The sequence below is a fragment of the Diuraphis noxia genome, unplaced genomic scaffold (assembly GCF_037042655.1).
Source record: "Diuraphis noxia isolate RWA-SAM2 unplaced genomic scaffold, SU_Dnox_SAM2 contig0004, whole genome shotgun sequence".
NCBI classification, from domain to species: Eukaryota; Metazoa; Arthropoda; class Insecta; order Hemiptera; family Aphididae; genus Diuraphis; species Diuraphis noxia.
The window spans coordinates 60,205,168-60,277,256 of NW_028301714.1; the positions used below are offsets into that span (position 1 = coordinate 60,205,168).

The following is a 72,089-nucleotide window of genomic DNA, read 5'->3' on the forward strand; positions in this document are numbered from 1 at the left end:
TCTCATGATGGGGTTGTAAGGGACCGAGAGGAGGTCGAAAAAAATTCGCTCGCAAAAGAGACTGCCGAATCGAGAGTGTTTTTTCTCCTTCTTTTCTTTACACACACATACCTACGATATATAAATACATATATATTTAATTTCGCTTTTTCCTCTGTTCTCGCGGGCCTTTTCATATACCGTCGCCGCCACCACCGCCTCACGTTCCACGCACATGGGGTGTCGGCCATTTTGAAAACTGGGCGGAGCCCGATAGGAGTGTCGCGAATCCCTCGAGCGGCGACGGTACACCGCCGGCGGCGCGGCTATCGAATATTTTATGCTCGGCCGTGCTGCGGGCCCGCCACCGCGCGCGCCACTCCACTTGCCGCCACAGCTTCAGTCGGCACGTCTCACCGCCGCCTAAACCACCACCACCTTCACCGCTACCAACGTCAGGACCACCTCCACCACTGCCGTCGTCCGTGATGTGCATAGCATATATATATAGCGTATCGTTAACGCGTGTGTGCGTTGCAGCAACCATATCATATATACCTGCAATATACCATAATATTGTATATTGTATACGCGTATAACCTATATATACCTACCTATCTATATAAATCGTGGTAATAATAATTTATGATATTATATGCGTATAGATCGTACATATTGGTGCACCAACAATATTTCTCCACATAATCAAGATAGCTAGCTATACTGCGAATACTTAGATTTTTCTGCATTGTCGAACTACTCGTATAGAATATACCTAATATAAAATATAATAAAATAATGCATATTAATATCTAAATATATGTATATTATAGGTATATTTTCTGCACTCAATATATCATATAAAATATATATAATATTGTAAATTTAATGCAACTATATACGTTTTAAAGATAATATAATGAATGGGCGTATACGTCAGTCGAAAAGCACCTATGCCTGCAGCAGCAATTAGTTATTAGTTTACTATACATATATTATATGTATATAAATTATAATAGGTATATAATATATAAAGTGCCGATATCAGCGGTTTCAGCGACTGATCTCGGAAACTTTCCGAAATTTGGTCATTTATATACAAATTGATTTTGGTAAAAGCTAGAATATAAAAAATAGTTTGTTCAAATTCCAAAAGGTTTCTAGGTTTTTGTCTGATACTATTATAGAATACCTATATAGGTTTCATCGGTATTCGTATTACTTTTACAGGAAAATGTATACCGCACAGACTGCACTACGCGTCTATACCTATAGAGGAACATGGTATTATTATAGTTACCACAGTTTTTTAAAATTATACCTATGTATATCTACTAACTATTAGTGCCAATATATATTATATAACTTAACAGTAAACTTTAAATGAAACAATTTTAGTGCACTTTTTATACACCGTGGCACCAAACACCGCGCACCGCGTTATTGTTTCTAAATTACCAATTATCAATTTTTATTTTTTTTTACTATTAAAACGAATAATTTCAATTTGTCCAATCACATACAATAAGAAGAATATTATAGAAAATTATGTACAATTTACAAAGATTGGCGGCTTAAGCGAAGGAGTAGGTGTCCACCATCCTGCATGTATATAACGCTAGTTCAAAAAAATAGTTTTCAAGTTTTTTATGAACCACTACAACAGAATAAATTATGTTTTATAAAGATTGTACCTATGAATACATGTGTATTTATATAGTTATATTATGGCTAGATAAATTATTTTCTGAATATTATTGCATTGTGGATTTAAATTTGTTTAAACATAAATGTAACCATGACTATACCCATTTATACGTTTAAATAAGTTTTATTACACATTTATCTTATCTATTAAATTAGTTGTGGTAAATATATACCTATACAGTCTTTATAATTTTATATAGGTAACCATCTATATTCTGTATTCATATAGATATGTATCGTAATACCTAAATAATACTTCATTGAAATCAATCAAAATTTCATAAATTATATGCCTGCATGTAACATATTTATATTATTATATGTACCATATTGCGTAGTGCCAGTGCGTACCCATAACACCTGTATATTATATGGTTATATATAGTATGAAAAGTTACTGATTATACTCCTGCTGTATATTTAGACGGATATAATGTAGATATTAAGGAGGTATACCGCACACGGTCGTTGATTAAACGGAAAATATAGCTAATAAATAAATAAATACTATTACTAGTAACAAAATATATATAAATAATAATTGTAAGCAATAAACGAGTAATCAATGGAGAAATAAATTTTAATTTAAAAATATATTATTATGGTTAAGGATCGGTGTATACTACTGTGTAGTAATGAAACATATTTAAGTATTATTTTGTCGATAATATTTTTGCGATCCTCCTCCCTCCCCACAACACCAGGTGCACAAGTAAAGCGCTTTTCTCTCCTCGTCCTATGTATATAGTTACATCTCTGAATGATAATATATAGGTGCATATAAGATAGTAAATGTGAGTTTATTTCTGTTCATTAAACAAGCAAGTGTACACTGTATATATATAGAACTGTATGGTATCTAAAAATGTATATGTGCACCAATTATAAGCCATCGTGACCAGAAATCCATTTTAAATTGTAGGTTTATACTTATATAATTATATTATAGTCTATATAATACATTAACATTTTAAACATTTATATATATATATATATATATATATATATATATATATATATATATATATATATATATATATATATATATATATATATATATATATATATATATATATATATATATAAATGTGTGTGTGTATAAAATATATATATACTAAAACTTGTATACAGAATAAAAACATAAGTCAGAAACTCAGAACTATTATAAATCACTATCAAACATAAACATTAATTTTCAATGGTGTGTATAAGATTTTGGGCAGTATATAGACACCTTTTCTTCCAGTGATATTTTTGTAAATATGTAGGTACACAAAGTTTGACTGGTAAAGGAATACTACAGAGTATTAATAATTGTTAACGCGGTGTTTTTTTTTACTACATGCAGCAATAGGAAAATACAAGTTTTTGTCTCGTGTTTTAAAGCAGTGTTATTGTTATCATTATTATTCCAATTTTTTTTTTTTTTGAACAACTCTTGTACGTATAATATAGTCATCCCCTCGTAATAAATCCACTATCACGGCACACGGTAGTGTGAAGCAGCAGGAGTTTCCACCGACTGACAAACGGCCGTAATTACCGAGCGTCTGAAACTTTCCTTTTTTTCCATCTCATAATTACCCTCGATTTTTTAAAACCCTTGGTGGTATAAAAATAAAATTAAACACTAGTTTTTATTTATATTAGTTGTATTAATCTTAATTTAATCCAAAGAAGTGACCTCGTTTATTTCTAAGTAAAAAATAACTAAAGCGTTCTTTGTATCTGTACATCGTCAACGACCCTAATAAAACACCTCACACCCATTAATATTTCTTTTGAGAGGGAAAATAATTTCAGTCTTTTAAATTCATGTGCAAAGTTAATCGATTATTAAGCGACGTACGTCAGCAAATATAGGTATAGATTTTAAAGAGTAGATATATTACGGTCAGATGACAGTATAATAAGTTGATATATAATTTTTATGTCGGTGTTTTTAAATATAGTATACCTAACTATTATTTGGTGTAAATAGTATATGCAAATCAAACGAAAAAAACAATTGTGATTCAATTTTTTTGTTTAAAATTGTGTCCAATATAGGCATTAATTATTATAAATATTTATAGTTGATACATAAATTTATACTTCAACATCGTAGGTTGTTATTAGCCTGTCATTGAATTTTACATATTGTGTTCTCAAATATAAAATGTCATACATTGTAGAAGATTTTATGGATTTTAAAATGTCTATTTATTATTAATTTTTTTGTTTTAAAGATATTTAATCATATAGCTAAAAGTAGAAAAACAGTTAATGAAAATTCATTTCCACAGAAATTAGCTATATAATTACGTATTCAAAATGTATACCTCAAGGCTCAAATACATTTATATAATAAGTACCTAACAATACATTCAAGGATTTTCAAATTTATTTTTACGCCTAGGAAGTAAATAAAAAGATCAAAGTCGTACACTGCGTAGATCGTTTCTGCAGGGTATTTTTTAAGTGTACCTATACGTAAATTGAGTCCCGGGATATTCTATTTATTTCCAGTCGACACAACAGTTTATCATTTTTATCAATTTCATCCTATAAAGAGATACTTGCTTGATAGGTTCGCGAACAAAAAGTAAAAACAAAAAAATAATGATGGAAATAGAAACATGTAACATAATATTATGATATATGTAAAAAAATTTTAACCCAATGGCCTATGCACCGAGGGTAAATTTGTATTCGTAAAAAAAAAAAAAAAATATTGCCTACCCACAAAAAAGATGTATGAATCGCAAAAAATTAAATTCAAATATATAGGTTCTCGTTTAGACTTGGTGCGGGAATTATCATACAACATCATTCATTATATATTTTTAACTGCAGTTACTTAATTATTAATTTCTAACAATACCTTTTGAATCATATAAACAACAAACAGTAAAACCAATATCTTTAACATTATCGTTATTATTATTAATACAAATACATTGCCAGTGGTAAGTCTGAAAAATGGGAAGGAAAATATTGATTTTGTAAAAATCAATGATGTAGTAATTCACAGACGAATAAAAATTGTTTAAACAGCAAGTTACATAATATGTATAAAACATATCAAGGCCACAATTTACTTAGTAAATTAAAAATGAGCTGACCTATAATATTTTAATGCTTTTCTGTCGTTTAATTATAAATTAATAGTAATTTTATTCATTGATGATTAATTTTCATTTCTCAACACATAAATTCAATAAATGTAATAATATTAAAGATTATATTATAACTATATACGTTTTAATAAGATATCTATTTAAATGTGCCTATAGTATAGATGTTAATAATCTTTTATTATAGGTGAATAAAATTAAGTACTTTTTTTAGTGACAAAAATGTATTATTTTGTATCATATTTATGTACCTAATGATGTTTATCTTTTAGCTTAATTATATTTATTATTATTACAGGTAGGCTTAAATAATTTATAATAGTAGAAACACTTGAAACATCGGATTAATTAATTATTCATTTTAATGATGTAATGAAACTATGAAAGACCTATAATATAACACCGTCTATATTTTAAAAGGAAATAATCGAATTGAAATATAATACAGTGTGATTTTTTTAAGTATGTTCACATATATTTTTCTCTTTAGTTTTCAAATTTTGATTTTTAGAATTTTTTAATAAATATAAATTAAGTCCATATTTTCAGATTTCTGAAATTTTTTTATTTACTATAAACTACTTAATGAGTGTCTCGTAGTGGTATAAACTTTTATTTTTCAAATAAAAACTCATTTTTTACTTCAAACTAGTTAGTGGACGATGTTCTTGATAATTTTGTATCTAAATCAAAATTCTAATGTGTAGCTTCTGATTTATCATGACATTATAATGTACCTAGTAACCTATATTACCATAAAATATATACAAGTACTATCCTCATAGGTATTACACAAATTTATAGAACTCAACAACTTTATTGAATATAAGAATTATGAAAGAATATATAAAATTAATGTATTAATGAAGAACTTATAATTATGTATATACCTAAGCAGGGGCGTAAGTAAGGGGTGATGAGGAGGATAGATGCCCCAAAATTTTTATTTTACTGCTAACATTTTGTATTTGGCGGGCTTAGGTTACTGAATGCAATAGGCTTACAGATTTTTCTAAAAACACATAATCCCCTCAAACGAAATTCTTAATAAATTAAGCTACTGTATACCTAAGACCTAACAAGTAACCAAGTAACAAGACAAACAGAAAGGAACCACTGAACCAGTTTCGATGATTAATAACCACGGCAGAACCGATAATTATCGGTTCTTTCGATTTTTGAAGGACAATAAGTACCTGAAATCGGTATACCGGTTCATCCTTAATATATATAATATGATTATATCGACGTGCAATCGTAGCAGATTGTTCAATACAATGAATACGATATCACAATACGAAAACTGCGCTGTACTAAAATCGTAAAATAATGTTCTCACGGTCTTGAACAATTATAATAATGAAAAAAAAAAATTATGATAACAATATTACGATAAACGATAGCGAATAATAATATATATTATTAATATTTCCTCCGTCGCATTGTGCATACGCGTATATAAGTGCACATGCAGCGTCAGTCGGTTCGCTCTTTTCCCGCAGTGGTTTATATTATGATAATAATATGACGTACACATTCGTATAATACATTATATTATTATAATATTATACATGTATGGGGACAACAGATTTTTTCCTTCCCGTTCCCATTTCCGATTCCTCTAAACAAACACGGAACGTATGCCGCGGGGATTTTTCAATTATATATATATCACACGGCGGCGGCGGTGGCTCTGGCGCGTAGTATTATTTTTAGTCTTGCGCGAGCCAATTGAACACGACACATTAGTCGTCATCCCCTTGTTCTCGGTGGTGGTGGTGGTGATGGTGGTGGTGGTGGCGCGCCAAAAACGTCAGCGGCGGTCGTCGGTGGTGTGCGACGGGTGGGCGCCGCCGCCGTGCGCGCGTGTTTGCTCTGACGACACCCGTTATTATACACACACACACACACACACACACACACACACACACACACACACACACACACACATACACGACCCACACACCCACACACAGTCGCACTTGGATTATGTAAGTATACGCATATAATGAATACGCGCCGTCGTCGTTTTATTATAATTCAATACGGTCGCGTGCCCACCACTAGTGTCGCACCGCTTTTGAACACACACACACACTGTATAAAATTATATATATCACACCTATACCAGTTTAGCGTATATATTCCCATTCGAACGATCTGCACACATATGCGAATATATATCACACACACATTTTCATTTGTACATAAATCAACGACACCGGTCCGTTATTGCAACGATAGTTTTACGATATTACAACGGGTGGTTGTGGTGTATTGCAGGTTTATAATATATATATATATATACGACGCCGCCGCCGCCGCCGCCGCCGCTGCCGGTGGTGAATATAAAACCCCTGCGGATATAATGACAGCAGCCTCGATGGGGTGGTTGGGGGGAGGTATGATCGGGTACGGCGTGAGGTAGTTGCCGGTATATAATACCTATATATATATATATAATCATGTATAGGTGCGATTGTTTGGGGGTTTGATATTCATAAAAATTATACCGCAAACGGTGACGAAATTTAATTTAAATCATTTAAACCCTTTCGGTAATGGCCCATTTTCGAATGTCGAACCATTTGTTTGGTTGTTATTGTTTTTTTTTTCATACGTTATACACATCTATACGTACATAATATTTATAGGTATGTGTGATTTTATTATACACATATATACACCTACTTTTCGAAAATCCCCGAAAATGATTTACAACTATATATATGCGCAACCTTTTTCGATTACCTACCTACATAATACTGTATATATTACGACGTGAAAAAAAGTGCTAACTATTATTGTTTTTAAATACTCTTTCGAAAGTATATAACTTTCAATTAGCTATTTTATTTTATTATGATAATTATTAAGGTATTAAATATGACCATTATTAAATATGATGTTTGGTGACTTACAGCGCACCTCCATGAAGTAATTTTAATTACTATTTATAAAATTTAAAATTATAGATTATGTTTTTGAGTCCCTCATGAGTAAGTCATTTTTTTTTCACAATAGTGACAAATTTTATATATTATATTCTATACATTCTATTATATATGTATATTATATAGTCGATATATTTTCATAATAATTTTACACGTCATGTCAGACGTCAATCTTCGAACGAAAAACAATTATTAATATATCAATATATTATCATAATACTTGAATTTGTAAAATAATTAGCTTATTCCCAGGGGGGGGGATACTTCCCTCTTAGTCACCCCCTTAAACCCGCCCCTGAGGGTAAGCCCACCTAACTTTGTATATCTCTCTAAAAAATCTAATGTCATACATACACCATATTAGGATAATTTATTAAAAATTTCGATAGTATAATATTTTTATATAATCTTTCATCACAAATCTATAAATGTGTTTAAAGCTCTAATAGAGTCACATAAGTCATGATTATAGAGGTTATAAACAAAAACTAATTTAAAATAAAATAAAGCGAACTTATTCACAGAAAATTCGGTTAGTTTTCAACAGGTAGGTAATAGGTATATTTAGAAATTAATTAGGTATAATATTATCATAATATTAATTTATGTTTTACCTGGTGGTAGAATCAAAATTAATGTGTCTATTCGAGGTATGATCGATGTGCTGTAAAACAAATTATTTCAATATATTATTGAAAAATAAAGTGCACACAAATGATTTTTGAAATATATATATTATATAATATATATATTGCTACTCTAAAAAACAATTTATTTATTTTTATTATTTATTTACTTAAAGCCTCAACAGCTAAGGGTATTGCCTTACATTTTAAAGTTACATTATTAAACTATATATAATTTAAATTATTACGTTGTGGTAAGTTTGAGAGTATTATATAAGGAAGAGAAGGATAGAAAACGGAAAAAAAACAAAAAACAATTTAGTTTTGAATACTGTTTAAGAGATGCATTGTTTTTTTTTATTAATCTAAAAACAATTATTTTACTCATTTTAATGCAAAATAAAAAGACTAGTTAAAACTAAGTTTTGTATCTTGAGCATTTTACAGTTATATATTAAGTATTATAAGTAACAGTAAATATGTTCATATTTTTAGGGATGAGATATTATATTATTGGAACAATGGAACATAGATACTTAAAGGTAATTTTATTTTATGTTAATAATAATAATTCTACGAGAATAATTTACTTTCAACTTTCAAGTATTTTGAAACGTGATGAGTATAAGTTATGTATTAAATTTAACTGAAATGTCCTCTGTATATTAAACATCTATTATATACGTACCTACAAAGGAGTACAATTTAATTATTTTTGAGAAGATGTTAAGACGAACTACTTGATTAAAAACAAATGATGAAAATGTATTATATACCTAACAAAATGATATACAATTCCACTCGAATAAAATCCCGAAAGGATTATGATAAATGCGTTTTTAACGCACTGGGAGATGTAAAAAAATATGAGATTTTTTAAATAATAGCTACCTATAATTGATGAGATGTAAAACGGGCATGGCTGTATATAATAATGTATATGGTATGTATATGCATACGAATACGATCATCGCGTTTTCGACTGCTTTAGTGTAATATTTTATCTCTTTCAGAGTGTTGGATTTTAAATGGTAATTTTTATTTAATGGAAACTAACGACCCCTCGAAACGTGAAAAAAACACCCGCTACCTGCCAGTCTACATATAATATACTAATAACAATAGTTCAGTTTGCGCGTTCAATTTCTCCCCTTGTTTTATGCATATTATTACGAATATTATGATAATAATATGATATTAACGTAGATATACTATAGGTATCTATCCATACGTATAAACTAATAAACTATAGAATATTTATTTTGTTTTCGGTCTGCAGGTCGGTACACGCGGCGGTGATACGTCGTCATAACCACGTGATGTATAATACATTCGTATATGTATATAATATATACCTAATATATATATATACGGTAGCATCCCTCTCGTGCGGACTCCGCAGCGACTAAACACACACACACACACCCACACACATGTGTATATACACTCGCACTCACATATCTAATGGGCCATGGCCAGGGGAGGGGGCGGTTAACTGGACCGTCAAATACGAAACAAATTGAAACGAACGTCTTATATATATACAGTCGGTAGATAATATATCTCCTTTACTCGTGCACCGCCGAGTATAAACCCTTTGCTCATTTTTTTTTTGTTTAAACTCTATATACCATTCCGAAATTTATTGCCCCGGACGAACGCGCGCCCACTCACCCACCCGCTACTGCAGCCTCATCCGATGTCGCTCCCGCGACGTCGTCGGAAAAGCAGAAGAATCGTCGTGTGCGCGCGTGTACATATAACTACAGTACAATATATGTGCGCGCATACACACAATAAGGCGCGTGAGCACAACGACACAAATAATAATACATATATATATATATATATATATATATATATACGTATATTTAGTGGTAGAAGAGTCGTGCAGCGTGTGAGAGGCGATAGTGAATATAATAATAATATGATATAGGGGGACATGTAACGAAAACATAACGACCCGCGTCGGGGCGGGGGAGTGGGAAAAAAAAGAAAGAAAAAACAACAATCGAACGACAACGTATATTATGACAGTCGCATTAATTCCACATATCGCTTTTTAGACGTCTCCTCTACAGCAGCCATCATTTGGGGGTGATCGAAGTGCGTTCAGTGTATGGGTTTTACAATCTCTCTCTTTATATATACATATATATATACGTCATATAAACACGGTCGCCTGCGACAACGTATTTACCTCTTATAAACAATAATACAACGGGCACGTCACTCAAAACAAAATGCACACACACATCCTCTACATATCGTTTAATATAATATATATATATATATATATATAAAATATGTTTGTGTAAATCGAAAAATTTCCCCACACGCGATCCCGCGCGTCCCGCCGATATAATAATGTACCCAATCTCTAAGTCCGAAATAATTGTGATCTGACAATAATATTTCCGGTCCGTTTAGTCGCGTTCATTCGTGCACATAAAATACACATTATATATATATATATATACACACCTCGCTCCGAAAGTATACCGCTTATATATACAGACGATGCCGTGCCGTCAAATGGATTAACGACGACGGCGACACGGGCGAGCGATACGTATAAACATTATAATAATAATATTATATGCGACAGCAGTATCGGCCGAGGACGAGAGAGAGAGGCCGACAGAACCGATCGAGCAGTGTTCCTCGTCATATTATTGCGTTGGCGCGTGTATATCGGTCCGATCATTGTCACAAAAGGTCGAACCTTTAATGCGGAGCGTATTTTATAAGCCATCGGTTGGTGCGTTTATATATATATATATAAATTATAATATCATTAATAATTATTTGGCAAAACGAGATTATTGTCGTCATCCTGCAGCGCCACTCCGAAACGATAGAGTGCTGCAGGATGCGACTACGCCGCTGTTCCTGTCGCTACAGATATAGGTATTATTATTATACACAAACAAAAATAAAACAAATATTGCGTTTAAACTTTCGGTTATAATCTTAGAGAACAGTTATCATTAACAGTTATATTATGCATATAATATATCATCAGAAAAATATTAAGTACTTTGAAAAATAACACGAAGTTTATATTATAATAATATAATATTATTATTGAGACGTAAGCCTAAATATAAATTGCATTGATCCTGCAATGTAGTTATACATTATAAACTCGATATTATAAAATATATATGTACACGTATTATAATCATCAGGTGTATTGTATTTTGTATACTTCCTAAATAAAAATATGTACTTTACCTACAGTTGAATTATTAGAATTTAAAATGGTTTAATGCAACGATTTAAAAAAAATAATCATAAAATGAGTACTTATTGTGATTCTTCTACTCCCTAAACTAATCATAAAAACTTGGTTTGAAAACACTCGTAAAACAGATGCGTGAAACACGAGTAGTAGATATTTACAATGTTGATCTCGATGGTATTTATTATATTTATTCAATATTTTCATTGAGGATTGAGATAAAATATTATTATACGATCTACAGCAATGAAAGCATAAAAAATCATATTATATACTTTTTAGCGTTTAAAATTTTACTTTTTACTTTTCTCTAGATTTAGAGAAGAACGTTTGCAGATTTTATAGCGATGTGAGTTCATTTGATTATTTTTACATGCCATCACGTTTTAAAGTAGAAAAATACTCAATCTCTAAATCTGCAGAGGATGACTTTTGATACCAAATTGTATCTAGATTGTCGAAAATTCATGATAAAATACTATCAGGAATTGAATCATGACTATAAGAAGTAAGTACAATGGTCAACTTGGAGTGTTCCAATATAGGTAATCACTGTAAGAATAATAACTAATAAATCATAATATAAAATACTAATAATAAAAAATCACTAGTTTATTTTAGTGATAATTTTTTGTAACTAAAATCTATATAAATATAGAGACTTGAAATGTCTGTGTACCTATACTTATATTATATTATTTTGGAATAGAAAATGACAAACCGTCTCTTCGATGAATGATCTTTGAATGTAAATCAAACCCATAATTTATAGTCTATAGTATAAACACTCTAAACAACGGCAAAGTTCACTCAAAACTTACTATACAGAAGAGCGAATTCTCTGATTTTGTTTTTACTTAACCATCTCTCAAATAGATGATAAAACTACTTGGAGGTAGATATATTTGAAACAAGCACGTTTGCCAACATGTTTCTTAAGGATTAACCTTAATTCCACTTGCCAGTAACGTCCGAACAAACTAAAACAGCCCTTGCACTTAAAATGAACACCAGGAATTGCGTTTTTATCCACCGTAAAACTTTGAAGTCTTTCTATAGAATGTGTGGTTTGAAAATTATCGAAAACATTAAAAAATGTGTTGAAGATTTAAGTGAAAGTCCTTAATTTCATTTTTAGTATGCTCCTATAGTTATTTAATAGTTGTATAATATATAATAATGTACAAATAATATGTTTACAGTAATAATATTATGTTCTTTATTTCAACTTAATTATTGGTTTTAGATTCTAAAAACTTTTGATCGTACAAATGTAATTTATAAGAATAATTATGAATCGTTCTATTAAAATTAAATAGTTATAAACTTTAATAATTAATATATCATATAATTATTTTGATATTGTTCTAAACAATTACTATACTTATCATTTTTTTTTGAACATTTGATTAATTTTTAGAAGTATAGAACTAATCCAAGTATATTTTTTATCTATATTTTTAGCTTAAATGATTTTAAAATAAAATAAGCATATTTAGTTATAATATATACCTAATATATAAATATCATTCTACAACTAATAGAATTACGTTACGAAAACTGGTCGTGTGATATACTGATATACGTATTTTGACTCGTTAAAAATATTATATCTTTTATTAGTTAACATTGTTTTTGTTTGTTTAATAGTGTAGTTACACGAACATAAGTATTAGGTTTAAAAGATAATAGCCAATAATTGATTAGTATAAAACTTTGTAATTATTTGTTTTTTTATGTCCATCACAATTGTAAATAAAAAGACATTTCAATAATTTAATATCAAATTTACATTCTTATAAAATATTATACAGTTACTTTGCGAATAATACTCGTACTATAATAATTTGTAATCTTAAGTGTTTATTAATGTCATGTTTTATAGTCATTATAAATGAAGAGCACTTGGCATCGTGTATATCAACACTAGTTCAAACGAAATCCAAGAGTGATTTATTGATTGGGGAAAACATATTACAGTCGCTGATTCTAACGACCAATCACAATGCGTGTTAACTCCCTTTATGGCCATCAGGTAATGCTTGAAATGATAATATATATATATATATACCGACCCTCAATAAAACTGTCTTTAAATTTAGTATATGTATTGAAGAACATAAATTATATACCTATAGTGAATAAGAGTATATAATTTGTATATAGATGATGATATACCTGTTGTGTACCTATAGCAGGTTGGATCTTTCATGAAAAAAACTATTATTATTCACCATAAATTATAGTACAACTAAGGTAGGTACCATAGATAGGTACCCTAATAATTATGAATTGATAAAATTATTTAATTTTGAAGATATTTATTTTTAAATTAATTTATTGAATAATATATTAATTAATAATACAATTTATATACAAATATTTTCATTGATTTAAAAGGAGTTTATTTACAATATTGTAATGCTCGTTTACGTACCTATAAGTTTGTTTGTGTGTATATATATACAGGGTGATTTTTTTTTATTGAAGAACACACATTATTTAAAAAAGTATTGACTTTTTGCAAAATATTTTTTTACATAGTTTCAAGTTGTTAAAAAACCAACGTTTTTATTAAAAAAATATTTTTTTAAATATTTTTTATCCTTATCATTTTTTAAGTTTTTTACTTTTTTGAATGACAACATAGAGTTTTAATTTCATATTCCAAAGCAGGATATTTTTCTAAGTATTTTGATCCATAAAAATCGAATTTAGGACGAGTAGTTTTCGGACAAACATTTTGCGGGGTACCCCGTACCACTCCACTCTGCCAATCTATGTGTTCTTCGATAAAAAAAATCACCCTGTATATATATAGTTGTACATATATATTATGCATTTACAATTTGCATAAAATAGTTTGATTTTTTATACATTGCAGTCTGTAATATATTTTTGACGTTTAGAAGATCTCTATCTTACAGAGCATTTAATCAAATATCATTTTATGTGCTTAAAATCATTTGCGTTATCTGCAGGTTTTCTCATCGGTATGTATATAATAATAATATAAGCCATTACCTAATTTTGTGAATCTACATAGGTACTATAACTCGTCGAATAGATATTATTTTATTACATCGGAATGAGCATCATCTTTATAATATATTGTACGGAGGTGTTATGTTATAATAATTATTAATGCAACTAGTTACTGCATCAACGAAGACACTGGCACGAGATAGCGTGCGAATATATTTGTACACAAATATGTACATATATATCACTGCACACACCTGCAGCGCGGGGTGGTTGGAGAGGGTCGAGAGCTTCGATGTGGGCGAGTGTCGGTGGTGGTAGTACTGATGCTGCTGCTGCTGCTACTGCTGCTGCTGTTGCTGGTAGGGATAGCGGCGGCATGTATATTCAACCCCTCAGCTCGAGGAAAAAAGGGGGTGGAGTTGGGCCGCCGACGTCGACGGTACAGGAAGGAAGGGATGAGGATTCTGAGAGTGTCGCCCTCAGTGCGCCGCCGGATAGCCCAGGCTTAGCATGTTGATCCCGCTGGATTAGTGGAACGGCTACCCAGTATCAGGTTAGTGTTTTGCTCTTTTTCGTCCTCCCCCCTCTATTCACTACCACTTTAACTCCTTCTCCACCTAATACCCCTCGAATCTAACTCGCGTTCGTCATGTGATATCATCATATCATCACAAATATTGTATTATAAATTACGTTACGAATTTCTGTTCAATTAGTATAGATCTTAATGCATATATTTAATAATATAATATAATACATAATTTCGCATACTATAAGAATAGGTGGCACAGATTTGTTTGTTATAGAATTATTGCATATTTTTGTTATATATAGATTAGCCATTAGGTACGATGAATATTTCATATATATATATATTATATACGTATCATTTAGTTTAGGTGCACGCATTTAACTTTGTATGTGAGAAACATTAAGTAGATAGGTAACTTAAACCAGTTAAACCTATATAATATGTATGTCTTACTACCAGTTCACCGGGCATATAACATAGAGTAAGACATATTTTTTTTATTCTAGTTTTTAAAGTTATAAACGTTATGTAGTGTTTATTTCTTCCTGTAAACTCAAGGCTGAAAATTTTTTGAATAATAGTTTAACAAGTCAATTCTAAAATATGATTAAATGCGCAGTTCTTATTTTGTATATAGAAAAGTAATTTTTATAATTTATATAACTCATTCAATAAATAATTATATTAAGTAAAGCATTTATTTATAAAATTGACACCAACAGCGGAGCGATATCCGTTTGCGTACATTTAACTTTTTTTGCGACTCGTTTGCGTACAAATGTACAACTCGATTGCGCACACGAATTTTTAATATCTGTGATAAATGACCCAAAACGTAGGACTCGTTTACGTGCATAAACTATAGCAAAAGTCTACTAAAACCCTTAACAAAAATAATGTTTAAGATTGTTTTCAAACATTTTGCTTACATCTAAACAACAGATTACCTGATTTTAAAACACGAAACTCACTATACTTATAGTTTTCAATATTAAAACAACGTTTTCGTCTGCGCGCTTCAAAAACATTTGATATTTGAATGTCCATGGTACTACACAAAATAAAATGACTAATATGCTATCTCGATAGCATCACACGTTCGACTAAATAATAGGCATATAGTAACATACAGCGGTCGTCAATAATCCACACATTTATCTAAAAAAACATTATCGTTTAGAACCGCACACTATAATAGTTAATCAATTACGTGTATCTATCTTATCGAAATTTGCTCTACAAGTAACAATATAAGTCTAATTTAATAGCTGTACGCAAACTAGTCGTCATTTTTCAGGTCTAAATTAGTATTAACCGGGTTTTCACGTTTTTCAATATACGCAAACGAGTTGTCAGTTTACAGGTAAAAAATTGTGTACTGTGCGCAAACGTGTATCACCGCAACAGGGATAACATAATTTTTATAAATTTATTAAAATGAAAATATATTGTTTAATGTTTAATAATTAAGTCAAAGATAATGGTCTATTTATCAAGTATTTAACATTAATAATAAAAAAATTAATTTAATTTAATGCCATAGAATTTGGAGGCTTATACATAATCATCTTTTTTTTTATTTAAGGATAAATGTATCTTATTATTTTGTATAATACTATTATGTAGTTATAATATATAAAAAAAACTTTAAATCTATTATAATTTCCAATTTTAAAATATCAAAGAGTATATTTAGTTAATAGAAGCAAACAAATTTTAACAAATATTTTAAATACTGTACCCATATAAAATTAATTATGAATAAAAAAAATATATTTCATGGTTCTTTTTTAAAATTTGTTGGAACATATACTTTATGCTTGATACTGTATAATGGTAATTGATACTGTACCTTTATGGATATATTATAAAATTGGAAATAATCATCAAATTATGTGCAAAAATGCATATAATGTAGGTAGTATATTCGTTTATTATCAAACACAAAATATTACCTAATAGTGTCATTTATATAAGGAATAAGAGATTATGAGAAGGGACCCACTCATCATAACTTCACAGTGCTAAAATCTAGCTATCCCAATATGATTAATATTGATCATATTTATAAATATTATAACATTCCCATTATTATAGGTATAGCTTGAAAATATTTATTCAGAAATAGCACTGTTATGTTACAATGTTTCAATGATTGGTCTGAATCAATTAGATTTTTCGTTTAAAGAACTGCTGGATAAATTAATATAAACAGCAATTAAAATTCGCACGAGTTCCTCAGTTAAAACACAGTACTGAGAAGTAAGTGGGATTTATTAGTGTTTTTCTTTCGAGTTGTAAAGCCGACTTAATACCAGTGGATCACAGTTGATCTCAAACGATTTTTCGTTGTGGCCTACTGCAGTTTTTTTCAATATATTATGTACCTATTCCCAGCTTATTTATTTTAGTCTATGTATTACCATAATTCATCTCGAATTATAATAACCTTTAACATCTTGATCAATAATCTATATCTTACGACTTAGGCTTAAGATGCATTACTAAATTATAGGATACTTTAAAATGGAAATGCTATAAATAATAATAATAATAATTATATAATGTTAGGATGTCAATATAAAAAAAATATGATTTAAACAACAAATTTAAAATTAAATTTATTTAATGAATGTTATTATGTTATATCAATTATAATTTATAATGCACAATAGTGAGATGGTGATTTTGCTGAATTTTTTTTGAAACTTTATGTGATGTAAATTGTTAAACTATTGAGTATAACCTAATTATAAATATATTTATATAAATGACATATACTAATACATTTATATTCATACAAGTACTTAATTTCTGATAATTTTTTTAGCACTTATTTATTCTATATACTTTTAGTCTATTATACATTTTAACATTTATCTATGCGAGTATCGATATTGATTTCAATATTTTGTATTTATCTAATATGTTCTAGACTGCAAATAATTGTTTTATGATACTGCAATTATACCTTTAGGTTCATTATGATCTTAGAAAGTATGTTATAATAAGATAAACTATACCTATTGAATAATAATTATTGAGTTATAGTCGTACCTATCAATATTAAACTTTATATAAGTATTATTTAAAATACACATATATTCTGAAATAACAATGTACATTGCATAATGTATATACCTTAAAATCATAATATAATATATTTTTGAATACTTTTCATGTTTTAAAATCGTTTAATATTTTGAAAATGTATTAGGCAACTACATTATTTTTATCGTATTTTTTAAAAATTACATAAAACATATTAACATTTTGTGCTAGGTACTTGAAATACACAAATTAGGTAAAATTTTTTATAATTCTTATTAAATTATCTTCAAATAAGTATTTAATGATGTATATTAAGTACAATCTTTTGCCATGTGAAGAAGGACTAAAAAATCACAATATAATATTTTTATTTTATATAAATTATATTATGTAGGTACACTACAAAACTTTTAATGATTTTAACACTAGTAAGTTTTAAACATAATTTTAAATTTTTTTTTAGCCGTTTATTTTATAATACAATTTCAGTTTTATAAAATAGAAATTTAGTAATATATATTATTTTTAATTTAAATAATAGGTGTTCAATAGTCAATAAACAGAATAAACATAGGTATATATAGTAGTAGTTAACTTTTATTTTAATTTAAAAAAAAGATTTTAATTAAAGTCAAATGGTAATATTGAACAAACCCCTAAAATAAAAAATAATAAATTAGTGTTTTCGTTTTAAAATCGAGTCTATATTATCTTAAATTAGATTAATTTTAGCTTAATATTAAATTTTAATGTTAAAATTAAGTATACCTATTACCTATATATGTAGTGATTTTGGAGACGGGTAGTTAGTAATGTAGAGATATATAATTTAGTACCTAAGTATACTATAAATGATATAGAGTTTTACTCTCTCGTTTACTTGAAGCGTATATGCTATATATTATTGTTAGTATAAACGATTGTAAATTCCCTGCCGTGTTACGACAAGTATATATAATTTAATACTGCAACACACACGCGAATTTATCGATATATATACCCGAGTGGTTACATTATTATTATATTATTATATTGTTGGTCTTATGTATAGGGTTCCGTGCGATCATTATACACTATACGTGTTTATATTATTATGTGTACAATGCATGTATATACGTATTAAACCTACCCATGTAATAATAATAAATAAAATTGAGTAGTGATTTGTGCTATATAGGATACCCTTTAACTATATATGTCATGTATACATGGGAAGGTGTTCAGCTATATATATGCAGGTATATTCCGTTTTGGGAAAAGTAAAATACGATTTTTAATTTTAGGCGCCGAGGTATAGTCTTTTGTACTTTAAAAGAGTTGAATTAGCCTCTTCATTGAACTAAAAACTCTGAAATATATATCATTAGGTAATAATATGAACTCGTATACAAATAAACTAATATATTATAATATTCAATATAATAATAATAATAATATCGTTTTATGTACATTGTATTATACCCATCGTAGAAAACGCAATCGCAAAAATAGTAATACAAATAATGATGATATCATATATGTTTTCGTCGGTACGTGGCGCTTACGATATTTTTTGACAAAGGTCGAAACGCGCTGTGCACATCATACCGGTATACAGTGACAGTGCGGGCGGCAGCCTCTGCTCGTTGACGCGACGTAAATAATTATTATTACGTAAAAACGCGTCGTTTTTCGGCAAAGTTTGAAGCGGCGGCGGTGGACGTATATTATTATTACTATTATTATTATTATTATTATTATTATTAAAGCGGCGCACGACGGCCTTCGCACACGACATCGGAAAAAAACATCGGCGGTGGCGGCGCTTGGACGGCAGGGTGGGGGGGGGGGATACCAACAATATCGTATGAAAAATCGTCTGCGGACAAGACGGTGTACGAGCGCGAAACCGTAAAACAAATGAACCCGTTCGCCGAGCGCATGTAGGTACACTCTCGCAGTGCAGTGCGGGTGCGGAAGCGACGGTGTATTGAGGGTGTGGGTGTCGGGTGGGTGGGTGATGGTTAGGACGTGTGATGGGACCGAAAGAGTAGATAGGAGCGGGTAGGGAGAAAAAAAGAAAATATCGTACGTGTGTCGAGCGCGTATATACGTGGCGGCGTCGGCGGCGGCAGCGATCGGGGGCGAGAGAGCGCAAGCGCCGCCCGAGTGGGCCAGACGCGGCGCGGCCCGCCCATTACCCGGGATGGTGGCCGCCGCCGCCACCACTGCCGCCGCCGTTGCCGATCGGTTCCCATATCTCAAAGCCGGGGGGCTCAAACCGCGGATAGTCGACCTAATCTGAGGTCAATTTGTTAGCTTAACTTTAAAACTCCGCGCGGCCGGCTCTATATTATTATTATAATATACGGATATATATACCGTATACTACGGCGTGCACTTAAATATATATTATTTTATTGTAAACTCGCGTATTATAATAAAATATAATAACATAATACGTAATATTTACACGCGACATAAGTACGGACCGTTTCCGTCCGCGTGTGTGACGATTATATTTCACTCGAGTCGGATTATTATTATATAATCGTATAAACGGATACGACAATATATTATAATATTATTATTATCGTCGTGATATTGTTCGATATTTAACATTTCGTGCCGTACGAGATTGCGATTGTTTTTTGATTTTTGGCACGTCGGAAAGAAATATTGCATGACGGACGTAATAAATGCATCAAAAGTCAACCGGTAAGTCGAGTGCATTATTTTTGTCGTTTTTTAATAACATCTAATTGTATAATATAATACTATCAACTTATCGTGTGATAGGCAGGTATATAGTTACAGTAGGCGTGTAAAACTAAGTGAGATAAAATATGATAGGTAATCAGATTTCAGAATTTCAGGTGTGCACCAAAATATATCATGTTTCGATGATGTGCGTGTGTCAACGATATTACGTGTAAAATATAGGCGTCTAAAATAAAATGTACAAAATAAAACGTCTTTTGCGTGCGGTGCGGACGACCGCGACAGTACTACGCGACTACGACAGACGCGCCGCTTATTTTATATTGTGTACATTTGTGATTTAAGTGTATACACGTCATAACGTCCGATGATTCCGCAAAGAATCGCTAGTGATCTCATGTAGGTCAGATATTTTACGAAGTGAGTACATTTTTTAAAATTATTTTTCATAGTCGTATCATTGTACCTATTATCATAATTAATTGCTTTTGTCACCGTACGTATATATATATATATAATATATTTTTTTGTTATCGTTACCGTACAAGCAGTGGTATAATAATCCATGGTTACCTATGTATACCGTGCGTAAAACGCCGCCGCGTATGTTCCACACGTGTGGTTCCGCGACCGTTAATATGGGTTTTCACCGCGGAAAATTATTTGATAATATATTGCCTATACGATTACTAGTCGCGATACTAATATTATACTGTCTTCCAATTAATTTTCATCAATTATTTTATCGTGTGTGTCGTATGTACGGTGCCGTCGTTTGTCGTGGTCTCCAACTCGATCTGATGCGTACAATATGATAAAAAAAAAAAAAAAAATTAATAATAATTAAATGTCTCGGTCCGCGTCACCAGCGCACGGCGGATGAGTTTAGTCACGACGGACAGACAATTTTTCCGTTACCGCGGCTGCTACGCAAGGATTGAACTGATTGAAGTAACGTTCACACGCGAATTATTTTTAACGCATATTATAATATTTTATACTGAACAAGTGCGTAATAATAACTGAAAAGTCAGATATATTTTTATCAATATTAAAATATATTTTAAACGTTTGTCTTGATGTTTTGTTCGTCGTTGAAAACTATCGATAAAAGGAAACTATTATTATCGAATTAAAAGAAAAAACTGCACTAAAATATAAGAACTGCTATACATCACGAATCATTGTTACTGAATTTCGAATTAATTTTAACGAGTACAATATATTATATACCATGTACATTAAATATACATCTAAATTATTATTATACTCACACTGATTGTTATTGTTATATACTATAACTATATATAAACTTTTAGGTATATATACTTAGGTCTTAGGCTCAACAATAATTTCATAGTATTTATTTATAATTAAACAAGACTAGCCTTTTTACAGTAATGAATATAGTATATATAGGTATAACATTTAGGATAATAGTATTAACAAAGATTAAATTACTAATATTTAATACTTAAAATATCTACTTAAATAATTATGTTAAAGTGGATGGTAGCTTACAACTGTTTTTTATATTACACTAATTATTTATTTATATGCTTGAATTAAATCTAAAAGCATCTCAAGGGGTATCAAAAATATCAAAAATAATAATAATATTATACTTTATTATATTGGTGTAACTGGATATAACTAATATTATTTAATTCTCGTTTCCTTTTAATACCTACCTATTTTTAACTCAATTTTACATATGTTTAAAATTTATCAAGTAAATATAATAATTATAAGAATATATAATATAGAAAATACGCCTTTTAAAATGTTTAATGATAATCCTAGGTAATAGGTAAATATACCTTGATAAAGGCGCAAAATATTTTTTTCCTTATTTTTGCGCTTTACTCCATTCAGTGGTTGTAAATTATATCAACTATACATTAAATATAAAATAAGAATATTGAATTCTTTAAAAATACCGAATCCTTAGAATGTATATTATACTATGTTATATTGTTCAGTCAAATTAATTCTTAACTTTTTACTAAATTTGCAATTAATGAATGTACTTATATACTCATATTTTTACAAGTGTAAAATATTGTTGCATAGGTTTGATTTTTTAATTTTTCAAATTCAGATGTACAATACTCAGGGGTCAGGGCTAGAACCCAATTCACTTAATTTTGGAAATGTCAAAAATTTAGATGAATATTTATATTTAAATTGGTACATACTTATTATTTTTTTTAATTATTATTGAATTTCGATTACTATATTTACACATGATGAAGTTTTAATTTATTTCAGGAAAATAAATTAGGTAAATATTATATAATCATTAATTATAAACCATAGTATACGACATAAAAAATCTTTTAAACAACAAACGTACGAGTACTTATACATGTATTATTATTAAGCATTTATATAATTTAATATTTTTCGGTGCTTTTAAAAGCAATTATATCTGAGCTTTAATAATTGTATATTATATATTAAATATTTAATGTCTTCAATTTACTTTATGTGTGGTTTATTTTTAAATTGATCGAGTTGCACTATGACATAATATGAAAACCATTTGTATAATTGTATGTAGCCTATTTTACAGCAGGTAGGCTGTACAAATATAGTCTATTTATCTTCGCATAAATTATTAACTCGATTTGTATTCAAAATATATATAGAGGCTCTTAGAAATATGCATAATAGCGAATAGGTGTTTAAAATTTTAAAAGATAAACTTTGAGTACGAACGTTTTTTTATGACGTAAATAAATTGCAGTGTGGAATTACGATAAAATGGTTCTCTTTTAAATAAAACACGCACCTATATGTGTGCAATTTATATTTATGCGATTGGCTTAATTCGATTTACAAGGACTCAATAATTTGCTTAAAAAAAAAGGTCATCGATTTAAATTGGTACTTAATTAAATATTCAAATAAGTTTATATTATATTTTATTTTTTATTTGTTTTTTATGTGATCGTTTAAATGCGAGGAGTGCAACACATGATAATTTTCACAACAAATCTACAAAAGCTTTATATTACATCTATCTATTGTAAATATATTATAAATAGTAGTTAAAATAATTTTAAAATATAAACATTAAAATACTCTTTTTAAATTTATCTGCATGCGTATAAAATTTTTTAGGGATATACATATTATTTACTATAAACAACTTAAGTTTTATTGATTAACTCAAGATTTTAGAATCATAAAACAAAGCCCCGGCGTCTTTAAACGCATGGTTTATGATTGCATTTTCTTTTATGTGAATAATTCTTAGATTTTCTCTTGTGCACGTGGATTTAGTCATGATTTTTCTGTTGAAGCATTTTAATCTATGCACACATAAAACCATAAAAATCGTTTGGATTTATCAATATTTGCCTGGAGTGTAGGTATATATTATATATATACGCAGTATTTCAATAATCATATTGCAGGCTGCGATACATACAAATTTTGTAATTTTGTTTTTAATGATCGTTCAATTAATTAAATATAATCTTATCTACTAGACGATTAAATAAAAATATAGAATATATACAAGTAACTATATGTATCTATATTATTGCGTTTTTATTCAGTTATTGAATTTAAATATATATATATATTATATAGAATAGAGCAATATTAAGAACTTGCGTGTTTATCATGTGAACAAAAAATATATTTTATCACAACCACTCCTCTATATAATACTTGGGTTGGTACTCATTGTTTAACTATAGGTACTAGACGTCAGTCAAGATATTGTATTGTAGAAATTGACGATACCAATATTGTTAAAACTGTAAACGATTGGCATTGTAATTAGTACGAACATACCTGTACTACTGCAATCTGTATAAATGTTTGTTGGCGTAAATACCTAGTAATATTTTTAATTAATTTTTTTTTGTGGTTATAAAATAATAATTATTAAATCAGCTTAACGGATTTCGTTAAAAATATGTGATCTCTATATTTTTATTGTTTAGTGTTTGTTAGTTTTGTGGAGTGTATTTTAGTTTCATATATGCTAAAAAGAACAATACTTAATTTTTTTTTTAAATTTAAATCTTGTGATTATTGTAAAAGTATTGATATTTATTAGACCGACTAAAACAGTTCGATTTATTTATTTGTAAGTATTTTTATTTACTAAACACGGAAATTAACTAAACACTCATGTTTCAATCGATCACTAAATTATTCAAACCAACAAAATATGTATTTCGAACTGCGGTACCTACACTTCCTGCATAATATTATATTATTATACTTTCATCAAGGTATATAATATATGTTGTAGATATTACGCAGACGAAATCTATAATATTCAAATATTATACGTATTACTAAAATCGAAATTAATATCTAGGAAATCGTGATTTGCGAGCAGATTCTGCAAATGGTTTTAATTATCATTTAAGATAGGTTCCCATAAATAATAACTCTATTCATAGTTATAATATGTAATTTAATCAAGTTATTGTATAGTAATAATAATGTAGTGAGCGTATATTGTTGCAATACGCATAGAATTTTCTCGTTTGTTGTTGTTATATTACGTTTGTTAAATATTATATTGTGTGGTTGGTTGCAGATCTCAACTGAGTGTTCGCTTCCCGCATTTGAATCCGGTGATGGCCGTTGGCCTTTGATAAACAAAAATCGAGAATTAAAAAACCCAAAAATGATGGAACGCCTGGAAAACCTGACCGACCCGAGTCTGTGTCTACAAGACTTGGTGTCGTCGACGGGTTCCGATCACCATAACGTCGCATTACAACACGCGTCACCGGCATCGTTTCACCATCCCGTGCACGACGGCAGTGCCGGACTGCACCAAGGCATGCTTGGACACCACCACGTGCACCATCACGACAGTCATCACCATCATCATCACACGGCAGTGCCGTGTCCGCCATCGCTGTTGCACCACGAACCGTTGGAAAAACTTAAGAGAGGTGCGTACATAGCATATAAGTAGTATTGTAATCATTTTGTATTGAATATTGTTTTATAAATCATATAAGTACGGCGATGCCAAAAATCGCCGTAACAAAATATGTACCTATAATATATAGTCATATTTATTATACTATGATAATACGCACTTTCGTCATAGTTATACACATTATTTAGGCACTGTACATCCGTTTTTCCGTGAATATACTTAAAATTAAGTACCAAAATTCATATATTATTATTGCCGAATAACTATCTATTCCTTAAATGCTTAGGATTAAGTACAAAAAAAAAAAATCAAATATATACATATTAACAGCCTATTCGAAAGAACGTATCGCTTACTGTAATAATAATAGTTATAATTAAGAATTTAATGCTCAATTTTGGGTTATACTACTCTGCAGCATGATGTATAGAAGGAATCCAGTTTGGATAAAACTTGTTTAGCATCACCCTTGCATATTAGGTAGTTGCTTATAGAAAAATGCATTAAGCGTATTCAAAGATTTGAGTTTATTTTCGGGGCTAGATAAATTGAGTCCGAGATAAGTTTGGTACATTTTGAAAGCGGTAAATTGAGTCCCGAGTAAAAATAGGTAGTATAGGTAAGTTGAGTCCCAGAAAAAATAGGGTAGTAGGTAATTTGAGTCCCAGGGAAAAACGATTTATATGCATTTGAAATTTAAAAATGTGCACTATAAAATTTTTATTTTGTGATTTGTGGACAATTCATTGACTGCATGAATATGATTTTGAAAATAGCAACATGCATTTTTATTGCATAAAAAATAATTATATAATTAATAAAAATGCATGTTGCTATTTTCAAAATCATATACATGCAGTCAATGAATTGTCCATAAATCACAAATAAAAATTTTATAGTGCATATTTTTAAATTTTAAATGCATATAAATCATTTTTTCCTGGGACTCAAATTACCTACTATACCTTATTTTTTCCGGGACTCAACTTACCTACTACCTATTTTTACCCGGGACTCAATTTACCGAATTAGGGTCATTTGGGACTCAATTTACCAACTCCGTTATTTTCTTACAGTATTTTTCACGTTCTAAAATTATTCTTTTATTTTTACAATCCGGCAATCACGATGATTAGCATTCAAGTTTTTTTTATTGGTACTTATATTTATTCTAATGATAATTTAACTTATTCAGAATGCTTTTAGAATTTTGTTTACAATACCACTTGTCCATGGATAAAATATAAAGTATTGCAAACTGCTACCTATCTAAAACGAAAATTATTTTTATAACTTAATCAATTAAAATTACAAAGTTTAAAATTAATTTTATGTTGGCAATTTGAACATTTATTTAAGCTTATGTTGTGGTTTTAAAGCCTAACCTAACCTTACAAATTTATAAATTCGTGTGATTTTACACGATCGGCGTGTGGTATACAGAAATATTATTAACTGATTTATATTTTATATTATGTCGGGCAGGTATATTTCAGTAATTTTCGATTAAATATGTACCTACGTTTAAAACAGAAATTTGTAAAAATAATATGAAACGCCCATCACTAGCTGTCTGATGTACTTTCGACTTACCTATTATATATTATAATATTATGCTGAAAACTGTTTACTTAGGTACCTATTAACTTATATATTATCTCTATCATAAAGCACTACAAAACACGACTGCAGTCGATCCTGTAAGTACTTATATATTATATTATTAATATATTGCGCAATATGAAAAACTGGGTGTTTTTACCGTTAAAAATATGACATTGGCGGGCGTGGGGATATTAAGCGTATACGCATATATACGTGGTATGTTATATTATTATATTATATATATACAATTGCGGCGCGGTTGATGTTTAATGGGCAATAATTTAGAGCGTTATTGTTATCGGGGTGTCCATTAGCATAATCATTGTTGTACGGGCAGCGTACACAACAAGTGCGAATTCCCATGTAACACTGAATACACGCGTATGTGTGTATATATATTATACATTATATTATTATATAGTCGTCGAGCATATTCGTGATCGGCGCCCCGTGAAATCAGCGCACGAGTTCCCTAAAAATATGATACGACGCGAATAGGGTGCGAGGACAAAAAAAACTTATTTCTCCTCCACTCACCCCATATTACATATTATTATTATTATATATACGTGTGTAACGGTGTAAGTGTACTCTGTATACATATATATACGTGGCATACCGAGGGGGATGGAAGGATAGATTAGTGTTTGTGTGTGTATATATATGTACACACACACACACACACACATCCTACTACTATGCTCGGGCTAGTCGACCGAAAACATATATTTATTATTCGACTCCCGAAAGAGGTCCACCGCCCATAAACCAATTTGCCCGGATAATCTGTCGTTTTGTTATTCTTCTCGGGCCTCGCGGGGTCATTTAAGCACACGGCCCCCGAGAGGAGCCCATCTCTTCTTCTTCTCATTCCGTACATAAGATTTTCACGTTGGAAAATTTAGATTGCCTAAACGTCTGCCACCCTAGACGTTCAAAATGTATAAATATGTGTTGTTATATAATATGGTCATCACGAGTACATACGTATATATAATACACATAAATAAACATTGAGCTGTATACACACTCACCTCATCATTATTTTTTGTTTTCTACTTGTCTAATTGTATTGTTCTATTGTTTGTGGGAAATTTTTATATCAAATTCTTTAACAAGACATCTTATCATATGTTGAATTATTAATTCTAATGAATTGTACGATCGATATATTAATCGTTGCATCACTTTGAAATTTTAATAACATCGGATTTGATGCTAAAACCAAGTTGTTTTTTGTTACCAATAGTCATTATATATAAAATTTAACATTGTGCATATATAGGATAAAAAAAAAAAACTAAGCTCAGAAAATCAAATTATAGTAATTCTTTATGATTTGAATAATAATAGATTTTTTTTAATGTAACCCGAGATAACATAGACCATTGGATATTTACAGTTTATCTACCTATATGTATAGTTGAATAATGTTTTCTTATTCAAATGTCTGACGTTGCATTTTTATTATTTAATAACATTATACAGTGTAATATGGAATTAGCTTTTCGTGATAATTATAATTGACATCCTAATAACAATACATAAAAAATTTGAGATTTCACAGGTAAAAGGGCGTATTATACGCAAAGCTGTTTAATATATATTTTATTTTCGTTCAGAATGCAGGATAAAATCGTCTTGGCAGATGCAAAAGTTGCGAATAATACATATTAAATTTAACAAACGAGACTTTTTACACTTATATCAAGTTATATCTTTTTATGTATAATAATATGTATTATGCTAGTTTCTGACAATTTCTGAGAGATACGCAGGTGAGAATAAATGTATGATAGAAGTATACTATAAAAACAGTGAAACTGGTAATGACGCAGGTTAGGATACTGACGAGAATATTTCACATGTATTTTTAGAAAACCAATTTTGGATAATTCGACAGTTATTACATTGTCAGAAAAATGTTTTCGAGTCCCATCATGACAGCTTGCTTCATAATTATTTTTATAATTTTATGTGATAGGTGTTGTGTGCCAAATTCTGATTGCAAAACTTTTAGCTCTCGGCGTTTATTTTTTTTCGTAAGCTTTAGTACCTATATTTTATAACATAACCTATATTAATTACCTATATACTTTGTTAATTCTATAGTTATGACTTATAAACATTAAACTTAAATATAATTGAATATTGTGTTCATAAAGACTAATTCGTAAATAATACAAATTGAAGAAAATATATGGTTAGTAACAAGCATATATATAATATACATATAATATTATATTATAACATATTTAATCATAAATTTAGGTTAAAATTATACTAAAAATTCTTTCATCATTTTGGCCATAATTGTGCATTCTATTATTTTAATCTTCATAATTCATACAACCTTTTATGTTGGTAACAGAATCCTATATTTTTGTAACAGTTTAAACACAGCATACATTACAATATATCATTTTATCAACACGTTTAAATGCAAATGCTTTAATAATCTTATGCAAGGACGCTCGTAGAGAATTAGATCACTATAAAGTATAAGAAAGTACAAAATACTTTTGGTATCAATAGAATGCGTGGTGGCGAAATACCCCCATAACACTGCATTTATATGAAGTCTTTACTCATCAATAATCGGTGTAATAAAACCATGTATATTAGAAACATAATATCCTATAGTATTGGTTAATTTAGTCAATTATAAAATTGTCACTAATTTATTAATCACTAAATAATAACAAGTCTTGTTCGATACTAAATATAAAATATTTCGACCAATCAAACATCTCAAGCTCAACCACGATGTTCAAAGTAGATTAGAATTTAGAATAGTAAAAATATTATTATATTATCACTTTCACGATTTCCTAACTAATTTATTGAGATGTCAACGTTTATAAAATTAAAATATTGAGATTGATTACCTGCACTCAGTTGATGTTTAAATCGATTTACTAAAAAAACAGGTGTCGTATAACCATTGATCAGTTATATAATAGGTACAGGGTGTCCCGTTAGGATTTACTCATTGCGATATCTCCCGAAATAATGGTGATATCGAAATTCTGGTTTTAAAGACTCACAGGGATAAGAACTGCAATTATTTCATATTTTAATTTATTTTAATCTTTTGGGAAAAAAAGTTAAAATATATATTTTTTTATTTAAATATTTACAAAAAAATTAAAGATAGCCATTTTGTAGAGTTAATTTTTCAGAAAATATTGACTTTTCAAAATTTTATTTTCATTAATTTATTGATTTTTAATATATTTTTTAGTTTCGAGAAAAGTTGCGAATTATTTAATACTGTAATGTTATCAAACATGTGACCCGCTGCGTCGTGCGCATTCCCATACGGCCGGCAGAATACTTTCAGTGTTCCTAACAGTTATAATCATATTTTATTTCTTAAAAAATAAAATAATTTAAATAAAATAATTTAATTTTCTTATATATAATATACATATATATGATATAATGACTAAATAAAGGTATTAAAGAAAATTAAAATAATATTTCATATAAGTTATTAGTACATTGCATAGTTATTAGTATAATAAGACGTTTACATGCATGGAACACTGCATGATTCTGTATCATAAAGATTATTATGAATTTAAATTCACATAAAATAAATATTATTACGTATAGGTAGGATAGGTACGTATAGTTTATAAGCTGATATTAATTGTACTTTTCACAAACACCATGTACCATTTCCACCCCCCCCCCAACGCCTTCATGTGTATATACTATATTTAAATCGAATTTACACATCCACTTAATTCATCGGTCATATCCATAAATCATAATATATAGGTACGTAATTTGCATAATAATTTTAGCAGAGCTAATAAGCCATTCTGTATCCGTAATTTGATGATTTTTTTTACAAACTAGTTACTATATAGCTAGCGTGTTATTTTCAAATTCTAAAAATTTATAAAACTATATTATGTAGATATACGTATACGTATGTATATAAGTAAATATTACATTCACGAGCGACTTTGTTGTGTTATGTTTTTGTTAGTCATTTCGTGCAAACAAGTAACAAAAACATACTTAATACTTTTATAGGGTGGTGAACGAGGAGCGTTTCGGTTGTGAATAAAAGTGACCCAAAAAACATAAACCAACTGCTGCAGCTTTATTTTATCCAGCACAAAAAAAAAAAAATTAAACATAACTCACGCCATTCCTCCCTTTGGTGCGTTCTGCTTGTGAGAGAGCTATTCGACCGAAATGTTTTGTAATAAAAATCATAAAAAAAAAGATCGAGGCCGTACTCGGAGCCTTAATGTTTTCGGATATCGTAGTTGTACCCTCTAATAAACATAAATTAATAACGAAAACAAGGCAACTGTAAATTGTCGTGGGGGTGGCCGGAGGTCACCATTTGTGAAATAATTTCTTTTCGCCGAAATCCCTTAGAGAGAGTTTTATTTATGGGGGGCGCGAGACCTCAACCCCCGGCAACCACCGAGTAAACACACACACACTTGCGGATTTTCGGAGTCCCTGGAGGCCTGTGGCTATAGCGGGGCCGCTTATGGTTGGCGCGCACAAGAGTAATTTTGAAAAACAAATTACCCCTTTTCCGTACACACATATACAGCACGCACCGTAATAGCTGTGCGGTCAACCTTATAATTATTCCCTCAAGATATACACACAACCCTTTTGTGTGGCATCCGATAATTTATGTATGGCAAGTGTTTTGGATATTTGTGTATATTTACATTGCACCCTCGACCTCTTCTGGTTGCAGTTTATGTAGTGTAGTATAATCGAACAGACTGTCCGTATAAAAATCACTATTGTTGTTCTTATATTACGGTCTGTAGCGCGTAATTTATACACTGCGTAGGCGTGTGTATATGTAATCAAAATGATCTGTTGCCTTGACGACACATATAATAATATATATGCTTGTGAGGTGGTCTGAATAAATATTCGATTGGCAAACAATGTGCCATCCCTTCTTACTTATATGATAAGAAATCAGTAAATAAGAATATTGTATATGAGTATTCACTTTAATGTGAAAACGCGTTTAGCGAAACGCTTTCTTGTTCTAACGCGATGCAGAAAAAACGATAAATTATGTTTCCTTATACATAATACATAGGTAAACAGTCATGTGCAGAACTTTTATAATACCTACTATAGAAAGTGTTTTTTGATAATAAATAATAATATAATTTCTGTAAATTGGTTCAAAAAAAGGAAACAAATGACTTTCTTCACCTATACGCTTCTGCAGAAAGTGGGTTGCTTATGCAGATATACTACGGCGCATATCAGTGCTCGATTTAAGCTTTTAGACAGTACAACACTAGACGATAACCCTAAATATGTGACAAAGATAAAGTAGACGTATATCTCTTAACGAAACGTGGAAATCGTAATTGATTACTCCACACTGCACTGGCAGAGACGAATAAAGTCGTTTGCGTTTTGCAGTATTATAGCACAACACCGTCAAACATTCAGTGGAGGTGAATGCAGATAGATCAAAGAATGCAAATAGGTTTCTTATGTGTAGTAAAATAAATATTCGAATAATTTGTAATCATATAGGAATTAAATGAGTAAATTAAGATTTAAATTTTATAACATTGATACATTTATGTTGTTTTATAGAGTGATAAAATTATTGAACGTGTTGATATAAATAATAAATTAATAAAAAATATTATAAATATAAAAATAAATTATGAAAAATATTAAAATAATTCATTTTTTTATTTTCCTAGCGAAATAATTTAGATAATGTGTAGGTAATACTGTAATATTTTGTTGAATATCGTATAAAAAATAGATGAATTAAATTATGTGATCATTAAAAGTTACTTTTTTTTAATGATTAAAATTAAATAAAAATAATGTAGATGACTAAAAAACAATATAAACTCGTCACTTGCAGCAATAAAACCACTTATGATATGAATGTTTGTGAATATAATCTTACTGTATGTATATGAACTTAAATAAATTATCACTATTGCTGAAATCAGAATAAATACATAATTTCATAATATGCTGAAAATCGTTGAACACGACACCATTTAATGTATATGTATAATAGAAGTGCAAAGACGCCATTTTAATCGATTGCTATAACTGCAGCATAACGCCGTCTACGTCTGATACTATATAATGCATTATAATAATATACTATAATATTTAGTTTGGAGTTTTGATAGGGGAAAATTTAAAAATTATAAAATTATAAACCATAAGTAGTTACATTATAAGGTATTAGGTAGGTAGTTAAATAACACTAGTTGTATAGTTATGTGACCCGACTTCACGCAGGAAAAAAATTAAAAAACATAAAATATGGCAATACATCGGTGTATTGATTTGCTCACAATTTTATACATCCTAGTGTATGAACAAATCGGCATCGGTATCTCTCGATTTGTAAAACTAACTAATTAAACTGAAATGAGTAATCCGTTTGTGGTGAAAGTTTTATTTCTTTAACTAATGCAGCCCTAATTAAAATTAAAATAAATTATTCAATTTTTTTTAGTCAAAACGAAATCCATGTACAATAGCATTATGATCAACGTATTTGAGTTTCATGACTAAATTTTGAGTGGCATATTATTATTATTTTTACCGATAATTCTTTCAGTTGTTAAAATATATCATCGAATTATTTAATTGAATATAATATCAGTTTATACAGAATGATTCTTGGTTAGTCACCCTGTTCCTGTTCCTGTACAATAATTAATATACGATGACTAGCGTTCGTAAGTCTTACGACCACATATTTACCTTCTATATATACATAATGCCTAAACGATCTAACCTAATTTATATCATGTGACGATAGTATTATTATCATATATATTTTAAGTTCGCGGTCGACCGCTGACCTGTCGTGATCGTTGGGGGGGGGGGGGCTTGAGAACTCCAACGGTTTGTCCGGTGAAACCGTCGACGTATCATACGTCTCGACAACAAAATTTTGTATTTCAACAATATAATAACAATAATAATGGTATTTACATAATGAGTACCTATATTAATAAGAATAGATTTACCACAATATACATCAACGGTGCAGCACCCTCTCGCTGCAGCTGGTGCGCGTGCACACACGATAATACGTTATTTTATATATATATATATATATATACGCTACGGCTATATAACAACTTTTACTATTATTATTGTCGTCGGTGGTGTTGGTGTATGGTATATCAATTTCGCAGCACGCGCGACCCGTTTGGTTTCCTGCGACAGTCCGCTGGAAAACCGATCGGTTATCGAGCCGCGTCCCTCCGATAGTATAATATAATATAATATATTTACATTTAAACGAGATTTCCGTCGCGGCCGCCACCGCTGACGGTCCGACTCGATGTAATAATAATTATTATTATTATTGTTACTGCATGGATATAGTAGCGCGTCCCCTTTCGGCTGGTCCCTCTTGCGGTAATATACTGTTGATACCCGTCGATATCCGGTGGCCTGTGCGGCGCGAAACGAATTCAACCGACGGACGTCCGGTCACTCGTGAAAACACGTCCGATGCGATTTTCCGAAGCATCGGTTTTCACGGTCCGAAACTTCGGACGCACGTTATAATAATAATTACAACGTAACTCGTCGATTTTCCACGGCGATTGTCCATCGCCGTGCACATAATATCACGTTCGTATATATCTATATACGGTTTATAATGTCGTGTGTTCCGCTCGAAGCGGTCGGCTCACTCGTTTTTCCGCGGAAAAATGTATTATTATTATTATCACGATCACACCAATTCGCTCGTCACTCATCCGGTAGTTTGATTTCGAAGTTATATTTATATAAAACCAAATACGCTTATTTTTACGAGGTATAATATAGCGGTCCAAACTCGCACTCAAAAACGGCGAAACGCATTCGACCTCACACTACAACTTTTCCCTCCCCTTACGATATATACAGTTTATTTTTGTTTGAATATAATATATACAAACATTTATGGTCCAGATATTCGTTGGCATATTTTTGTCTGTATATTCTGTTGTACCGGTTTAAATTTTATCGCCAATCACGCACAAACCGTCGATACCGCGACGGTAAGCTTATTAAAATATTTTATCTTAAGTAGGTACACATCACGCGCAGTGTGGATATACGGCAATGAGGGGAATACGTGTGCATTAGGGCTCTCAAGTTTTTCGGAATTTCTAAAACATTATTTTAGTTTTTATACCTGGCGAACTATATTTGGGCGGAAATTTAAAAAAAAAAAATTATTATTAATTTTAATATTTTGTTTAAGAATATTAATTTTAATGTATACGAATACCTATACCCCTTGATTATTTGAATCGTTTAAGCGATTACATACAGCAGAACTCATCGACATTACAAAGATTACTGACTAGGTACTTAACGAATTAAAAGCCCGTAAAACAAAAATTTAACTGTTATACCTAAATATTAAATTAAATATATATGTATATCTATATATTTGTATTATTTTACAATTAATCTGAGTATAACATGTCCATTGAAGTTTTTATATATCTTTTTTTGGGGCCGAATTCTTAAACTTACGCTACTTATCACAGGTATTCACTGATGATGGTACCTAATACCTATCCATGGCTATCTCTCATTCATAACACAGATTTCACTGTACCACAGTAAAGTAAACGCAAGTTTAACAATAAATAATACACATGCGCTCAACATCATATATTATACTAACGTCAGTTATTTTTCATTACGTTTCAATTTACAGGTTATACAGTGCGTAATATAAAATACAAAAAAAATAATATCCCTCTAAACGACTGAACTATTAAATATTGTTATTACACATTGTTACTGTTATTATTAATGCACGTGGCACGTGTGCCGATTTAAGTTATTATTTAGCATAATCGAATAAAATATTATACATACATTATACAGTAGATTAACTAAAACGAATTGGAAATAAACAAATTAGCAAAATGAATTATAGCATATTTGTGGGTATCACGTATGAGCATTTCATTTGGCAGAGGTTTTTGATTCCATTTTCCAATTATTATTTGATTCTGTACTAATACGTTGTAAAAGTGTTATTATTATATTATTTGTATTATTTTGTTGTGTCTAATAATTTCATTTATTTTTAATATATGTTATCATTTTTACTACAATGTATATATTTGAAATACTTAATATAACAATCAGCAGTAAGCACAGCCTAGTATAGATTTATTATTGATAAAAGTATATTTAATATCTACATTAGAAAACAAACATAAATAATAAATAAAATTACAATAATTATTATTCATTTGTAAAATATAATAATGAACAATATTATATTTTATACATAATAATACCATAGTAATAACTTATATAGAAATATTATTCTTGTATACATTTACCGATTTAGACTTGTAAACATTAAAAAGTATTGTCACATAAATTTTAAGTTAAAGCCACCGTTACATATGTTACATGAACGATGCACATTGCGATAATAATATAAAATACTATTCACGAAACACATGTTTTAGTTTTGGTGAGAAAAATTTCTTTCTTACACGCGTTCAATATTATTAGTACAAACGTCGCTGCAGATTAAATACTTTGGCATGTGCAGTGTAACATTGAGTATTGACCGCAGTGACGGTGTGAAAACGTACATTTTAGTCTGCAGATAAACTTTTTAGAACCGATCGAAATTCTCGTGCCCACCCTGCAGCGAGTGCGACTCAGACAGACCGTTTAAGGTGCCATGTAGACTTGTATTACAAACGACCTTTTTGAAACTCTCAGTTCAAGCGTTTGGAGGGGGGGAGTAGATATTTAGGTATATATATATACTAGGTACTATATACGGTGTAATATAGTTCTCACCGATAAGAAAGACCACGCACATTGATGTTTTTAACATGATTTATGAGATAAGCAACCGAAAAAAAAAAGAAAAACAAATTGCCACCGAATATCAACCACGTGTCTGATGTGAACACAGATCGTTGTGTATATATATATATATATATATATATATATATATATATATATATATATATATATATATATATATATGTAATATCCACACATACACATACACACCCATGTATTTAAGTCGTATATACGTTTTGGATGGAGTGATTTGGTCACGTTTTTTCCCTTACCCGCTCTCCGCACCCTCGACCCACACAAACCGGTGTATTCCGTAACTTCCTGTAAGCCGATCTCGTGACCCATCAGCCGCCCGTCGCTGCCGGGATTTTTGTCCCGAAGAAACATATTATATAGTTCTACATTATACAATATATACGCGTGCGCGTCTTCGACAGTAGTATAGTATATATAGCTATATAAATGCGCACTCACGACATATTATATATACCTAAAAGGCTAAACGTATATTTATATAGCGGTAATAGCGCACTTACTTGTCGTCGATATATTTTATCGTCGCGGGGGTTGGGCGCGCGAGAAAAACGAGACGAGCACCGCTAATAGTCGGTCGATTATACGTGTTAAAACAGCTGTTTACAACTTGTAAGCCGATAAATCACTCCGACAACGACCACGGCGGCGTGCGTATAATATGTGTGAGTTCCTTCCCCTCCACCAACCACCCATGTCCGATGGCAGTTTGTGACACAAATCATATCGTGCGCGTTGAGAATATCACACGTATAAATATATAATGACGTCTGTGTCTGTGTGTATGATATATATATATATATATATATAATAGTGAGAGAGGAAACGATTCGAAGATGTAATTTACGCGGATACGAAAATAGCCGCGGTCGTTATTTGGCGAACCAAGTGGATTTCGGTACGTGACTCTAAGCCGGTTCACCCGACGGAGACGAGCACATAACTCAAGAGTCTAATAAAGTCTATACATCAGTATATAAACGTGCGAAGGACGGATGTGTACTCGATATGTGTTATCCTCAAATACACAATAAATTATGTACACTTATAAGTTATAGTTATTAATGTGGACCGACTACATATACCGAACATGTATTTCGTTTAATTGTTGTATCCGCTTAATATTGTTATAAACGATGAGTTCGTACATTTTTCCATAGCTATATGCACCACAATAACCATCAATTATAATTGATTGGTATGGTAAATAATGTTATAAATCCTGTACTATAATTTTTTTTTTTTTTATTATTACACAATCTGTTCAAATAAATGTAGAACAACAAATGAATGTGATGTTAAGAGAAAAAAAGACACATGATTGACAGAACGAAGAAACGTTCCAGCGAAACTTCGATGTGTGCTTATGTACATTTTTCTTTTTATGAGATCTGTGTGACTATGTTATCTACGTCATTATAGCAAATAATATAGCCTACATTGGTATTAATTTTTCCGTTAGATTACGATTTCCAACACGTGCAATAACAAATTAAACAACTGTTTAAAAAATGCAAATGCAATTTAAGACAATTTTCATAGATATTTTATAAAATAAATATTGGCTTCTTATATTATACAGTAGAAATGTATTTTTGTATTTTAATATTCTTTATATTATTGTAATATTATTATGAAATATTATAGTTCAATTATTGACCTGTATTGTACTTAAATGCTTTATAATTTTATATTATGTAAATTATGCCATGATAATTTTATTTTATTGTTAAAAATTAAAACGCATACCTACGACTTGTAAAATTTTACTATTGATAAACATGTCATCCTTTGACATCTTTTTTTTATGAATGATGTTTGATGTATATTATTAGATTAGAATATGTTGAAGTGGGCCAACAAATAAATATACGAGAAAAATTATCGTTTCGTGTATTATCAATAAATTGAGTGCGAAGAAATGCAAACAAATACTTCAACCGTTATTATACATACAGCAGGGAATAAACATTTATATATATATATACTACTGATTGTGTAATCGATATATATGACTGCGTTTAAAAAAACTTCTATTTAACTTGTGTCAAATATTAAATAACTGTTATTAGAGTATAGTATAAAATATGATTCCAGTGTGGGCGGAGACGGGAGACTTCCGTGATAACAATCATCATGGCCTTTCTACGGATCATACGTCACAGCTTAATTTTGGTTCATCCAGGAGTAGAAACCGAGACAGAAAAGGTGAGTTATATGTACATGATACTATAAATATTATGATTTATATAGTTGGTAATCGAACCATTTGAACCAATAAACTATAAAACGGTTTTCAAACATTTACATATATCTTTGCAATAACATTGCAGATTATTTTATTTCGGGTGCAAACCAATAATAACAGTAGAGGCATATTTCCATGTTGGTATAATAATCGGATGTGAAAACCGTTTACCCTGAGATTAAAAAAAATATATTAAATCAATTTAAATGTGAATTTTCTTTCAGGGCGGGTGGACACGATTGGTGCTACCGGTATAAAAACTGAAGGTTTAGACACGGGAGTTGGCGTAGTCACCGACGACGGCAAAGACGCCAACATTAAAAATAACAAAAACACGAAAAGACAGAGGAGACAGAGGACGCATTTCACTTCACAGCAGCTTCAGGAACTGGAGGCCACGTTCACCAGAAACCGGTACCCGGACATGAGCACTAGGGAAGAGATAGCCATGTGGACGAACCTTACAGAGGCCAGAGTCAGGGTGAGTACCTTATTATTGTATTGTTTTTTTTTTTTTTTTTTTATTAACTAACTCGCATCGACATGGGCCATTAGACGGTTATATTCAGTAGGTTTTTCAACTGTTAGAGAGGGTACGGTTGGTCGGAACACGTTTTTTTGTATGTGTGGTAAGGATTTGTTGCTATAAAAACCTGGGTGGTCACCCATCCAGAAGTTAGCAAAACCAGCCGGTACGTACACTCAGAGCATTTCCGCAGTTGAGCGTACGACCACCGCCACACCGATTGACTATTTATTGTGTTTGTTGTAGTATTATGTACACCTGGCCATGAATTTTTTCCCGTCCTTCATCATTAGAAATAAATTAGACATCATAAGGTCACTGAGGGTTTTTTCACTTTCTCTTTAACATCAACGTATAAATGATTATTTTCATCATCATCCGACTGGTTATTGGATTTGCACAGGGCTCAGTGCGTCAACGTTTTCGGATCCCTAACAATCCCGGGGATTGTCCCTTTTGCAGTGGCGGGGGGCTGAGGGTATGCAGAGAATAAAATGAGTAACCGATTGACAAAAAAAAAATAAATAAATAAATAAAACCCGCGGACAAAGTCACCCATTTACTGGCGGAAAGCGAGGGGATCGTTACAGCAGGGATAATCCTTTTTGGTTTATATTAATACTGATGTACACTATGCGTTTAAATCTGGCGTGTCCGAACGTTGTCAGTTTTTCAGTCTGTTGTCTGAACCCTGTTTTAGTATTCATGTCCGGAACGCACAGAAATAGTATGTTATTTTATACAAGGGCCAATATAGGGATGTTTTGTGTTTTACCCTAAATCACGAATTCTTTTGGTATATTATTTCATTTATTTCGAATAATAGGTATTTGTATTATACTATGTTTACTATTTAATTATTTGACAATTAATTACCATCCTATTAAACAATATTGTATACTAAAAATATTTCTCAACTCATATTTCCTACAATGTTTTAATACTTACCCAATAATAGTTATAAACAATATTATTGTACGTTTCAATATTAATTTCTGGTATAATTTAGTTGAACAATTATTAGAATCCAATTGTAATGTTAATAATATTGTTACTCGATATTTACTTAAAAAATATTAGTTCAAATGACGAATAGTAAATGATTACTTATACTTATCAGTAAATATTAAACTATAAAAAAATTATATAATATTATAGTTTGAATTTGAGTTATACACAGAACTTCGCCATATCATAATATTTTTTATAGACAGGTATAACTCATTTATTATACAAACAGATAATAACTATTGTATAATACCTACGAGTTAAAATTAAATTTATTGAAACCTCACTGTAATTTAACATTTTGTTTCTCGTCTTATACTCGTACAATATATAGTTGATAAATTTATAAATTAAATGACTATATTGTCATAATAATTATCACATACCTGATATCATGGTTTGTGCATTTTGAGTGATTATTATATATCTGATCGTTTCAAGCACTAATAATAATAATCAAGCACATACCGTTCATATATATATATATTTGTATGGTTTATTGAACCGTGACCAGGATTTACCGATATACCTACTATTATGTATAAAACATACACACTGACTGAAATAATTAATCTCTAAATGCACTCGCGGTCACTGTGATAACGATGATATTATTTGCATTTTACACGGGACTTAGGTTTGAATTTGTGTTCACCATTGTAGGTTTATCCTAGATTACTGGATGTAATTAGTCGGCAAAATACCGTCGATAGTCATTATTTGCACACCGAGGAAATGGGTACCGGGGAGGTATTAAATATGTGTATATATTTATATACTCGGCCATCATACAATTATAAACTTTATGTATACATATATGATATATGTACATTGAAAATCCCAGTATGACGAGAGAGGATGATGAGAATGTCTGACTTTGTGCGTGTGTTTTTAGTTGTACGTATAACACTCACCTCACCATTAATAAAAGCGACCGACAGAGCCAAACGTATATATTATACATTATATTACACAGTCATTTAGAATTATTTATCGATATTATATGAAAAATTAGGAATTAAAACACCTGCTGTTGTAGTACTATACACACACACACACACTCATACTGATATATGTATAAATATATATATATATATATATATATCGTATGTAAAGCTCGCACGCGTTATCCCTCTGTCGGTGGTGGCCGGACGACGACCCGGGGGTTGACAATCCAGATTTTTCGTCCGCCATTTTGTGTTCCCGGTTGATATACGGTCACCGGGTTGGACTTCAACAGAGATTATTGTTTTTATATGACCCGTATTTACGTATAAGCCCATCGAGCGGGACGCATAAATATGGCTTTTTAACACGTTTAACGAGTGCCGCCACCACCGCCGCTGAGTTTGGGTAATTAAATTTTATTTCACGAACCGCAATGGTGCAAGCTTTCTCGCGCGCATTCCGTATGTCTGCACAATCGGTGGTTTTTCGAGATTAGTTTTCCACGTTTTTAGAGCTCATCATAATTATTATTCTTAGTACTCCCATAATATATTGTATAGACTCGTGCACAGGGTGTCTATAATGATATTATATTGGCGATAATATTTTAATGATAAAAGTACAGGTATTTATTATGTATGATTTATGATTTGTGATTTCATAGGTTAAATAAAAATAATATAATAAGTTATAAAAATAACTTTATGAATAATACACTCATCTTCGCTTTCTTTATAAAAGAATTAGCAGGAGGAATTTTTAATTTTATATATGGGTTATTCACACTAGTAAATTGAATTTAGTTGTTTCAATTAGTTCAAAGTTGATCATTTCATCCAAGGTCCAAGATTATATTCAAAAGTAGGTACTCTAGACATGTACCTATACCTATAATATGGCCCGATTAATATAAATACATGTAAAACTATAAGTCAGCTATCATCTGAAGAGTGTGAGTGCGTTGATTGGGTTTATTATAAGCTTTGTATTATATCAATATTTAGGTATTATAACTTTGAAGTTGTTCTTTTACAGTAATTTCAATGGTACGGTAATTATTATTAATTATAGAAGATATTGATTGCGATTACTTAGATTTCAAAAATAATAAATATATTAATAGTTTTGTAATTGTTAAAATGTTTTTATACATTAAAAAAAAAAACAGTTTAATAATGTTGCAACTATTATTGGTTCTAAACACTTTAATTTAAAAAGAATGAAATTTGTATTGCATAAAATATATAATATACACTGCAAACGGATACTTAATTTATGTGTACCTATCTTAAAATACAACTTTATAAGAAAATTATGATCTATAAGTGTCTAATTTTTGAATAACAAACTTCAGTCTAGAATTTACAATATTTAATTTTAACACGCCAACTAAACATATTTAAATTAGATATTTATTAAAAACAAGAGCTCTGTGTAAAATAAACATATTAAAGGTTCATTCCGTCCTTTTAGATATTTTGTTAAAAGGTTTTTAGTATACTAAAAATGGAAAGAAAATAACAAAGCTATTTAGCAGCAGGCATCTGTAACTCTTTTGTATGTGTAACAAATACAAATATTGGTCGTTTTTTGACCGCGTTTTTTAAAACAAAAATAAAAAAGAACCAAAAATACTACTCAATAAATACTCTAATCAGTCGGTCGTTTTCAACAAAAGAGTCAACACGCCGACGACACGTAATCGTTTGTTGTTATCTGTTAAATAAGAGGGCAGATATGATGACAAATAATGGGAAGAAAAAAAAACGTGTTCTAGTGTCGTGTTTTACAACTTGGTAAATACTAACGCGGGTATACCACTCGTTGTTTTCTATCTACAAACACACACCAGTTTCATGCACTTATCTTGTTTATACTGGTACCTACTTGATAAAGTTATAAAATTGTTCGTAAATTTAATCATAAAAAATGTATATATATTAGGCAATATTGTTAAATATGTACGTGATTCTATATTTTAAATTATGATTCATTGTAATTTAGTCCAAGAGAGAGGAGAAAAAAATAACAAAAATACGAAGAAAAAACGAGTGAGGGAAGAGAATTTCTGAGTGGTTTAGTTAAATAAAAAAATGAATAAAAACGTTTGCGGGAAAAGAGAAGATTTATGTGATAGAAAGAACAGGCCACCTTCACTTGACGTGATTTATAACCCAAAACGCCATTTTGTTCCCGTTCTGAAAAGCAAAACCGTTCATTTCAGATGGAAATTAAAAATATATAAATAAAAGCAAACCTTAGATTCGTAAATGCCACGAGTATTCACAAATAACACTATAAATAAGTTCTTAGAAGAACGTCCAAAAGATAAAGATATTCTGACGTTTTTAATTTATATTTTATTTCGTCGATACATTTTTTAATAGAATACTTAATCAATCAATGGCATGTTTCAGAATTTATACAAGTCGTAAAATTAATTTACTATTTGCCAACATTACTTAAAAATCATTACTAAAATACTTTTTAAATTGTATTGTTGACTGATAAATCGTGATAGACGCGAACAGTAATACAATTTCAAAAACGAAATATTAAAAAAAAATGCAAATTAAGATAATAAACATAAAGTATAAAAGAATTTGTAAAATACATAATGTAAAATATTTACTGTTTAATATTTGTGTTTAAAGTATGATAAATATTTTATAAAAATATCGTTATAACATATTCCTATATAATATGTTTCGTAAATAATGTATTACACATTTATATTAAGCTTATTTAAAAATAAGTGTTATATTATTCAATAATAATTTGATATTGATATATTATGCATTTTAATATTTCAAAATATATAATATATAGGGCAATAGGGAATGTATTATAATATAATATATATTATAATTGTTAAATAATATGAAAAATAATCACGATTTATTCATACGATACAATTTAATATATGTACCTACAAAGTGTAACAGATAGAACTGGCTTAACTTGTTAAGTTAACTATTTTTATTTATTTTTTTATTTTATTTTTATTAAGTGACCCTAGTGCTACATGCATAATACATTTTTTTAATGTTTATTTTTTAGTATTGAAAATAAAAAAAACTTAATTTCATAAAAAATGTTTTGGATAAATTCAAAATAGCCTATCTGATTATAAGAACAATGCTGATGATAAAAATATTTATGTAAGTCAAATAGATTATTTTTTTGATTAAATTAATTTGGAGCATAACAACTGTTTTAAAAATTTGAATTTTGAGAATTTCCTGATATGAGTATATTTCTCAAATTATTTACTTATCATATTTTTGTCATACGTTGAATCAGCATAATTTTTTTTTCTTTTGATCAGGTCTTTCTGTTACATTGAATATAAAATTGTATAATTATATACCTTTAATACTGTGTATATTATATTGCTATGTGCATGTATGTAGTCGCCTTTGATCATAATCCATCATCATAACATAAAACGATGGCTAGGCGTGAATAAAAGTTACACAATAATAATAATAATATATTACAGACAAATTAGCTTGTATTGACGTTATCAATTGAAATCATGTTGGCACAGTAAGTTATCGTATACCGAACGGGTGCGCGATCAAACGTATTTGTAACGTAATTTTATTCTCCGGGGAAAATGGACCGAAACAAAAACCAATAATACGGCCACCGTTCTCCGTCGGGAAGATACTTGAGATGCAACGAAAGGGACGCGGTGGGCAGAGGGGAATCTGCGGCGGCAGTATGTGTGCCGCAGTAATCAAAGCACACACGGGATTACCACACACGGACAGGGAGCTCGCGGATTAGAATTGCTGCGATGGTCGCGTGGCCTAGGGGTTCGACTGCAAGTTTTGGTTTTGACGAATGACTTCGCTTATGGTCGCGGACAAGTTCAATTAAGTCGGATTCAGTTCGCCCTCTCTCCCCTATCTCTTTGACCCTCTCACTCTCTCTCTCTGTCACTCCACCGCGGGGAGCCGCTTTTATTGGTATTCACGGAAGCACTGCCACCCCCTACACGTAATATTGACCCCCCCCCCCACCCATCCTGTAGGATCATACGCTTAAGCTGCCGAAACACAATAAAACACGGGGACAAACCCCCTGTATACATACATATTCTATACAGTAACCGTTGTTTTATTGCACGCAGAAATCCACGTTACATTATTAAATCGATTTCGCCACCCTGCGATTTCCAAAGGCCCCGCTCGTCCCCTCGGTTATCAAAACAGTATTACTTCCCTTTACAGTAAGAAGAAAACCGAATAAAAACAAACAAAACATTTTTTTTTTTAAATCACCGTGATGAATAACAGAATAACTCTTTCTGATCTCAGAATAAATAATAGTAGACGTTTCGAATAATATCAATGAAGTTAAAAGTCATGTTATAATAATATTATATTCGTTCTATATTGTATATATAGTTTATGATGTATGAGTTATGAGTAAGTACTAATTAAGTTACATTATTAGTTTTTTTTTAAATTAATATCTATAAAAATGTATTTGTTGGGTAGAAAGCTTGAAAATTTTAATAAAGGCTCCTAAATTTTGTTACAATAGCAGTTGAAAAATAAAAGAAATTCATAGTCACAACTTTTTTTCCAAGCAATCAAAGTTTGAATTTTAACAAAATGCGTAAAAATCTCGAAAATTTGCAAATTATTTTAAGCTAGAAATTCATAAAAAAAATTCTTTTTAAATCTAAGATTTGAAAATTTTTAATAATCTATAATATATCTTAGACATATAAAGTCTCTGCTCAGAATCGTTTTTCGTATACAATGATATAATATCATTGGATTCAAATTTAGTTCCATCCATTATTAAAGTAACCCACTTGTAAGGTGAGAGCAGAGTGACATCCACGACTTACCCTCTTTTTTTTTTATTGAAGTTAAAAACATCGACAACAAAGGTTATTAGTTTTTTGTTTAATACATAATATGAGTCATTTCTTGAACTCAAATCATACAATTAAAATTTTGAGGGATTTCCACGAACATTAATATTATGGTTATCTTTAGAAGAAGGTTTAAATTGTACTGTATAGCTAGATTTTTTTAAGAAAGCTAACATTATTATTATAATTACACGAGCTATTAATATTTTAAATTTTCAACATTTATTTGAATAGTAGATATAATAATATAGGTAAACGTACATTTTCAAATGCTTATCTTATACTTAGTAAATTGTAAGTAACAAAATAAATAAAACTAACGTATAATTATATACGTATTAATAATACTAATCGTATGCTCAATTATCTATCAATTTTCATTTCTTTTTTTTTTATTTAATACGGAATTTATAGGGGTACTTCTTACAATTAATAAAATATTTTTAAATATCAAAGCTAGAGCAAAAAAATGTTTTTGTAACCTTTCAATATTACCCTTATCATCATCCTTAGCATCAATTTTTCAATACAATGTCCGAGCATTTTCTAATACGTAATATATTATAATTATTTATAATATACATCTACGTCCTGAAATAACACTATGAAATAATGATAACTACAATAACGACTCTGCGGCTACATTAAATAATGATAATAATATTATTATCATATCATGCGGTCCGTCGCCTTGGTTTCGTGCGTCGGCGAAAAACGAGGCGCGCACACCTCGCGGCGGGCGCGCGCGCGCTCCACCCGGGATTACTCGGTTGTTGTTAATCGATCAGCACTCGGCGGCACTGCCACTGGCTTACAAACAACCCACACACACCCACACATATACCCACACAATAAAACGTATAATTTATACACCATACACGCGTGTGCGAACAGTATATAATATATTTCGTCGTGCAGTGTGTTCCAGCCGGCAAATACGTCAGTATATAGTAGTATGATATGATTATAATAAAATATTATGGAGGGATATCCACACTCCGGACGCGGTCCCTCTCGCCGCCTCCGCCACGGCGAAAGAATCAATTTATGATCCGACGAGATTTTAAAACGTGTACCGAATATACAATATGCTGTGTGTGTGTGTGTGTGTGTGTATATGATATTATATATGTGTATAATATGTGCATATATTTATATACCAACACTATATACCGTCCCGATCGGCCGCCGAACGGTATTACAATCGTTTTTCCGATATTTTATTTCCCATATATACATAATATAACGCCCGCGATACATCCCTCGTCCCTCACCCCCCTTCATAATACATATATATATATATATACACTATTATTATATATACGTACACGTGCCGGCATTTATGTGTACACACGCGCGTTACATTGTTATTTATATTATATTTATTGTGTGTGTGTATATTATTATTATTATTATTTATATTCCGCGAGCGAATTAATAGTCCGCTAAATCCGTTTAAATTAACGCATTATACCCGCCGCCGCACGATAAATACATTACGATAAATACCGTTTGATATTACTATTCCTCGCGATGTGTTATTGACTCGTGTAATCCGATGTAATGAAAAATTGTCCGTATAGACGGCGGGCTGCAGCAGCAATATACATAATAATAGTAATAATATAATATTACGTATCCATTGCAGTATTTTAATATTGTCATGTCGGTTCCGATAATAAACCTACACGGCGCAATGAGTCTGCGGTCTACTAGAATAATAATAATAATAATAATAATAATACCTACGCCCTATTATATTATATTTTACCTATATTATATTGTTTTATGATAATATAATAGTTGCCTCCGCGGAAGACAGCGCATCCACGACTACTTTGTTTTATATCATCATAATATAAGTTACTGTTTATCTACATTTAGATTCCGAGTGGAGCGTAGAAGTATTGATTTAACAATTTTGTGGTTTTTTTTACGTGACGTCACTTTATTATTGGGAGCAGTAAATCGTATGTAAATATATGCTTTGATCTTAATAAGTACCTTTGACTTTTGAGGATGATTCCTGGTAACAAATTGAATCAGATCAGTAGTATATAGCATATTTAGGGGGTAAAAAGCAGAAAATTCGCTGTATTTTCAAAATAATCACAGTTATGGAAGAAATCGATTGTTTTTTTATTATAATTTTTTTTTTTTTTTTTGGAAAATGGAAAATAAGTGTAATAATTTTCACCGAATATTTACATTAGTCTTTTCTATAGGCATGGTATATAATTTTCAAACAATATTAATTATTTTTTAGTTACTATTTATGTTAGGCCAAAAAGCTTGAAAGTTGGACACAAAGATCCTCATAAGTTATGGTTATTACCGATATTTAAAAATGAATTGAGCTGTAATCTACATTATTCTTTTATGTGGTTTGAAGTAAAAATTTTGTCGAATCATCAAAATCACAATATAATGTGTTACCTATCGCAGTTAATCTTTTTGTGGTTTATTTGGTAGAATTTTAAAGTTCCTAAAATCCTTAAAAATATTTATTATATTCTAAATTGCTTTGAATATATTTTAAGTACACATTTTGAAAAAACTTTTTTTCATTTAATATTCCGTTATTCAAAAAAATATTATTCGTATAGGAACTTTTTGTCAATACGAATAGTGTATATTTTATTGTTTGTCTATTTCGGCTGAGTAAATTTTTAGGTATAGGTATACTATTCATATTGTACGTACTACGGATATATTTGATTTTCTTGTATACCATTAGGATCGTAAAACAATAATGTAACGGAAACGACCAATGTATCTGATGAATGATGATCTATAGCCATACCAAACTGCAGTTCAATACGACCGTGAGATTTTGCCGGCTGGGCAATTATCATTATTTATTAACCTTATATCATTCTTTGATAAAACATATTTATATTAGTACGCGTTATTTTATTTATTTTTAACCATCACATGTACCAAACGCCATGAACGCCCCTCAGTTACTTATAAGATACATAAAATATTTTACACATTATCCGCCGATTAAATAGGTGCACGACACTTTACCATAAACCAACCCATCCTAACGTGTGCGTGTGCGGCATGATTGAAAACAGCTCACTAACTGAATTTCAGGGATTTGTATTGAGTTTGTAAACTGCGGTATAGGCGGTACCTGCGTGTGGTTGATATAATAAAAACTCCTTCCAAAATAAAATCTCACTCATATTATTATACCGTAGTGCATATAACAGGGGTAGCGAACCTTTTTTGGGTCTAGTGCCTAATTTTTGCAATCAAGATTTCGACAATTTTTCCCGCGGCCAAAGTTTGCAAACACTTAATAGAACATAATAAATATATTGATAATAATATAGAAACACAATCAATTTTGCATGGGAATATTATAATTTTTAAAGTGTATATAATTTGTTGCTTTGAATTTTTCACAAGCAATATTTTATGAACATCATAATTATTCACAGTTTTAATTTGTACGTGCCATTTTTGGTTCACCACCTCTGCAGCTTTATAATATAAACGCGGAATGTCTCTACACAAGACTAGGAAACTTATTATAATACGTGTACTTATATCGGTGGTATAGATTTATAATATATATATATATATAGTGTTATTCAACATAATGATATATTATGTACGGCACGTTCACTGCAATCGCTCTGTATACGGATCGTAAAAATATAATTCCTAATACCTACCAACCACATAATATTATATTATATTATAATATCATGAACTGTAGTGATATTATATACATCGTGGGTGGGGGGCGATATTCGCACCACTTCGGCCGCGGGGTGTACCTTGCTGCACGCCGTCACTACATCACCCCGCGACCATCACCCATCTTCATCGCCACCGCCGTCGTCATATATATATATATTATAGGTATATATATTATTATACACCTATTATATATATATATATATATATATATATAATATACGTATATGCGCAGTCAGCAGTGCGCGGTGGAGATGAGGTAATAAAGATTAACGAGCTTTCTGATTGATGCTGACAACGCTGGGCGCCCGTCGGGGGCTCGTTATTTATACCGTTGGATGCTGTGGCTGCTCTGCGGTCCTATCCTTCCGCGGCGTTGCCTGCGGTATCCGCCGCCGCCGCGTTCACGTAGTTATGGCCAGCCCATCGCGTCCAAGATTAATGACGTCCCGTCGCCACGGCGGCGGGTGAAGTGCAGTGCTAGGGTGGGAGGGGGTAGGGGAGCGGAAGCGGCGACGGATCCGCCGCGCCTGTTTTCCCACGACGAGCACGCGCACTTTAAAAGATTTCCAAAACGCCTCCGTATATCGGGTGCGTATTATTATTAATATTATTATTATTATTATTACATTGTACAAATACAATATGGTACGGATGAATAATTGAGACGAAAATACCTCGCAGTGGCGTTTAGGGGCTGCCGACGGACGGACGTCTGCACGCGGATCTTCCTGAAATCCAAAACGACAAAAATTATATTTTGATATCGCATTATTATTATTATTATTATTATTTGATAGAAGGTTAGAAATAAACAACAATTCAATGGTATTTATTTGTTTTAAATTGTTATGAAATGTATGATGATGATATTAGAAATCCTCATGTCATTTAAAACTATTTTGCGCTGGCTGCAAGTAAAATATACTGTTTTTTTTTTTTTTTTTAATTTTAAAAGTTTATATCCTATTATATTATGATAGTTTTTGATAAAAAACTAGACGATTTCAAATTGTAAATTAACACGTTCGATGTTAAACTATTATATTACCACCCAGTTTTTTCTGATAACATTATACTTTTTTTAATACTTATAATGTCCCCGTCGACGATTAATTTACCCTATTTTTTATATTCATTATTATAAATTTATACATATAGTGCCGTTGCCGTCATACAGATGTTTACGTATTATTTTAATATCAAATAATATTTTCGTTTTGACCTGTTGAACTGGTCACATTTTTCAATTATTGCTACTATCATAGTTGTATCGAGTTACCAAGTTACCGAGTTTCGCCATACCTGCAAGCGAGTATTGCATGGTATAATACATATATAATATATTGGGGGATGTAGTGGCCGGGCGGATCAAGGCGTCGGATGCGTCGCACATCGTCACTGATTCGAATCACGGTCATGGGGGTCATCGCTTTCCGGAAAGTTCATGCTGTCTGGAAAGAGAGGCCGCCGCCCCCCACCCGAGCATGGCAGAAACCTACGTGTGCCCACTCGTAATTCCACCAAAAACATCCACGAGTACCAAAACTAACAGTTTCCTCCCCGACAGTTCCACAGGCTAATGGCCCTTGTTGTCGAAGCCTCAACCTTCCAATAAAAAAAAAAAATAATAATCTATCACGCGAATCGTGTATATATTATAGGACGACTACTGATTGGTCCCAAACACTGAAATAGTATTTCGGGTAGTATAGAGATAAAATACGAATTGCTTCCTATGAACTTTAAGAATAATTATAATACGCAACTATATGTTATTTTACACTGACTTATGACTGTCAAAATACTTATAGGTATGGTTAATGTGTTGCTATATTGTCATTTTATATGCATAATACTCTAAATGTCTAAATATACCTTATAATTATAGAATAATAAAATGGTATTGTATAAATCGGTTGGCTACAACAAAGAATATAATAAATAAATAAATATTGTGGTATGAATTTACAACTTATATTTTTGACGAATAAGAGTTTGGTATAGTCATTCATGTATTTTAATGTTTTCACCAATTAACTTTGAGCGATCTAGTTAGATATCTAGATATGTAAGATCATATTTATGAACTTTCTCGGACATCGTAAAACCTATTATGAAATATGTTATGAAAATCGATTTCTACATAATTATTATGGAATCTAATAATTTGAACAGTATTGTATTCGTATAATGATACATTTTTATCAAGAACCAGTTCCGTATTACCTCCATGAATAATTATTGTATTATATATATATATATCTACATCGTGGTTGTATACGACAATCGTGCATCGGCCGTGAGGGCTACATGATTATCGCGAACATCGTGCAGGAAATAACGATTCCTACAACATAAATATTAAACAAGTGTTATTATAACCACGATAGAATAAATCAAAGACATTATATATTTTCTTTAACGCATCGTGTTTTAGTGTAATTCGTTTTATCCCTTAAACCCGCCGGAGACGGGAACCGTATGGCAGACGAATAAAAATAATAAAGTCGCGTCAGTTAAACTATATATCGTATATTGTACAAACTATAATAAAGACTGCCAACTGATTTATTATACAGCCGGGGACTATAACCGCGGTTTCAGTTCGTTAAAATATACCGAATTAGAGTTTTGGTTGAGTGTTTCGCAATCCAAATTGAATTTTCTGTGACTCGAAATAAAATCACGCAATATGTATATTGTATAATATAATATGGACATATCATATTATTATATATCATTAATTGGAACAACGTGTATTTAAGGTATAGGTACATGGCATGGTGGTCACATGCTCAGTTGTAACTTCAACCTTTCAAAGTCAAAACAAAATACAAAAAATATTTAGAAATCATTGTTTCTAAGTTGACCGTTCCAGATACTGCCGATCCTGTTTTTATCGTTCAATGTTATGTCATTCCAATAAATAAAAAATTAACAATTATTGGCTTCCCCATAATATCATTGAAATTGCATTGTAATATATTATGAAATGCCTTTTCTAAAATTAAAACTCAATAGTTATTACAATATCTATATACTTACATATTGTTTTATGCTGGTTGCACGATGATGAAAGTGAATTCATTACCTTCCGTATTCCATGACATTAGATATTTACACATAAGCTAGCCAATTATCAAAATGTTCGTTTGATAAAATCAATTTCGTGTATAAACTGACATGAGTATGAAGAAAAAATTCGAAAAATCAAAACGCTTGTCTTCAAATACCTATTTGTCAAAATTATTCTTACTCATTAAACGTATTTTGTATACGATACACAGGTATGGTTCAAAAACCGGAGGGCCAAGTGGCGAAAACGCGAGAGGAACGCGATGAACGCTGCAGCGGCTGCGGCCGTGGACTTTAAGAACGGTTTTGGAACGCAATTCAACGGTCTCATGCAACCATTCACCGACACCGACTCGCTGTACAGTACAGCTTACACGTCGTACAACAATTGGGCGACCAAGGTGAGATTTTTTTATACAAATGCAATTTATTACACTTGCTTACGGTAATCGATAGAGGTATAAAAAAAAAATTGTCCATCGCAGGTTTTCAATTTTATACTCTCTTAAATTTGTATGGTTATCATTTTTTTAATACACGATTTTTCGCATTTTTTCACCCATTTTCCAAGTGTCGTATGATATCATAAATGCCCTTTATTCTAGTGCTGAATTTAATAAGTTTGTCCGATTTTATTAATAAGTCCGTTTTCACACTGATTTCAACATACATACTTGGGCACTATTCGATGAAGGTGTAATCACTTTATAAAAATATGCATATGTATTATTGAATGATTGGCTGAATAAAATTGAATTTTCGTTTCCATGTGGGAACTATAGTGGGCGGTACGTACAGTGTACGTCGTACACTCAATCCCACTTTATGATTAATTATTTATAGGCACGAAAAATTATGAAAAATAATAATATATTTATGTCGACGAATATCACGCAGGTGCCAAGCCCGTTGGGATCGAAAACATTCCCGTGGTCGGTGAATCCATTGGGCACCGTGAACCATCACCACCACCAAGCGCCCGTCAACTGTTTCAATGCGGCCACTTCGGCGGCCGGGTCCATGCTGCCGACGCCCGCGCCGCAGAACGGGCCACCGTACTGCCCGCCCACCACGCCATACTCCGTGTACCACCACCGGCCGGCCGAACCGTGCAACGTCATGTCCAGCAGCATCGCCAGCCTCCGGCTCAAGGCCAAACAGCACGCTTCCGGGTTCGGAGGTTACCAACCCGCAGGTTCGCCGGGTTCGCTGCAGGTGCAGGCCAACGGCGGCAACCGATCATCGTCGTCGTCATCGTGTCAGCAACAGTACGGCGGCGGACAGGGCGCGGGTGGCGGCGGCGGTGGCGGAGGTGGCGGAAATTCCGGCAGCGAAGGCACCCGGACGCCCGTCTGACGTGAAGAGCGGACCGGAGGGAGCGTCCGGTACACGGTTGAAGACCTGTTGGACTTCAAAGAGGAAATGGACGACGGCGACGGCGGTGCGTCTGTCGCGGGTGGTGCCGACAGTGGTGACGAAGTCGACGGCGACGGTGATGACGACGACGACGAAGATGACGAAGAGGTGGACGCGGGCGTCGACAACCTAGTCGGAGACCAACTACACCATCACCATCATCATCACCACCACCACCAGCAGCAGCGGCAACAGCAACAGCAACAGCATCACCACCATCACCACCATCATCACCAACAGCAGCAGCAGCAGCAGCATCAGCAACAGCAGGTGGACGGCGGTGGCCAGCCAGTCAAACAACACGCCACCGAATTGACGCAAATGCATGCCGCCACTGCGGCCATGCTTTAATCGCCTGCTACGTCGTTTTCGTCGTCGTTTGTACGTATTTTGTGTAAATTATTAGCTTAAAATTCGTGTTTAAGTACCAAAAAGGGGTGTGTCAACGAGTTTGTTTAACTTGAAAATCGGAAAACCCACCCTGTACCTACTGTATAACCTGTAAATATTTCACGCGTTTTGTACATATTGTGTGAGTTGTGTATAAATATGTGTTTGCCACCGACGTACCCCCACCCCCACCCGGCCCCATCCATTTCACGCTATCGAATAGAAACGATTGACACGTATACATTATAATATGCACAAAGGGGAGGGGGGTTCCATGAAGTGGGTGGTTTAAAAAAAAAAAAAATAATCGATCAGAAAATTGTTTGGTGAAAATACATTTAGGTATTACTTTAAATTTGAGAGTGGTTAGAAAAAATTAAAAAATTCCGAAAGCAGTGGTGCCAATAGAAGTTTTTTTTTGAGTATGTCACAAAATTCAAAAATTTCGTACCTACTTTGGGGGACAATCTGCGGGGCCATCGGAAAATTGATTCATCATCTTCGACATAAGTAATATTATGCTGAACATCGTATCCTCAGGTATCCTCGTGTTGTCTGTCGCACACACATAATGATAATAGTTCACATAGAACGCGGCTCACCCACCCCTCTTACATATGATATGTGTACCAATATTGTCGCTAGACTTCTTGCTGACCTATATCCGTATTGCAGAGTGGATAGCCGCTTATACCACGGTACATTAAATAACGCGTCTTCCGCGGCTCACTCTGTATATGCGTATACCGCGGTTTTCTTAACTTCTCACCGTTAAAAAATCTCCCTAAGCTACAATGTATATTATTATTATTTTATATTAAATTATCGTGTACTAAATGAACATAATAAAAGTATTGTGTAAGTCTAACATATTATTATTATTTAATTGTCTCATATACGAACGATATATATATATATATATATATATACATAATATGTATATCATAATTATGCGTATTTTGTACAGTGTGTATACGATACCCACATTTAATGTATTTGAATAGTTCTTGAGTATATTATATATTATTATTATTATATTTTACGAATATTATTACGGCAATAATAAGAAACCATTCGTCTAGTCCAATATTATATATTATAATAAATCACGTGTTTTCGTTGTATAAAAAATATTATGTACTTACCTACTCACACGCACGGTGGGAGGCTCGATTGGAATATTCTCTGAGCATTGATATTGTTTTTCGACTCTGCGGCAGCAAAATACTAACGAGCGTAGAAAAATATTTGTTCATATTTTTGAACATTATGGAATCGATCACCTATACAATGAGATATTTTTACACAAACCTTCTCATGATTTTAAAACTAGATCTCAAAATTTTAATTATTTCATCAAACGACAAACCGTCAAGATTTCACGACTTAAATTTTTCTTGAAATAGTATATAATATACAATATTGTAGTCTAAAAAAGTAATTTTCTCTCAGAATAATCATTCATCGAAAAGCAATTTATTATAATAATATACTGAATATAGGTATATATGATACTCATATCCAAAACAATCGTAACCTTAACAGTTATTTTTAAATTTGTTATGGAACTCGTAGAATTTACTCGAATGTTCGGAACGTATAAAAACTACAATGTCATATTGGTTTGAATAGAAACTTCAAGCTCTCAATCAATTCAATGTGTTTACATTATAATATAATCGTATGCCACCTCAATTTACCTATATATATATTATATATAGGTACATTTTAAAAAGTCGGGACGTTAAAGCTTGTGACAATGTTTTATTATTTATAAGGAAAAATGTGTTGTACCTACAGGTTTTAATTTTTGTTCACGTGTAATAAATATTTGTATTTCTAAAATTATTTTAAAGTCAATAAAAATTTTAGGGTCGTTCAATTTATATAGTGATGATATACCTATACATTGTGTACATTTTTTTTATTATTATTATTATTTTAATCAATAACAACGTGTATAGAATAATATTTCCGCATATTCCCTGTATAACCATTTTGTGTAACGTGTATTTTATATTCTAATATATTATATATGAAAAAAAAAATACTACTAAATAATTATTATTGTACGATATTGTTCGTGTAGTTAGGTAAATTTATAAATTTTTTTTCTTTTTGTTCTACGTTTTACTGTAATAATAATGAGTGTTGAAGAGAAATACAAACATAATTTTTTTTTTTTTTTTTGAAACGAAAATCGCATTTGACATATATAATTTCATCGGCTGCAACGTTGAGCGTACACAATGATAATATGTGAGTATAATATTATTGGTATTATAAAATATTATACATAATACATATACAATACACAATACATATCCACATTACATAATATAATAATATCGTCATTAGCAAAACTATGTGGCTGATGAGAGTGTTTAGTTTTTGCGTAAATTACTTTGATTATAATGAGCAGGGCTCGGAGTTTATAGCACCTAAAAAATCTTTAAAAAAAAAGCGCTATAATATGCTCTAAAAACGTGGATAAATAGCAACAATGAAAATGTATTCTTTTTTTAAAAGCAGAATTTAAAAAAAAAATACGTATGACAGACTGTACTAGTGTACTACACAAAATACATAAATACGAGCCTTACAAAGTTACAACCGATAATGGGAGTCACAATTGTTTACTATTCGATAAACCAATTCACTGGACTACTTTAAAATAGATTTTAATATGCACAAAAATGTGAGTATTTACATTTTTTCAAAGGATTCGAACCAAATATAATCAAAATAAATGGAATTTTTTTTTTTTCATACGACGTAATATAAACTAGATTCACGAATACACAAAATAAAACGTTATTTTATGCAAATCAGCCAAAAAATAGCATCAAAACTTGAAAAATAGGTTGCACTAAAAACATAAAACACTTCAATTATACAAAAAAATAGCATTATAAAATGTCATATTTAGAGTCCACGATGCATAAAATAAATTTATAGCTCACTCAGCTATTTTTATCTGTATCCTATAACAATAAGCAAATGCTATATAAAATCCGAGCCCTGATAATGAACCTCTTCTTATTCCTCACATTTCAAAACTATATTGCTTGGGTATTTTTTGTACCTACCTAAAAAATATTATACAGTTTGTCATTTACACATTTCCTACCTATAGGTAATTTGTGTGGTTATGTATGTTAATTTTGCAATATTGGACTGAAACACCACCACACGCGTATATTTTGACTTCAGCTTCGTCATTAAAATCTTTATGTGGCTAGGTGTGGCCTAATGTCTATAATACTCTACAGTTGCGTACACGCTCTGACCAGCTTCTTGCCACACATAAAATATTACGTGTTCCGAATCAACCGTCCACCCTATAAACAGCTAATGGCCATAGTTGCCGGGCTTATGATCGATAAAAAAAACAAACTATACATTATATTATACACATAAATCTATATACGTTTCTATATAAATCGCACAATATAATGTAGTAATAGTACGTTGTTCTATTATATATTAAATAATGTAATATATAATGTGTATCAATATTGGTTCGAAGGAATCCCAAGTAACATATATATAACCTATATACACGACACATAATATATACAATATATTATGCGATATTGAAATCCTAAGACCGTCATAATGTTATTATTATTATTATTATTATTATTCGACGCCTAATCCTCGGCGCGACTTGGATTCCTATTGTTGTGCAATATTCGTCGTACAATATGTACAGTGTGGGTGTGTGTTATACGTTCGGATAAATAACAGATATTATTAAAATAAATATCTAATATAATATATATCGCATTGTGTATATATTCATACGTGCGCCGGTTTGAACGATATAATAAAAATAATATCCAATCCAGACCAAAATGATTGGCGGCTTGATGTGATGGAAAACGGATACGCTTAAATTACAACAAAAACAGTTTTTTTGGGGGGGGGAGGGGGGGCGAGAATGGATTTGCGTTCAGTTTTATACAACAATAATATATATATATATATATATATACTCACCTGCAGATATATACGAAGATCCTTTACTGCACACAATATTATAATAATATATCACGCAATACGATATTTTATGTATCGAAAAACACGAATACGCCGAAAATTATACATGAGTAAAAGAGCTTGGCGTTTTTTCTTCGGTTTTCTTATCATATTTTACTACGCGTGTATGCCTATATATATATATGAGTGTGTATGTGTGTATAACGCATCGACTCACCCGATACGGAAACACGCTATATACGACACTTTATATAGGTATTATAATATTTTATAATGTAATATGTCATAATAATATAAATAATGAAAAAAAAACTGCGTTGCGAGTTCCGTGTCGGTTTTATATGCACGTAAAATGTCGACGTCCACGTAAAATGTCGCACGGAAAGATAAAACGGATAACGGTATCGTTTTGTACATCCGAAATCCATATTATAGCCAGCTGTATATGAATAATTCTCCGAAATAGCCATAAATACATATTATTATATAAACGATAACCAATATAAAATAGTGCAAAGCGTCTGCCAATGGTTTTATTGAAACAAAACTGTATACGTTTTATTATTATTATATAGGTACGTATTGCAGTGCAAGTGGTATACGTATACCAGATACCGCTATTACCTATTCAACACCTATATACGTATCTAAAACATTTAAACGTGTGCGACTCACTGCAATAGTACGACAACAATGATGCGTGTTACAAGGGATAATATCCTGCTACAACTATCCGTTTACGAAATACCTATACTCGTCGTAGGTATGATAATAATAATATGATGCATATATTTTAAAATAATAAATTTCACTTCTATTATATTATTATAGTACACCGATATGATATTTTTTCCGATTTTGTTTTGTCGAGGGGTGTGTGGAAAATACGACCGAAAAACGGTAAGTACGCGTTAATATGAAAAAAAAAAAAAAATAAATACGAGATCCGAACAAATGCGAATCTGTCAATTGCGTCAATGAATAAAGCATAGACGTCATTATAGAGAACGAAGTACCTATCGTTATAAAGATGTATACATTTATTGTGTGCATGTAACTAAATGTGACAAGCCAACTCTAAGTCGTGAAATGTGTGCATGTAAGTGCTCTAGTGAAATCGCCAAAACAATAATCGAACTTAGAGTCTAGGGACACAATATAATGTAAGCAAAAGCTACACGACTTGAGTTGTGTACAGGGGACAGACCTTAAAAATAGCCAATAAACTCATTTGGAGGATTGAACGCTATAGTTTTTAACTAGTTTTTAATGAATTTATTATTATTTATCTGAATGAAATATAATTAATTTTAATTAAATTGCTTGAATAGATATCCACGCATATACAGAGTGTAACAGAAATACCAGACAAATAAAAATGAAAATTGACACTAGTTCTAGTTAAATGGCATAACGCAAATTATAAATATCCAGATATTCAAATCAGGATTTGAATCAAATTATTATCTAGACTTCCCAAATTATCCGAACTATACGGATTTATAGATTTGGTTTTTTATGTGACTTAAGACTTGCAATTATTTTATTTTATTATAATAAAAATTTAAAAATAAATTAATACTTAAGTTTTATGATATCACTGGTACTTAAAATGCGTTAAGTTATAAAATTAAATCATTATTAGAAAATAAAAATAAATCATTGAACAATAAAATCGAGTTGAAAAAATCTGAAAATTCCGGTAATTCATGAAATCCTGATTTGACATATCCGAATATGCCAGTAGGTACCTATACCTAATTGTCTGGAACTTTCAAAAATATTATAAAATAACTTCTCACATTCGATTTAATGTAGGTAATTAAAAAAATATTGACGTTCCTAAAAATTGTTAAAATATACTGCTTGTCTTAAATTAAAATTCTTACTGTCAAGGTAATAATAAAAATGTTAAACTGCACATATAACGCAAGCGTCTATAAATTATATATATATATTTTAAAAAAGTACTTACATATTTTTTTGAACAACATTTGTTTAATTTTTAGATCTTTCTGTTACACCTTGTATAGGTTAGGTATGCATGATTTGATTGATTATATATTTAAATAACGATTATAAATTAGTTTCACGTATTCATATTTGATATTATTCATAATAACATGTAGTGCGTGGTTTTATTGTAGGATGTAAGCCCTAATATACAATATATTTTTTAATAAATATATTACCCGAATTCATTCAATACATCTATACTTATTTTGTTACACAATTTTGAAAAATTTTGTTCTTTATCAACAATAAGTTTGTTAGATTATACTTTAAAATCAATCTGTAAGTTATATGTATAATGTAGATATTTAGTATATGATGTACATAAATATATTCAATACAATACATAATTAAGTAGAAACACTGTTCCTGAAACACTATTTAGTATACATTCATCCAGCTTCATACAATTAAGCTCGTAATCAATTATCCTGCACACCCCATAAAAAAATTCGACGATCACCCCTAATAATCACGGAAGTGGTGTTATTGCCTCGGGAAAATAGTATAATTTTTCTAATACATGTCTTCAAGAGTTTGCATTGTCTGCAACAATTATATACCAATACATAAATTAATGTACCTACTTTAAGATTTTATTAGTTCATGTAATAATTACATTTTAATATGTCTGTAATTAGTAATTACTATCGTTATATCGGTGTAGTAATAATGTATGATAATTTATAATTATTATTATTGCAGTTTTATGATTATTTAATAAAAAATAAGTTGCTTACTTCTATAAATATAAAAATGTTTTGAAAAATGCCAGTAATTATTATATTAAAATTTAAAATCTTCATATTTTTTCATTTTTTACATACTTCGGTAAATATAGTGTTAAGCATCAACTAACTTCCAAATACATATACATATAATCATCAACCTAAATACGTTTGTAGTTATAATAATTGCACAGCACAACTTATAATCAGTGAGCAGCTACGACGTATGTAAAACGTTTTACAGATGCGACGAAGTACGATGTACTGAAATAAAAGTGCAATTTATCCTATTATTTATAAATTATAGTTTATATAATAATATGATATAGAGAGAAAGAGAGAGCGACAGACGGCTGCAGATGCAGCAGCCAGCAGCCAGTAGATAACGTAACGTAGCGGAAATGATAACAATATTATGATTGTATGTTTAGGCACAATACGGTTTCATATCCACACGCATCGTCATTATTACGAGATAACCGTTTGGAGATCATACTTAAACCAGAATCTCGACACGAACGTAATTATAACGCACCTTTCCAGCTTCAGTGCAACATTTGCGACTCTGGTAATATACCGGATGATCATTAAGGTAAGTCACTTTCAAGTTTATTTTTTACTACAGTCGACTCTCGATAATATTCAAAACCTTGATGATTCGACAATTTTGGTAATTCAAAATAATTGTTCGTTAACGACTAAGGGAATTCCCTTAAAAATCTAGCACTCATTTGAATTGAAACAATGCACTATGTGTGCAATTTTATATTTTGGTATTTAAATGCATTATTTTCAAATTAATATAATATAGAAGAAGAAGTTACGTCGCAGGTATATAGGTAATAGGTATTGAATAGTAATCTAACCTGATTGAAAACTGAAAAATTAATCTATACTTTATTGGTAACAATGCACAAGGATTAAAGGATTATGAAAACATATATTTTTATTGTTTTTTTTTTCTGTACATTGTATGTATAGTGTTTAATTATTTTGCATTTGATCATTTTAAACATCAGCCTATCGTCTGTGGTATAATATGAATCACCAACCATAACTAATAGACCTAATACACAACGATCGCAATGGTGACATTTTAAGGACAAACTATAAAAAAAGTAAAAGAACTGTATACAGTCAAGAAGCAAATACTAAAAATAACAACAAAAAAAAAAAACGTAAAAACCATCCTCGTTCTTATTTAAGGATTTTCCACAAATAAATTTTAATAAAATAAGGTCTATTTAAATAATTATTTATTTTATTTACCTAATTTATGTTTATTAAATATTTTTTATATTTTATATTACGTATTATACAGATTGTAAAAAAAAATATGTATAACATTTTTAATTAGAATTTTTTTTTAACAATTAAAATGGTAGCAAATAATTGTTTTCGAAAAATGAATTATATTTTTGATTTAAAATAAAATAATTTTAATAATAATATAGCCTTCAATGGTCTCAGCAGGTTACCACGGACTGTTTCTTTCTTTAAAAAAAAGAGTAAAAAATAATAATTGTATTGCAATGTATTAATAGGCAATTCAATTTTTTACCCGGTTTTATGATATATCGTGGATTCGTGGCCCAATAATATGTAATTAAATATGAAAAAAGGTGGGGAGCATGCTCTATTAATTACTCTACATACCTCTGATCGTTCAAATCTAATAGTGTGATTTTGGTTTTATCATATTTTATAGGTTACAGATTTTATAATTCAAATATTTCGTGAATTATGATAATATTACATAAATAATTAGATTATTGGTACGAACAAGTTTTAACAAAGTGCAATTTAATTCAATTGAAGTATAAATTTCTTTTAGCAAAATTACGAGGGTAATTCTCAACACTCATTAGCTTCCTACGAGAATAAAAAAAAGCTTATCAGCAAGCTTTCCAATGATTAACTCATTGTAAACATTTAGATAATTTAGGTAGAACGAATGAAAAAAATTGTATTATTCCCATCACTTCATAAATTACTATATAATACGTATATACAATTCGAGAAAATAAAAAACATTTTTTTGTTTTAGAGCCCTTAAAACAGTTAAAACTGTATCAATATAACTATAGCTCCGGTGAGCCTATACAGATTCTTAATTATCCTGTTGGCGGCGATTACGTTTTGATCTAAGTCGATCTAGCGAGTGATGTGATGAGTGTCCTTATAGTTTATAAGTCTTGCACGCAAAACCGTATTATTAATTATAAGGTCGCAATTAGATCATAATATCATCATGTACATTGTACATATACGGACGCGTATTATATACATACCTATATACTTATATCCCGTATATATATATATATATATATATATATACGTATATAAGCACCCCCGTTCATCTGGAGCCGCCCGACCGTTAATAACGAATTAATGGTGACGCGTCGTTTTGTTTAACACCCCGGCAGCACATTAAATATGTCGGAATAATAACAATATAACCGTATACCCTTTTTATTATAATATCATTAGTCCGCGCTCGTACATATATTATTCGGCCGATGTATGTGTGTGTGTGTGTTTTTTTTTAATGTCTCCGTTTTCAATTAAACCTATATAATAACGCGTAATATACCCATCGAAACGGCACTGACTTAATAATTAGCGGGTATACATTACATTATTACTATTTTGTGATTATCATTATTGTTTTTTTTTTTATCGTATCGACGTGTTGTATTTTTTTTTCATATTACGGTTTTCAAATCGATTAACTAAATGAAAAAAAAAACGACGATGAAACTGGTGAGGAGGACTACATATATATATATGTTATTTAAACGTGCGACGGGGTGCGCAAAGAAAAAAAAACGAACGGCTTTCGCGGAATAAGTGAAGGTCTTAAGGTACAGAGGATTTAGCATAAGCCCATAGTCCCGCAGAATGGTCGTCGTTCGTTTTAAGTAAATTTGCTCGCACCGCAACACTCTGCCAAGAGATTTTTGTTATTATTATTATTATTATTATCACTACTGCTGATGAAATCTTCCTCTTCGTAAACGGATCTATTGAAGACCTGTTATTTTTTTTTTCTTACCTCGTTATTATTACGCATTTAACCGAACCTCACCGAGTTGAAGGAAAAACAAACGATAATAATTATTGCTTGTTCGGTTATTTTGTTTGTTTCCTTATTTCTTTGGCTTTAAAGGACAACCTCAATTTATTTGACTATTTCGATTGATATCTATAAAGGCATACAGCAATGTTATTATACGACGTAAATTATGTTTAAATCATAATAATTATAATACATACGTTCATAAAACTTCAATTTATTATTATGTTGACAAAGTTAGAAAACTAACGTTATTACTATTATCATATGTCTACCAATCATCGTGAAATTTGTAAAATTAGTAAATCAAGTAAGCCAAAACTTATTTATTGATTAAAATATCAACTGTAATTATACGGTATAATGTATACTGATATAACTCCTTAACTATGCATTTGTTTATTCTTATCACATTATATAGTGTATGTAATGAAACGTCTCTTATAATATAATATTATTATAACGTTAAACGAATTATATGCGACACAGCCATTTTAAGGAGTTACGTTTAGGCAATACATTGTCGATCGTGGTAATTATTTTGAGTGTTCGGAAAATTGTTATCTTTTAAATAGCATTGAAATCATTGATCAATAATCATATTTACATATAATATTATTACTTTTAAAAATGTATTTGCAAGAAAAAATGTTCGTGTTGATATAGGTAAGTATAGTAAGTAAGTACTATGTTATACTTCCAGAAGTTCAATCAACAGTTTACATCATATCTGAAAATATTAATAGATGTCACAAATAAATTAACACGCGTTGAATACTATAATATATAACTGTATAATATTGATCACCACGCGCCAAAAAGTTGACTTTCCAAATAACTTTTGTAAGGCGAGGGACACACTTCATCGAATCGACGTTTACGGGCTGGGTTTATGTATTGCGATTATATTTCAAAAATGTACTCACACACACACACATTCGTATGAACATATTTCGTGTTTTTTCTCTTTATCTCTCCCAGTTTTTTTCCACCCCTCGACCGTAGAATTGATTGTCCCGAAATCCGGGACAACCCGCAAAAGTCAAGAAAATAACGAAATATAAACTGGCTGCGAAAGACAGCCCTGCTGCAGGCTCTCGGGTAAAAAGGAAAAACGTCGGGGAAAAAATTATAGAAAATAGCCACGCGGAGAAGAAGGGACGAAAAAGAGGACGAGGTAATCATTTCTAGAGAAAAAGACGTGTATAAAAAAAAAGTAAAATAAAATAATATATATATATGTGGTTGCGGCGAAGGGCGACCCTCCGGAGGGGGTACTACGCGAGAGAAGACAAAATGGCGTTTTGGTTGGCGTGCGGCGAACGGGGGGTGGTTTGGACGAAGGTTGGACGGAGGGGTGGGCTGGCGCCTGACGCGGAGGGGTAGTGGGACGACGGGTAGCTTAGGAGATAAAACCGGCCGAACAGAAATTGGATTCAATACGAGGGGTGTTACTATAGTTACTGCCGAGGCGGTTTCCCTTCGAGAAGCTCGCCGGTATACGTACCTACAGCTTTTATGTATACAATATATAATATCATCACATATATATACTTATACCATGACGGAGACTCCTCTATGTGTATGCGTGTGTGTGTGTGTGTGTATGTGTATATGTATTATGTATGTATATTGTATATAGGCACAGGCGCCAAAAGAGCGGACACGTTTTTATATGATGATTAGAATACGACGACGTCAACGGCAGCGACGATACGGCAGAGTCTTTTACATAATATTATATTATTATTATTATTATCATTTCTATAATATTATATGGCAGTGGTAGTAAACATTTTTTGGGTCTAGAACCAAATTTTTGCGATCAAAAGGATGACAATTTTTCACGCGCCCAATGTTTGTAACTACTAAATTGAACATAATAAATATAATGATAAATTATTATAATTGATAATATAGAAACATAATCAATTTTACATAGGAATATTATAATTTTTTAAATGTATATTATTTATTTATTAATTTTAATTTTTTACAAACAAAATTTTACGAATAGCATAATTATTCGCATGTCATTGAAATATGGCAAACGTGCTACTTTTGTCGTGGGTTCGTCACCACTGTTATTTGGCAATTTAGCTGGCGGCGTTTCATGTCATCCTAATCGTTCAACAACGGTGGACATTTGCAATGGGTACTTAGATATTTTGTAATATTTTTAGTTTTGGTCTTGACCTCTGTCCTCAATATATTGTATTATAATATTATATTGGTCTGCTGGAACAACAGCTATACTAGCGCTCACGATTACCTGACCCCGACCTAGTCTCTGGTCACCATAAAACTTTTACGTAGCAAACTTTGAATCCGTGTCCCGTAATAATATATAGATCACGTTTTCAGACCTTCGAATTATATTATTAAATATGATATATTACAGGAACGGAAATTACTTACTTTTTGTACAATATATATATATAATTATATGTACCTACTTATGTGCTTATACCAAACTGTATCAAAAACTAAATTCGTTATTCCGTATAGTATTTTACGTTTTACCGTTTTTCGGGTAATCCTCGTACGAATAACGGTTTAAAACGAAAACGACTCATTGCTTGTTTAAAGTCCAACACCCTCTCTGTGGTCGTTCGATTTTCGGAAGAATAATTAACACGAATAATCTCTGGAATAATCGTTCAGTAAAATGTATTTTCTATAAACATTACCCCCGTAAGTATCGGTTTCACATTTTTATGATAATGTACGTTGGGGGAGGGGATGTAAATCGTACGGTTTACATAATATTATACCAATATAAGCAGCGTGCTAGGACATTATGTGGACGATCACTCTGTTAAATAATATAGTCAACTGGGTATACTTACTTTGTTTGTTATCGTCTCGTCGGTTGTCACCAAATATAAAGGCAATCGTCGTCGACAAGACTTAATCCAAAAATTTGAAATTCATATTAACTTCAATACTATTGTTGATATTATTGTATTATAAAAGATATTTCTCTGGAGTACATTGGTCCACAGTGGAAAAATATGTTCTAGCTATTTGATAATTTATAAACTTTGAAAAAAGTACTTTTTACAGGACTGAATATAATAATATGGTATAATAAATTTGTATTGTGAAAAAAAAATAATGAGTGATTATCTATCTTGTAGTGTGTTGAAAAACCCGTGGTTGAGACGAAAGATATTGGCACGCAGGTGGAAAGACCGCATGAAAGGCCATCTGAAAGGCAGACTTTGAGACGCCGTCAGAATGTCCGACGGAAACGTCACTGGAGACGCCGGTTTTGTCAGTACCACACCAATATTATGTGGGGCCGACACTGTTTTCTTCTCAACCTTTACCTCCATCTGCTGACTATGTGATTGCTTCTGGTTTTTCATTCCCTCCACCACCGCTGCCGGTGTATTATGTGGGACCGGCATTATTTCACACTTCGCAGCCACCGCCGCTGCCATGCTGTGTGGTAGCGTCAAGATTTTGCTATCCACCACCCCTCATTGAAAATTTAGTGCCTTGGTCAGCAATGTTTTATTTTCCTCCACCTCCATTCGTGGAGGATGGCCAGATGTTGATTGACTGAAGTCGTGGCATCGTTTTGTAAGATGTGGCCGCATTTCTTGTACCAAAGACCGTCTATAATATGTTCTTAGCCACTAGAATTATCAAATAGGTACGGTTTGTTAGCCTTGCAAAAGAGGAAATTACGATTGTATAAAATAATATGTTAATTAATATGATGTATAAAATATTGTTCATAATTTAAATGAAAATTAATGTATATTATGTACATAATAACTATGTAAAAATTGTATAATATGTATATGTATCTCATGTAAATTTATATAAAAATATGTATAATTAAGAGGACGTGATATAAGTGTTTTCTCCGTCTTACATGTGCATTATATACTAAATTTTACGTTCAGTAGAACACGTGTAGCTCCGTTAGCTTAACTAACGCCTTATAAAATTTAAAGGTAAGATTATGATCTAGACAACCTCATATGCTTTTTATTATATATTAAATTTAAAGTGAGTTATGAGTATTTTAAAATTGTAAATTTTTTGTGCATCTTAAATACTCATAACTTGCTTTAAAATTTAAATATAATAAAAAGCATATGAGGTTGTCTAGATAACAATCATACCTTTAAATTTTACAAGAGGTCAATTCACTCTAATTTTTAAGTAAACGGAACTACACAAACGTACAATTTACTATATAATGCACTTTTAAGACGGAGACAACACATGTGGGTATCACGTCCTTTAAAATAACATTGTAAAATTGTATTTTAATAAAAATAAACAAATCTTTGTATAGTACGCTATTAATTTACTTTATTTAGTTTATTTGTGTAGGCGCTTATGTAAAATATGAATTAAATTTATAAAATCTGGTAGGCGAGTAACGGTCTGCTGTATATTAGGCGTCTAGAGAGTCACTGTAATGGAAATGTTACATTTTACCTAGTTCGATGATATAAAGTCGTTTCACACAATAAAGTATAAACAATTCTTATCATATTTATTCTCGTATAGGATCGTATGATAAGCATAGCTGTCTCAGTGCCCCTTTGATAATAATTAGACATTTAGACCACAAAATATTATAAAGATTATAATATGATAAATCTATGTCAAGTAGTAGTGTATGTAAACGTTACATTGACACATTGTTACCTAATATTAGCGTTAAATTTACCATGTTTATTGTATTTTTTTTAATTTTAAAACATTATTATTATTGCCAAAACTATATTTTAGTGTTCTATAGTATAAATATTATTTTGAGTATCGATCAACACAAATTAGGTATATTGCCTAGAATATTACAGTTAAAGAAAATTATTTATAATGTAAAAATACCTATATATTAACATTGATGTTGATTGAAGAATCAAGGATTGAAAAATGTGTGTGTGTGTGTGTGTGTGTGTGTGTATATTGTATAGTCTATACGCTGCGCCGTTACGTCTTGTTGAAGATAAGGAATGGAATCTTTTTTTTTCACTCTGTTAAACCTCTCACAGTCTCACATACGTTTTCACGCTTGGTATTAAACGCCCAATACTTTTTTTCAGCCCAAGCTTTGTGTCTTATCGACTTATAACCTAACATATAGGTACCTATTCCATTCATCGCAGTAGTTATATTAAAATATTATACGTATGTATATTATTTGATCGATAAAAATATTTCTAAATTAACCACGCACATTTAGGTTAATCACGTATCGTGTATACTGTATAGATGTATACATAAAATATCTTATTTAATGTTTTTTACGTACTTATATGTATATATATATAACAGGGTTCTTGGCGGTTTTACCGACCAACTCAACCAAGTGGCTAATACATTATTAACTCTCCGATTTTATGTCCTCATATTTTCTTTGACCATGTGAACATCTCATGTCATTTTTTCTCATCTTATCAAAATGTGTACTTTATTGTGTTACAAGATATATATTTTTAATACAAAATAATAATAAACCAATGGCAACTCGAGTGATCAATCATCCACATCAAACTCAATGAAATTAAAAATACAGTCATTACATGTCCAACCATACCTGCACTTTCCAGACGACAGGGAGTAATCTTAAACAGATAAACAGATTACAAATTTCAATTATCATGGCCATACATAATTCCCATTCAAACACCTCATGGCCAGAACGGTACCAGACCTTTACCAAACATGCAGATAAATTCTTACGGTTAAACACATAATTTGCCGAAACTACAGGAACTTCAGAGCCCATCTTGAAATGGCATGCCATTTATGTCTGCAGACGGCATGGAGGAATTCCAATATCTTGATCCTGGTAAGTGGTAACATCAATAAAATTCTTAAGTAGGTACTTAGAATTATCTGAATTGTACAATATAATATAATACAATATATTTAATGCATCATATTACTTGTACTATAAAACATTGAAACTATTATTCTATTATGTCATGAGCCAAAAACCACTGTAGTTGTGGCTTTAATTATTAAATAATAATAAAAGCAAAACACTAACAATCAAAAGGAAAATCATAATTTTTGGATAGTGTAAGACGATCGAACATACCTCAGAATTATTATTTCAGCGATTAATCACTGATCGTGAGTCTAAAGTAGTGTTTCCTAAAGGGTGTGCCGTGAAATTTGAAAGGTGTGCTGCGACAACTTTAACTTTTTTTATTAAAACAATATTAAATGATTTTATTTATGTTTAGATAATATTTATTCAAAGTATGCCATGACTACCATAATAACTACTAACTAGTAATAATGTGCCTTGATGGGAAAAAAAGTTTGAAAACCACCGGTATGAATAATATTTTAACCAGGAATTCGAAGTCTTTGTTTCTTATTCAATACTGGTTATTTAAATAAGTCGTCGAATTCCAACTGCATAATCGATTGTACCTATAACTTATTATTCACAAGAAAAAGATATTTTTGTTTTTGTTGGTCCTGTTGTTTATACTTACTCGTTTTCGTAATAGTAGTTCGTGTTTTTTATCATATTCTCATAAATCAATGCAATAACGTGGTCGATACACCTATATCATTATATATTCAAATTATTTGCATAAATTAAAACAAACCCTCGATCTATGCCATATGTGCTGCTGGTTGTCCAAGTATTTTATCTTCTTGAAACCTACCTATTTTATTATGCTTCGTTGGTGATGTTTGTTCGATAAAATATGTATTAAACTATTAATAATTGTTGTATACTATGATATTATGCA

General features: G+C 30.9%; 2 protein-coding genes across 5 annotated transcripts; both read left to right on the top strand.

The window, feature by feature from the left end:
- The first annotated feature begins 15,015 nt into the window (after positions 1-15,015).
- On the top strand, positions 15,016-55,074 carry Ptx1 (pituitary homeobox homolog Ptx1). Of its 4 annotated transcripts, none has more exons than XM_015519815.2 (6): positions 15,016-15,164; positions 25,462-25,825; positions 39,403-39,513; positions 39,778-40,034; positions 53,931-54,119; positions 54,616-55,074. In XM_015519815.2, the coding sequence occupies exons 2-6, from the start codon at positions 25,552-25,554 to the stop codon at positions 55,072-55,074; spliced, it is 1,290 nt and encodes a 429-aa protein (XP_015375301.1). In that variant the 5' UTR covers positions 15,016-15,164; positions 25,462-25,551. The 4 variants fall into 4 exon arrangements, with proteins under 4 accessions (XP_015375301.1, XP_015375302.1, XP_015375304.1 ...); XM_015519816.2 differs by lacking the exon at positions 15,016-15,164 and adding an exon at positions 20,415-20,891; XM_015519818.2 differs by lacking the exon at positions 15,016-15,164 and adding an exon at positions 21,164-21,314.
- Positions 55,075-55,140: 66 nt separating this feature from the next.
- LOC149056268 (uncharacterized) lies at positions 55,141-55,729 on the top strand. The gene has a single exon (XM_089226511.1). The coding sequence runs from the start codon at positions 55,141-55,143 to the stop codon at positions 55,483-55,485; it is 345 nt and encodes a 114-aa protein (XP_089082637.1). The 3' UTR covers positions 55,486-55,729.
- The last annotated feature ends 16,360 nt before the right edge of the window (positions 55,730-72,089 follow it).

What these genes read in the sequence shown, in the direction of transcription:
- LOC149056268 (XM_089226511.1), top strand. Translation starts at nt 55,141, where the DNA reads ATGGACGACGGCGACGGCGGTGCGTCTGTCGCGGGTGGTGCCGACAGT.
- Ptx1 (XM_015519815.2), top strand. Translation starts at nt 25,552, where the DNA reads ATGATGGAACGCCTGGAAAACCTGACCGACCCGAGTCTGTGTCTACAA. An exon ending in TAGAAACCGAGACAGAAAAG is followed by an intron (nt 39,514 to 39,777) that starts GTGAGTTATATG and finishes ATTTTCTTTCAG; the next exon opens with GGCGGGTGGACACGATTGGT. An exon ending in ACAACAATTGGGCGACCAAG is followed by an intron (nt 54,120 to 54,615) that starts GTGAGATTTTTT and finishes AATATCACGCAG; the next exon opens with GTGCCAAGCCCGTTGGGATC.